This window comes from Quercus robur, chromosome 3 (genome assembly GCF_932294415.1).
Source record: "Quercus robur chromosome 3, dhQueRobu3.1, whole genome shotgun sequence".
NCBI classification, from domain to species: domain Eukaryota; kingdom Viridiplantae; phylum Streptophyta; class Magnoliopsida; order Fagales; family Fagaceae; genus Quercus; species Quercus robur.
In genome coordinates, this window is record NC_065536.1 from 36,499,092 (window position 1) to 36,571,180 (window position 72,089).

Sequence of the window (72,089 nt, forward strand, 5' to 3'; positions counted from 1 at the left end):
GGAACTCTTTGAGATTGTATTTGGAAACTTTATTGTTAAAGTTTTTGTTTTATGGATTTCATAGGAAAGATTTTTGGGTTGAAGTTTATTTGTGGATATTTAATTACACTCTGTTCCATTATATTAGTGCTGATTATTTATAAGACAGGTTATGCATCTAAATCCTTGGGATGGGTTTGTGGTGTTACAGAATGTATATTTAAAAATCAATCTTGCTCTTAAAATCGGATAATACACAAAGTGGTTCAGTGCACTATTGAATTCTTCTTTTTACCATGCCTAGCAAAGAATATTAAAATTAGAATTCCTAGGATTATTAAATGGATTGCACTGTCAGAATCTTTTATAAAATTAAACATAGATGGCAGCTCATTAGGTAATCTTGGTTTAGTTGGTGCAGGTAGATTATTGTGCAATAGCTCGAGAGATTGGATTTCAGATTTTTCACTATATATGGGTATTACTTCCAATAATATTGCTAAGCTAGGTGCAGCTCTTCAGGGCCTCCTTCTAGCATGAAACTTGGGTTTCAGATTTATTCATCTTGAAATAAACTCTATGACAGTTCTTTCCTGGTTAACCAATAATAAAGATAACTCACTATTATGTGATTGCAGGAACCTTACGGAGCGAGATTGAACTGTCCAGGTGTGCCGCATATTCCGTGAAGCTAATGGCTGCGTGGATATTCTAGTAAATAGGAAAAATCAACAGTAGTGTTTTTTGGAAACCTATAATACCTGTCCCGCTTTTGTATATACGGCTTTTGTATGGGATATGGAACATATTAGAACTACTAGAATGTGTAATGTAAATGCTATAATGCCTACTATTGTTTGACATTATATATAATTAAATAATACTCCCCTTTTATCAAAAAAAAAAAAAAAGGTTTAATGTTTAAATTTTTCCTCTTATAATTAACGAATTATATATAATAAAAAAATAGTTTTTATTTTTCAAAAAAAAAAAAAAAGGAAAGAAAAACATTAAAGGCACTAATCTATGTGAATGCTCGAAAATGTGTGAAAATACAAGAGCAATTTAGACTCCCAAATTAAAGTTACAGCTTGATTGATTTTACTCTAACTTAATACTAAGTGCGGAACAGAGTAAATGCGAACGGATAAACAAACAAGCTATTCTAATCCATAATCATTATAATACAGCAGTAAAATGAAAGGTTAAAGAGTAGGAAAGAAGAATGCAAACACAAGATAACACGTCGATGTGTTATCGAAGAGGAAATCGAAGAACTCGGCGAAAAACCTTTCCGCCCCCCTCCAAGCAGTAATCGATCCACTAGACAATCAATTGGGATACATGGGTTAGCAAGAGACCCTCCAAGCCTAATCTACCCGATGTACCTAAGCTCTCCAAACTCCTACTCCAACAAGGCTTCTCGAAACCGTGTCTTGTCTAGCTCTCTAGATCCCGCAACAAGCTCCATGTTGCATCTACCATCCTTGGTTTTTTCCAATGCTTCCCAGTAGCACCAAAACCTCACTGAACACTCTGAAAGGATGTGATAAGTGTTTGGGCTATCAACCTCTCAAGGATATGAAAATGGAGAGATAGGAGTTGAGGAAAATCCACAAGCAATTGTGTAAAAGATTGTGGGTATAGCAATCTCTAACTCTCAAGGTTTGTGGCTAGAGTTTTCTCTTTGAAACACTCCTCAACTTTTGTGGGTAATGTGGGTATATATAGTGTGTGTACAGAAAGTGTGTATTAGATAGCACAGCCTGGCAAAACAGAATGTTTCGCGAGTATTTTGCGGGAAGGCCTTACTTGCGAGCTACTCGCAAAATACAGTTGTCTCCATCTGTCCTAACTCTTTGCATTCCAGTCATGTGCAGGGCACATGCATCATTTTGTGGGATGCTTAGTTGCGAGCTACTCGCGAAAACTCTTCTGTCTTCAATTGCTTGAGTCCTCACACCCTTTCTCTCTATCACACAACCCTTACAATTAGATCCCCCAATAAATATAGGATACAAAAGATTTAATACAATTACAATTAAATTTGACACGGAATTAAAGCTAACAAAACATATAGTTTTAAATTACACTATGCACTTGGCAAGTAGGGGTAAATAAGTCTAAAATTTAAATTTGCATGGACTAATTCACCAAATATAAAGTAAAACATTGTACTGTTGTCCGGCGTTGTCCTGTGCTAGCCAGCCGGGTCCGTGACATATGCATGAATTGGCCTTTATATTAACCAAACATTTTATATCACTAATTTTGTAAATAAAGATATTGCAACAAGTGAGGGGAAATTAGAACAGAGAGAGAGTTCTTAACACTTAATTGACAGTGACTGAAAAGAACTCATACAGAATGAGAATCACATTATATATATACATATATATATATATATATATATATAGAGCTTAGTTTTAGCATAGTTTGCTTGGTGAACCCATTAATAATTTACCGTAGCCACCAGATCTCGCGGTCACGGGAGCTGAAAGACCAAAACTTGAATAAAAGTAGCTCTATCTCGGACTCACCGTTACCAACAGTAGTAAAGCGTGGAAGTAGAGAGCCCCGACAGAGGGGACAGATTGAGTGCTTGTAATCGACCCATCTGTCTAAGCAAACTCTATGAAAAATATGGTTGCATCTTAACTCTCTAACTTCCTCTCCATCTTCAACATTACATAGACAGACAGCACATTCTACTTCTTCTTCTTCACACGAAGACCCTTGCATCAACTCGTACCGGACTATGTTTAACTGTTCACTCATATCCGGCAACTCATGTTCACAACAATGCTTGGGGAAAGAGAAAGAATGGTAAAGCAACAAATCGCATACCCATTTGAATTGGGTAGCTATGATTGTTGGACAAACTAGCTTGGAATAGTGGTGACATAAAATGTAGAAGATGATTAGAATTAGAAGAGACACAAGTGCGATAGTTGAGAAACCTACCAAAATACTCATGTTTGTTTGGTATATTTCGTTTGGGGAAAAGGAAGGTATATAGACTTGCGCATGGAACACTAGAAGTCAAGTAATTGGACTCCAAAATCAAATGACTTAAATTTGATGTGATTGGAGAGTCTAGACCTACCACAAACTAAAGAAAACAATCTAGGACCACACAATAAAAGTTTGGCTACTTGCAGTTTCTACTTTCTATAGCAATTTTGCTAGACACAACTTTTTGTTTGTTGAAAGTTATAAGCGATTAATTTTACGTGACCTTACAGTAATAACAATTTTATTTTTTACCACAAAACCAATCAATTAATTAAGGGTCCGTTTGGATACAGCTAAAAACTGAAAACTGAAACTGAAAACTGAAAAACACTGTAGCGAAATAATTTTTAAATGTGTGAATAGTATCGTGGGACCCATTTTTAATGAAAAAGTTGCTGAAAAGTGAAATTTGTGGGTCCGTGAACAGTACACGATGTGCTGTGATTGGTCCAAAAAAATTTGAAAAGTCAAAGTTTGCGGCTACTGTTCATTGAACAGTGTATGAACAGTAGCCGCAACACCCAAATCGCTCCAAAACGCGTGAAAAAAAAAAAAAAAAAAAAAAAAACAGACAAAACGCAAACGCAACAATTTTCAGCCGAATCCAAACGCACTCTAAGTTTTGCAAAAAGTTAAATTATATTAAGTTATATTATATTTACACTATACATGTATATATTCACACACATCACAATTCACCCAAATTATTTTATAACAAAAAAAAAATGAATATATCAAACACATAAGCACAAGTGCACAACTAACAAACACTCACTCTTTACTCTTAGAATCAAAGATATTGAGATAGTTAAACAGAGAAGAGAGATGAGATAAGATTCATGAGAGAGATTCAAGTATTTGATTAGTTAAGTAGACTCTGAGTGTATTCTTAATATATGGATGTGTGTGGCTATGTGATTCAATAATTCATACAGTGCAAGTAGGTTGAGTTTTGCCATTTAGTTTAAAAGGTTTTCTATAAAACAATGACAAACAGATAGTAACAATTGCATAAAAATAAAAATTATGCAAACTTAACAAAATAAAATGGTCATATATACCCACATTGACAATAGATAATAACAATTGATAATGAACTATCTTGTAATGATTCCAAAATATAAAAACTCGTAGAAGGAAAATGTAACATTTTTTGTATTTGTGACTTTTTTTTTCTTTTTTTTTTTGTGTGTTGATAAATCAATATATTCATTTTTTTAATTAAACTTTTTTTAATTTAAATTTGTAAATAACCCCCTAAAAAAATTTCTAGAGCCACCGTTGAATCTAAATATATGTGTGTGTGAAACTCCTTCTTAGCTAGAAATTTAAACTCTATTACTTACTACTCCTACATCCTAAAAATACTTCTACATGTTAAGTAACCATCAAAACAAAAATATACGATAGTAATAATAAAGTAATATTAATATTAGGTTCATATATGAAAATTAATAATAGTCTTACGGATGTGAAATTTGTTATAAAAACTATTGCATATATAATATAGCTCATCCACATAAACCGGTTAGATTATCGTGACATGAAAAACGTGATGTGCTGACTTGAAAAACGTGATGTGCGTGTTCTTCCGAGGAGCACGATAAATTGACATAGGCGTGAATTTCATATCATCGAAATTAAAAGTCAAATGATTTTTTTCTTCCTAAACTGTGATAGAAGTCTGTTAAGAAAACTTCTGAAATAATTCCAAGGATGATATTTTGTCTCAAGTTTCAGGCGAATTTTCTCTATAATGGAGTCATTATATTGTATGGCGAAAAGTCAAGTTGGTTTATCACGTATTCATATTTCCAGTGGCGGCTCCACTTGCACGTGAGGGTGGGACCACCCTCACTTGCCATTTATTTATTTATTTATTTTTTTTTTTCACTTAGCAAAAAATATTATATAAATGATTAGCATTTTCAAGTATTTTCAATTTTTTTTTCTTTCACTTTGTTAGTACAAAAAAATTCTAACATTTCATGTATTTGTGTGATTTTTTTGTGATGTTGATATATTCTAATTAACTCTTTATTAGATTTTATATAATTTAAATTTCTTAGTGACCACCATAAAATAAAAAAATAAAAAAACTCCTAGAGCCGCCATTGCATATTTCATACAGATTTCTCGAGACATATGAAAAGACCAAGAAAACAAAAAAAAAGTAGATCCGTGCTTTGGCGAGGAATGATTGGGTAATTAACATGGGCCATGAACTTGACTATCATTGATTTTAGAAGCTTCTTTTTTTTCCCCCTTAAAATGTGGGTTTCCGAAATTTTTAGGCTCATGGACTTATTCTTTTTTTGTATTCCTAACAAAAATGTTTAATGTTTAAATTTTTCCTCTCATAATTAACGAATTATGTATAATAAAAAAATAGTCTTTTATCAATATATATATATATATATATATATAACCGAAGCCTTTAAAGCACCCATAATTTTCCACGTCAGCATTAATTAATTAAATATTTTAATTAATTAATATTATAATTACAAAATACAATAATTATTTAGCGTTATCTAAATATCATTCTTCCCCCACTAAATACACCTGATACTTCTTCTTTTAAAAAAAAAAAAAAAAAAAAAAAACTCTCTCTCATTTGTCACGCTAAACTCTCCATCCCCCTAACTTAAAACTCATCCTTTCCTTCCCCCAAAAATCAAAACCCAAAACTCAGTTCCTCCCACCGTTGTCACCGCCGTCGCCGTCGCCACCAAGGATCACTGCCACCGCATCGATTTCTCTCTGCATCTCCCTCGTCTGTTTTCTAATATTTGCGTTCATAGTTTTTTTTTTTTTTTTTTTTTTTTTTGGGTTTTGATTTGGAAGACTGGTTTTTTTGTTGATTCACCATCAATCTCCTCTTTCACAGGTAACTTCTTTTCTCTTTTGGAGCACTGGGCATACAGGTTTTTCTCTCTCACTCTTTGGGTTTTCAGTTTTGGTAGATATTTGGATTCCAATTGGTTCTTAATTTTTCCACTCCTACATAGAATTTTGATTTTTAGGGTTTTAAACGTTTTCGTAGATATTTAGATTCCAATTGATTCTTAATTTTTCCACTCCTACTTAGAATTTTGATGTTAGGTTTTTGAATTTCTTGATTTTAGCTAATTAGAGAATGTTCATAGCTAATAAGAATGCTTTTAAATTTTCTCAATCTTTGCAAGTACCTCAGTGCTGGTGATTATAAGGGAAAACTTCATATCTATTACCTACAAACTTCTGATTATTCATGCTTTTAGGTAATGCATTCACCTACATTCAGTTTTGAAATATTCCTTTCAGGTTATGCTTTCTAACAAGTGTTTAGGTCCTATGCATCTTAGAATATTAAAATTTTGGAAGAATGCTTTTAAATTTTCTCAATCTTTGCAAGTACCTCAGTGCTGGTGATTGTAAGGGAAAACTTCATATCTATTACCTACAAACTTTTGATTATTCATGCTTTTAGGTAATGCATTCACCTACATGCAGTTTTGAAATATTCCTTTTAGGTTATGCTTTCTGACAAGCGTTTAGGTCCTATGCATCTTAGAATATTAAAATTTTGGAAATTTTAGCAAGGTGCTCATGACTCAAATAAAAAGGAGGCTAATTCTGAAGAAGCCGCAAATAACCAGTCCTTCCTTGCATCAGGGGGCCGTGATTGAATGATCCATCTTTATGATGTCAGTAGGTTTGCTACTTTCCTTTGTTTTTTATTTTTATTTTCTTAATCTCTACCCACTCACTGGGGTTTCTATACTGCTATTTATCTCTGTGAGTTGTGGACTTCTTTCATTGTAGTTTTGGATGGTTCTTGCTTCATTTTGAACGAAATTTCCTAAATTTGCTGCAATCCTTGATGGGTATTGCTTAATGAAAAGTTGTCTATCTCATATATGTGACTTCAACTTTTGTTTTTAAACTAAGTTTTATATCAAGGTTAGCAATCTGACACTGACCCAAAAAACAAATGAAATAAATAAGACTCTAGGCTTACTTTGTCTTGAAGATTTTCTGTTCTTTTTTTTTTTTTTTTTTTTTTTTTAGTGTATATGATATATGCTTACATTAATTTTTTTTTTTTTTTTTTCATATAGCAGGTAATTTGTTTGTGTATTTTAAAGACATTTTAATGGGTAATATAATATTTTTGTCTTGGTTTGTGTCAAATTGTAATTTATAGGTCTTTGAAATTCATGCATATATTTTTAGGACATGAACTTTCTACTAAGAAGACATATGCTAGGTACATGGAACTTTTCTTCCTTCTAATTTCAATTTGGTATTTGTTCTTGTGCTCCTTATTTGGAATTATGGCAGGGCAATTGATGTTTGTTTGGATTTTTGCTACCCAAAATGTTACTTTTATGTGGATGAAATATCTTAAAGTGCATATTGGGTTTTCATTATTGGATATTTTGTTGCTCCTATTACTGCAAGGCTGAATAGAGTCTTCCTTGATTGCATATACAAACATATATGATTTTGAAAGAATTGGAAACAACATTTATTTTTTGGCTTTGGAATATATTTTTGACTGCAGGCAAAATGTCATATCTTAATTGGGAGAGGTTGAGGAAGAATGGGGTCAAAGCCGAAGTCCGACATGGAGATATTAACTCATTTGGTAAGAATATCATTCCATATTTTTATATATGATATGTTGGAAAATCTGGTTTTATGTCTCATACAAAACACACACAGCGGAAGCAACAAACATGGATCTATTTCATTCATGATTGATAACATGCACTATAAAAATTTCAGAATTTAAGAACAAGATAGCATACCTTGGTGTGGTGAAATTCAAAACAAAAGATTAGAAGTACTTGGGAACACTTTTAATCTTCACTCCAATACCACTTTACGCCCAAGAAGTGTGGTCTCTCAATTAGTTTCCAGTGGAGAATAATTGAGTGGCTTCACTCACACATACACACCATTTCACAATGATGTCTCTCTTAAAATAAAATTTTGTATGTTTCTCCCTTTATAGCTAACTAATTATCTAATTGGGCTATTGGGCCTTTCCAATTGGGTTTTAGTGTGTGGCTTGGAGTGGGACCAAAAGAGACCAATAAGACACTAAATCCAATGGGCTTTGGGTTTTTCTGTCAACTCTTGACAAGTCCAAAGTTACCATTAATTATATTTAATACCACTATATAAATATAATTGCACTCTAGGCCTTATTAATAAATTATATCCCAAGACTTTATTATACATGCAACCCTTTCATAAAATATTCGTAGTAATACAAAGTCATGAATGTAAATTGCCACTTTGAAGATAACTACATCTTAATCCTTGAGTGCTCGGTTTAATCCTTTAAATTATTCATCATATATTTATGAATTCCAATTTCATAAATATATACTTTAGTAACTCTTTACTAAAGTCGTTAGGCCTAACACTCTGAATAACCAAACTCATTAAACTTGTCTCAAGGGAATATTTTATATCTTCAGGGAATATTTTATATCTCCGTTAAGAGATTATGAATTCCATCTTGAAAATATATGTTCCATCAACACTAAATGTGGCTGCCCAACATAATGAGGTTTTGATCGTGACTTTAGATCTTACTCCTGATATCTCAAAACAACCTACACCTCATGATCGGGTCTATTATTCTCTTAGGATTAAGAGTTCATGCAAATAAAAGTCATGAGATTTATTATTCATTTGACAGTCATTAGGAGAATAATAAATCTCATAGCGGTCCAGTTTAATATGTCTTTACTCTCAAAACATATCAACATACCAACTAGAAGTCTCCACTTCCATGATCAAGACAAATCATCTTAGTTGTTATGATATAGTCTTCGCAGATGAAATGCCCAATTTCATCACCGACTTTGAACTATAATTCTGAGTTTACAAAGAACTTGTGATTTATATCTTCTGTGACTTTTCACATAAATCATATACTATCCATCTTATAGACTATATGATAATGTCCAGATATTCATGTCATCATTATTTTAGATAATAATAAAACAACTTTATTAATTACAACATTAAGTCATACATAATGTCATACATAGCATCATACAATAGGATTTAAGGGCACTAATCCTAACATGATAAATGTTACTGATGTGGCAGATATTTACTATCTAAATTATAAAATAAAATAAAAATAAAATAAAAAAAAGCTTTGGGAGAGGTGGGTTAGGCTGATTTCAAGACTCAAACTTGGAACACATTGCTTGAGGCAAACATAACTTGCCATCACAATATCTTTTATTTTAATATTCTCTATAATTTGTAGGATTGGTCTTTGATTCTATAAGTTCCTTGAACAAATTGAATTTGAGGAATTGTTACCCTTAAAACATATATTCTAATGCTTTCAAGTGATCATGTTTGACAACCTACATAGTTATTGACCTTTTTGTCTACTTCAACTTATAACTTGCATTTGCGTTTGCATTTGTTTACAAAGAAGTTCTTGTGTCTACATCGATGCCAGATGGTGCAATTTTAATAAGAAAAGAAGGTATATTCTTGATTATGTTTTATTCAGTTTAATGGTATTTTGTTGTATATTTGCTTCTCATAGTGCTTATTAAAAGTGGCTGTATTGGATATTGCATGATAGTGGTAATGTTTTTTAGAGACTTTTAATTATTGATTTTGTCCTTTATAATGTTGGGCTTTTCTGGGTTTTGCATGTAAAGCTTTCCTTAAAATTTTAGTTGATAATCTGTTTGAGCGATGAGGAGAAAAATTCAAACGTCTTGATTTGAATTATATGGAGTACCAAGTATGGTTAAGCTATATATAGGTAAATCATTCCAAATTTTTGCAACATTCCCTGTTATAATGTTTTGAAGATTAAGTGTTAAGAATAGTCTTTTCTTAAAAAAAATATTATGTAGAGAGTTGTAATTTAGTGCTGGAGTTTTTTAATCGCATTTATGATGAGTATTTTTGCTATATGTTATGTATATTAAGCAAGTTTAGGGGTGATATTGTCAAATTTACATCTTAAGAACTTTGAAATCTTTGTGAACATGTAATTTTTTTTGTTCCGCCTCTTATCCATGGCTGTGGCATGTTCTTTTTGATTTTAGGGTAAGGGTTCTACAGATTTCTTAAAGTAATGCAGGATGGAGTTTGTCTAATCTTAGATTTTGAGTAAAATTTGATGGCCAAAATTGCACCATATTTGATGGCCAAAAAGATATATGTTGCAACTAACAATGGCAAAACTGTTGATTGATGTGCAATCATTGAAATGTTAAATTTTGGTTCAAAGGTTGATATCAACCTAATTTTTAGCATCTGTTACAATTTTAAGTGGATACATGTAAATTTGTTCAAATGTTAATTTTTATGCCTTACAGGGCTTTGAGGTGTACTTAAATTTGATTCTGGATGATGCTGGAAAAGTCAACATCAAGAGGAAGAGAAAAAAACTTTATGTGGGTTCATTTTCTCATTTTGCTTTTCCTTTAATCTCCCAAATGTGCATACTCTGAATGTAGTACATCTATTTTGTTATGGGTCAATTACATAAAATAAAAAATGTAAAGGGTAGATTCTTCTTAAGAGATGCAACACAACAACCACCTTTCTCTCACTCTCAATAGTGGAAAGTGGTGATTTCAGCAATTGTGTAAATTGGCATTATATTTCCTTTTCAATCCCATTGAGGTCTAGCGTCTTTGTTTACTGGTAATGTTAGAATTTAGATACATCTTGGATATCAAGAATGATTAATGTAATTATGAAAGATATTTGATTGAATGAGTATGGAATTAACTATATTTGTGTAATTAATTGTATTGGAGTGTACTTATATTAGTTATATATTTTCTAAATATGATCTCAAGCTCTTGGTTATCACGATATCTCATTGTATGTGATAGATTTTATTGGTTTGGTATATAATTTATATCATGATCTTTATTTAATTATTTATTTATTTTCATATTGGGGAAGTTATCAATAGCTTTCCTGTGCATCGCATTGGTTAGCAACTAGTTTTTCATAAAAAAAAAAAAGAAAGAAAAACATTAAAGACACTAATCTATGCACTTGGCAAGTAGGGATAAATAAGTCTAAAATTTAACTTGGCATAGATTGATCCACCAAATACAAAGTGAAACATTGTACTGTTGTCTAGCGTTGTCCTGTGCTAGCCAGCCAGGTCTGTGGCATATGCATGAATTGGCCTTTATATTAACCAAGCATTTTATATCAATAATTTTGTAAATAAAGATTTTGTAGAGAGAGAGAGAGAGAGAGAGAGAGAGAGAGAGAGAGAGAGAGAGAGAGAGAGAGAGCTCTTAACACTTAATTGACAGTGACTGAAAGGAACTCATACAGAATGAGAATCACATCATATATTGAAAGCTTTTGCGGAAGTAATATAAAACAAAAAAAATCATATTTTCATTTAAAAATCGTTGTACCACACAACCATGGATTCTAAATATAACAAAATTGCGTACCTCTCTTAGCAACCCAAGTGTGTTGCCTCCCAAGGTATTCATGTCTCTCTCTATTTCTTTTGAGTTTTCAGAAGACTGCAGTATCATACAGTAGTTCTGATGGCCAACTACTGAATATGATATTATAAAATCTTATTTTATAGTAGACTTCTAAAACCCTAGAGAGAGATTGGACGTGGGATCCTTAGGGATCCTAATCTTCAACCGTAGGATTTTATCAATAACTTTTTGAACGTTATTGACTTGTCTTGAAACTCTTTCCAAAATTATTTCTTAATTTTCTCAATCATATCAAGAAAATATATGAACTTCTACATATTGCAATAATGTCCATCAACACATTGCAATTGACCCCTGAAGATTAGAGAATTACAAATGAGGTCCCATTTCATACAATTTTATATCTATGTCCTTCTACCATACTATATTCCCACAAGCCACTAGGACTGGATAAATATCATTGTCATGTCCTTAGCTTATGTGACCCTTAATTTCTTGATTTCATAATTTCTATTGACTCCAAAATATTTTTAAAAAACTCTTTAAATATATATATATATATATATATATACTATATTATATATATGAAAAACATTTTTGAAAAATGTCATTGGCCGGTTTTGTTTTGAGTCCAACTTCAATATAAAAATCAACTGAATATACTATCTTCTTTAGAGACTGGTGGATTCATTGTTGAGCATTTATATATTTTACTCATTACATACATAACCCAACGTGTCTGTATATAGCCTTTAAAATTGGCATCACCAGTTGACATTGTCAAAGTTACGTGCATAATAAATAAATATACACAAACCCCTCATGTTTGAGGACAATAGAAAAATTGCGATAGAACAACTTTTTAAATAACAATGATTACTCCATAAGGTGTCCTTGATCGGATCCAATTCAGTGTATGTACTTGTTACATTACACCCACTTGTTTGCTTAAAGTCACTACTTCAATGATGGAGTAAATCATCCTATCATATAGCAGCACAACAAGTGTAGGCTTCAATGGTAATATTCAATTAATATCCACAGCCTAGAACAATTTAATAATATATAAAAAAATCATTACTTCCTGTCTTTGGTTCCTTAACCATTAACATGATTTTTCTTACAGAGGTGACATCACATGCCACATTTAAACAATGAAATATACCTATAAAAGTTATGAATGTAAAAATAGAATTTTATCATCAAATAAAAATGCATAGTATTGTTTTTGAGGGCACATAATTCTAGCATATATATATAGCTTAGTTTTAGCATAGTTTGCTTGCAGAACCCATTAATAATTGGGATTTACTAACATGTGCCCTTAAAACATATATTAGTAATCCATTTAAAATTTTTTTTTATAGAAAAATGAAAAGGTAATTCACTGTTTTGACAGCTTTTTCATTTTTTCATAAAAAAGCTTTTTCTAAATAGATTATTAATATATAACTTAGTTTTAGCATAGTTTGCTTGTGGAATCCATTAATAATTGGGATTTACTAACGTGTGCCCTTAGGACATATATTAGTAATCTATTTTAGAAATTTTTTTGTAGAAAAACGAAAAAATAATTCACTGCTTTGATAGTTTTTTCAATTTTCCATAAAAAACTTTTCCAAAATAGATGATTAATGTGTGCCCTAAGGGCACACATTAACCGGACTCTTAATAAATTTACCATAGCCACCAAATCTCACGGTCACAGGAGCTGAAAGAACAAAACTTGAATAAAAGTAGCTCTATCTCGAACTCACCATTACTAATAGTACGTGGAAGTAGAGAACCCCGACAGAGGGGACAGATTGAGTGCTTGTAATCGACCCATCTTTCTAAGCAAACTCTGATAGGCCAAGAATGTATTGACCCCTTGTGATAAATTAACCAATTAATTAGCAAAGTAAATTAATTAAGTTAATTAACATGCAATACAAGTGGTAGCACAAACAAATCACCAACTAAGTTAATATGCAGTGGAAAATAAAGTTGACATGGTGATTTGTTTTCGAATAGGGAAAACCTATATGGCAAAAACCCCACCGGGTAATTTTAAGGTCACCACTCCTGAGAATCCACTATTATCACAACAAGTAATTTTAAGTAAAGGAATTCCAGTACTTTATACTGACCTATAGTTAAACCCTTACCCCAATACCCAATTGGATTTTTTTTCTGTAGTGACAATCTCTCCTTTCAATAGACGGCTCCCAGTACGTGACTAACCAATCAATACGTAGATCCCAGTACACGGCTTACACACCAACTTGAGAAGGATGTTGGCTGCAAAGTTCTTTAGTTCTTCAACACGATGAATATCACGAAACTCCTTGGTTACAAAACTCTATGTCATACAAACGTAGCAACTTTTTCAATAAAAAGATGAACTATGGCATATGTCTCGGTTCACAATATACTTGTGAAAAACTTTTGCATTGATGTGCATCAGCTGTGACGGCCCTTAAAACAATTCTTGTATATGTTTAGAGTTGTGAGAAAAGAAAGTTCAAACATCTATACACGGATTGGAGTGAAAATCAGATCTGAAAAACTAATTTTCTTAAACCTCGATAGATAGGGTATCTATTGAGCAGTTGTTGAGCATCGGGCTAAACTGCCATTTAAACCTCGATAGATGCTATTTGTCGAGTTAGTTGTCAAGTTTTAAAATCCAGCACTTCTTCACTTGATTCTTAGACAGACTTACATGGCTTTAACACTTGGACTTGAAACTTTGGTCCTTGAAGCATTAAACACATACTAGATCTACCTAATTACAAGTAAAGTGCATTTTGTCAAAGGATTAGCCAATTCTATATTGACATCTGTTCCTAACATGATTTACATATGTCCTAACAAACTCTACGAAAAATATGGTTACATCTTAACTCTCTAACTTCCTCTCCATCTTTAACCTTACATATACAAACAACACATTCTACTTCTTCTTCTTCACATGAGGACCCTTGCATCAACTCATACCGGACTATGTTTAATTCTTCACTCATATTTGGCAACACATGCTCACAACAATGCTTGGGAAAGAGAAAGAATGGTAAAGCAGCAAATCCCATGCCCATTTCAATTGCATAGCTATGATTGTTGGACAAACTAGCTTGGAATTGTGGTGACATAAAATGTAGATGATGATTATAATTAGAAGAGACACAAGAGTGATGATTGAGAAACCTACCAAAACACTCATGTTTGTTTGGTATATTTCATTTGGGGAAAAGGAAGGTATATAGACTTGCGCATGGAACACAGGCAGTCAAGTAATTAGAGTCCAAAATCAAATTTCTTAAATTTGATGCGATTTGAGAGTCCAAACCTACCACAAGCTAAAGAAAACAATCTAGGACCACCCAATCTAAAATAGTAAGTTTGGATACTTTTCAGTCTCTACTTTCTACAGCAATTTTGCTAGAGACAACTCTTTGTTGGTTGAAAGTTATAAGTGATCATTTTTACATGAATTCACATTATTAACACTTTTTTTATTTATTTACCACTCAACCAATTAATTTACTAAGTTATGCAAAAAGTTGTGTCATTTGATTTATTATTTTTTGAGTAACTTTTTAAATTTTTATGGCTGAATTAGATCCTTTCATTGAAAGAAAAAGGTGAAAATACCATTTTCATCTCTACATTTTCACTATATTCCCACTTTGGTCTCTACTTTTTATTTTTACCGCTTTTTGTCTTTATTTTGAAAAATGTGTTCCATTTTGGTCCCTACTATCATCTCAATAATGGAAATATCTTATGTGGTTGACGGAAAAATAAAAAATTAATTAAGTAATCCTACATATCACTGTTGCCCTAACCATGTTAGCTTCCCACTACAATTGGAGTCACGTGAGCCTCACATGACTGAGTCACACGTGTGGTTTACACCTAAACAAAGGCTCCCAATAGATTTAGGAATTATAATCCCTAACCCCCAAAATTGATGATATCAGCTCCTCTCCCACATCACTTCCTAAACCTCCTCTCAATCTGAGCTCATGGAATCAAGCTTTGTATTAACTAGAGGAAGCCTGAGGAGAAGAGCCCCAACCACATGCTTCTGATTTGAAAAACCTATGCTAGTGGTATCGTGGACAACTAACAACCCTGGCAGAAGGTTTTACAGGTGTCCCAATTTCTAGGTAATTTCTTATATTTAAGTAATGTCTAGGTAATTTCTAGTTAATTTCTATGATTTTGGGTTGAAGACCTTATGGGTTCTATCTGGCTTTTGAATTTTAGGTTAGACGCAAGTGTATATTTTTCTAATGGCGTAATGATGAAATCTGTGAGCGTGGCAAGGTGCTGATCCCAGAGCAGAGGTAATGGTTTTTAACACTCGTGGCTGAGATTGCAAGCTACAAGAAGAGAGAGAAGTATTTGACCATGTGTTTGGCACTGTCTTTGGTGATTAGTGGGGATCTACATGCGTATGATCCTATCTTTGGTTGGTTAGATAGGTGGGGTGAAAATGGTTAGATAGGTGGGGAGGAAATAGTGATGGTATGTAGTGAAAAAGCCAAAATTTTTGTGAATGTTTGTAGTTTTTGGCAGTTTGGTAGGAAGTGGTATGTTTTGGTAATGTGTTTCCAATTAGCATTGGAACACCTAATTGTGTCTGTAGTCTGAAAGACTTAGCAAATGGAATATCTGATTGTTGTTAATGTGATGTGTGACTCAATTTATGTTAATAATTGATGTGTTGTTAGGTTCTCAATTTAGGCCCTGCTGTGATGTTTATGTTCTGTTATGGTATGCAGTTTTTGACCTATAATGGTATGCAATTTGGACTTGTTATGTTAGAACCTATTATGGTATGCAAGTTTGGACCTGTCCACTTCTCAAACTTTGATTAAATCATAACAATAATACATTGATCATTACCACATTTTAATTTGAAAACATACATTCTTGTAAATAACATCACTTTCAAATTATGGTTGAAATTCAAATATACATTGATCACTACTGCCAAGTTTTGGTGTACCAAAACAATTACCAAAAAGAGGACATTGTTTAGCCATTACATAAATACACCAAAAAGGCCATTGTTCAACCACTACCAAAAAAAAAAAAAGAAAAAAGCTTTTTCAGATAAACAAAAGGGCTTTAACATAAACATAAAAATTTGCTTTTAGCATAGAGCACACAAAAAGGCCACCATTAGCTTGCTTATCTCCCTAAACTATGCACAAAAGATTGGCTCTTAACAAACCTCATTGCCTCCATGTACCTTGCTGCATTACCAGTAGCATTGAGAGTCTTAAAGGTGACTACCCTTCTCTTCTTTTGTCTTTTTTGTCATTGGATATGTTAACAATTGAGGGTAGAGGTCTATCTATGAACACATCAGCATTGGAGGTTGGTGGTGCACTATGTTGAATTGGCTCATTGATAAGTGGTCCAACAGTTGGGTTGTTTTCATGACCCTTCTTGGTAGTCTATAAACAGCCAATTAAGTACTAATCAAAAACAAAAAACACAAGAATACAGTAAATAAGCCATGTTTATAATTTACCATCTTAGTGGTCCTTTTGGCTTGGTTTGCATTCCTAGGTAGGAAGGAGTTCCCTCCAACCTCTCCCTTGCAACTTCTCCTATTGTGCCCTAGTTTGCCACAGGCCTTGCATTGCTTGGAAATGCCTATTCCCCTGCTTTTACTGTGATTTCTTGGTTCATCAGGCTCTTGAGCTATCTTCTTCTTAGGCCTACCAGGAGGTTTTCTTTTGATAAGAGGCTACACAGGTGGAAGACCATTGGGTCGCCACATATTCTGCCCACTGATTGGATCTATAAGTGGCTCACAGCAAGCCTGGTATGTAGTGACTTTTTAATAAATGTCCCACTTCCTACAACTGCACTTGGATTCAGGCAAGTCCACAGTGAAACTTTCAAGGCCATTTTTTCACTTCAAACTTGGTATGACTAGCCCAACATGCTAGCCATCTACTGCTTCCTAACTTCTCCTTATATAGTCTCTTCCTTATCTTAGGACACAACTCTGATTCGACCTTCAAAATCATATCCCTATTTGCTTGAAATCTAGTCATTAAATACAACCTAATGCACTCAAGCTGCAAGCACATAGAAATAGGGAAATTATCAATTATAAAGCACATATATTCAAGAAAATTATATCATTCAACTGTTTAGATGGCATACCATGCTGATTATAGGCTTACTCCTAAATTTAATTATCCTGCTATTGAAGCTTTCACACAAGTTGTTCAGCACTGTGTCCCTTTGACCATCCACATTGAACGTATTCCTAGCCCAGATAGTTGTTGAATGAGACTGCAACCAGTTGTATGCATCTTCATTGCTCTCTCATGCTTTTATTGATATGTAGCTTTGGCTGCTTTCCAAAACAATTCTCTAATAAGTATACTAATGTGATTTTTCCTCAAGTTATTGTATACATGCTTGCAACAAATTTTGTGCTCATATTCTGGCCAATTGTCAACAAAGGTTTGCACCAATCCCTACCAAGAACAAAAATTTATTACATTATTCAACTATTTTTTTTTAATAATTTATGAAAAAAAAATAAATGCATGTAAAAGTCATATTTAGTACATACCTTCTATTGATCAGATATGAATACCCATCTCTTGCCATCACCTATGGCAGCAAGTAATAAATTCAGAAACCAAGTCTATGAGTCCTTGGTTTCAGCCTCAACCATTGTAAATGCAAAAGGGAAGTACTCATCATTAGGGTCTCTCACAACAGTACTAATCAACTGGCCACCTATCTTGGTCTTCAAATGGCATGCTTCTAGTCCAATAATTGGCCGGCACCCAGCCAAGAAGCCCCTCTTGCAACCATCCAAACATATGCACAATCTTTCAAAATAGGGTAACCCAATTGCCAAGCCCATCTCAGCCTCTAAATCACCCTCTCAACTCTTCACAATACCCCTAGAGCTAGTTGTATTTTTTTGTGTGAGCCCCATCAACAAAATCTTGAGCCTTCTCTCTAGCCCTGCTTGCTTTGCCTGAACTTATATCCACCACAAATTTCTCATGCACAACATCCTGAATATCTTTAAGCTTTATGTTTGGCTGTCTCCTAACCATCTTCACCAACTTCTTTCCATTGTATGTAGTAGTGCACCTTGGATTTTTATAACTCCTGGTGCATGTGTGGTCCATGTTTAGTGTTTTTAACCTGGAGCTCATCTCCCTTGTTACCTTCACAAGGTAGGCTACAAACTTGTACCCTACTTGGCAACAGGCTCCCACTCTTACCAGATCATTTTTTACAAATCTTATACCCTAACCTCCATGAACTGCATACTCAGTTATAGCCTTCTTAAATTTCTTAGGTGAGATAAATAGCATATCCTTCTTAATCCTAATATGATTATCTTTAGCTACTTGCTTAAAGACTGGAAATTTGCTCCTCCTAAGAGAGTTGTCTACCTTAGTAGCAAGATTGTCATCATCACTTGAATCATCACCATGATCATTGTCAAATGATGATTCATCAAGACTAAGCAACTCCTCACTCCTATAATCAGAATTCAATACACCAATACCTATTTGGACTAGTTCAACTTCAACTTCTTCAATGTCACAACTATCACCAATATTCATTCTAGTTGGATGCAGTTCTGGTTCCTCTTCTATGTCATTTCCCCCAGTCTCATTACTCTCCTCTACTGGGTCGTCAATTGGTCCTATTGTTGGTACTCAGTCATTGGTTCTTTACTAGCCCTCCTAGAATAAACCTGTTTAGCATCTACCTCAATTGGATTATTATGATCATCATTGTCATGTCCACCATACTCTAAAAAACCATGTTTGTAGTCATCATTAATAAGTACATACTCATCATCACTGTCGTGAAAATCATAATTGTAATGATCATCATATTCATACTATGTATGATCATGATAATGATCACTCTCATTACCATCAGAATAAACCTCATCTTCATAATATCCAGCATAACCAACATGGTCATCAACTATAACTTTAGGGTCTAAAACGTCTAATGCTTGAGCATTATCAACTTTTGGCCCAACATGTTCAGCACCAGGTTCTCTAACATCTAAGGGCTCAATATCCCCAACTTTTGCCTCAACAAGCTCATCCACTGGATGATCCACAAACACATGAATCTCTTTATAACCATTCACTAAGTCTGTCATGAACATAGTAGCATCATCATCAATAATTTGGTGCAAATTTGCATGCTTTGAAATCACACCAGGCATCTTAATCCATAGCCTACTAACTGTAGTGTACCCAAACTTCCTACATATACTCTCAATCTCTACCTTTGACCACCTATTAGGGTAAAAATTGTCTACTTGATCTATTGTCCCTCCCACATACACTTGAGGGTTTTAAGTGAAATACTCACCATGGTGAACATACATAGTAAAATATTAATCAATCTTGCATGTAATAAACAAACAAAACAGAAATTCACTTTTGAACTGAAAATTTATTTTTTAAGCTAATAAACTAATAATATGCCATAAGCTAACAGTAGCATAGGGAACACATGAACCATGAAAAGGAACCTGTAAGGTTGAATTTATTCAATCATGTGTTGGCTTTATTCCGTGCCAAATTTACTTGTAATTTAGCAATTAGATACCCTGTATTTAGGTGGGAATTATGTAAGGGTAGTGTGTGAAAGAATGTGAAGAAATTTCAAGAAGTGTGCAATTCAAGGGAGTCTCGCGATTGGATCTCGCAACTGGCAAGTAGTTAGAATAGCACAAGTGTGAAGCATGCAGGGGGAGCTGAAGGGTCATGCTAGCTGGTGCACTACAGGATAAAACTTCCAATTTGGCAAGGCAGTTAGCTCGCGACTCAAACTCACAACTCGTTCCAGTTGCGAGGTCGAGTCACCAAAATGCCCTGTTTGATGAAAACTGACCTTTTGCATTCCTCATACACCCTACTATAAATACCCTTATATCCACGAAATATAGAGAGCTTCCAGAGAGAATTTTGAGAGAGAAACTCTAGAGAAAAATAAGATTGACTCATCCACAATCTTCAACATTTGATTCTCCAAATTCCTCTACTCTCACCCTCTCCACTAACATATCCTTGAGAGGTACATTTAGCCAAATCCTTATCTCACCATACCCATATCAGTGAGGAGGTATTTTGATGCTTGGGAAGTTGAAAGTACAAATAGAGTGTAAAACACATATGAACATTTAGACCCCCAAATACAAAACTACCAACACAAGCTTAATCAAACAATATATGTGCAGAATATGAAATATAAGCTATAACCAAATTGGTAACACATTCTAAACCACAATTAATCACAATCACAGTAGTAATTAAAAGGTAAAGAGAAAGGGAAGAAAGATGTAAACACAAAAATAACATGGCAATGTGTTGTCGAAGAGGAAACCAAAGTACTTGGCGAAAAACCTCTCTACCACCCTCCAAGCGCTCAATAATCCACTAGAGAATACAGTTGGGATACATGAATAGTAGAAGACCTTACAAGCCTAATCTACCTAATGCACCTAACCCTCCAAGCTTCTTGCTCCAACAGGGTTATGCCGAACCTTGTCTTCTCTAGCTTACTGGATCCCGTAATTGCCCATTACATCAACCAAAATGAATTAGTCCCTTTTCAACATGTGTGTGAGTTAAAGTGATTTTCTCATATCTCAAATCGTCATAACATGTATACACTTATGCAATCTTGCGATGTTTTTCACACACAACACGCAATATTCTTTGCTACTCCTGATACATGTGCAGGTACAATGTGATTTGACCATTACAAGGTTTACATGTGTTAATGTATGTTCACTAAACTGTCTTAACTTGTTTTTGAAATATAAAATTGGTTAGACTTTTTTAATGTGTGTGTGTGTGTGTTTTTAGGATCTATGTGCTTAAAATTGCTGTTGAGAGATGATTTTAAGAGTTTAAAATGATGATTGGATCCTTGGTTGAGTTGCATGCTTGATTGCATTCATATCTGTGTTTTTCCCCTCTTGAAAAACTGTTTTTAAGCAATCTCGACACCTTCTCGACACCTGGCTGTCTATCGAGCTCTCAAGCTGTTTCTTATCACAATCTCAACACCTTCTCAACAGCTATGTGGATTGATCGAGAAAGTGCCTAGATCCTCGATAGCTTCTCAACAGCTGGTGGATTGATTGAGCTTCTTTAATAGTGTCTTATGAATTCTTCCTCGACACCTCTCGACAGCTGCATCTGTCAACGTTTTGTTTTCTTGACACCTGGCTCGACACTTATCTTGACACCTCTCAACACCCCTATTTTTCGAGATTTACTGAACCTCTACATATAGGTATTGTGCGATCCAGTTTTCATTTCTCTCGATCTCTCTCTTGATAACTTTGTCTCCTCACCTCCCTAAACACTCTTTCTCACTCCAAACCTCAATTCCAAGTGTTCTTCAAGCTTTCTCAAGTTTTTTTTCTTCACTTGGCATGTTTCTAATCTCTCATTTACATGCATTTCATGTTTTGAAACCTAGGTTTCAGGGTTTTTAAAAAATTTTGGGGTTTTTCAAAATTAATGAGTTATTGTTGAAATTTTGGGATGGGTTTTTGCTTAAATGAGTTTACAATCTCATGCACTGCATCACATAAGCATTATAACAGTATTATTATGCATTTAGATGTGTGCAATTTGATTGTGTGCTGGTAGGATTGGATTGGGCTGAGCCCATGATGCAATTTCTTTTGCATGTCACATGTTCATGCATTCCCCATGCATACGTACTCTATTTTTAATATACTTGCTATATTTGAAATGTGTTAGGACTTTTCTGATTATCTCTCTCTCTCTCTCTCTCTCTCTCTCTCTCTCTCCTTCTCTTTTTTGTTTACGTTAGTTGTGCTTATGGCACCTAAACATAAGTCAGCTCCGTCCCGGAACCCTCTTCGCTCTAGGGCATCATCTTTATCTGATCCTACTCCCTCTTCTATTCGGTTCCATGATGGGGATGCCCGAAAGGACTTCTCGGAGAACTTTTCTTGACGAGGTGTTCATTCGGAATGCCGAGTCCTTTTGGCAGACTTCGTTGACATTGACCTACTCGATGTCATTCACAGTCAGGGTTGGGAGTCACTGTGTGATGTCCCGATCACATTTCCTTCTGTGTTGATCTAGGAGTTTTACTCCAACATGCATTGACTCGATTCTTCAGTACCTCTCTTTCATACTCGCGTTTAAGGCAAGCACATTGTTGTCACACTGGACTTGGTATTCGATGTGCTTTGTGTTCCAAAGGTAGAGCATTCTGACTACCCCGGATGTGAGCATCTGAGGACTATGTCCAAAGACAAGATGATTTCTGCTTTCTGCGAGTGCCCTTCTGATTGGGGTGATCGTCAGTTTACACTATGTAAGGCCTTTGCTAAAGGTCCTAGATTCATTAACATGGTGATGAATTTTGTTTTGCACCCACTCTCTCACTGTAACTCTATCACAGAGCATCGTGCTCGATTTTTACTTTCTTTGTTAGAGCACCTCACTATAGATTTTCCTTCACATTTTATTCTTTCTATTATAGATGTGTATAGGGATATGGCTACCCGTGATAAGCTTATTTTTCCTTCGACTATCACGCAGATTTTATGTCTTTTTTTTGTTCATTTTCCCTCTTGCGACCATTTTTTTTGTCATATGTGCCATAGATGCCGCTACTGTTAAACGTAGCGGGGCGCAGTTTAGGTCATGACAATCGGATTCAGGAACTCCTCCCTTCGATCTGCTCCATCCACATCCGCTCCTTCCTCTTCTACGAGCGATGTGTCACTCGAGGGCATCATGGCGCAGCTACAGCGCATGGATGCTTGCCTTGATACACTCTTTACAGAGCTATATCAGGTGAACGTTCGTGTCGGTCGTATTGCACGGCGGTAGGCGATCATTGGTGGCTTCGCTCTTGAGGCTTCTCCTCCACCTCCTTTAGTGGCTTTTGATTCTAAGGATGAGGATGATGATGATAGTGATGATGATGATGCTTCCAATGATGATGATGATGGAGATGCTAGCTCTACCGATTGATTCACTTGTTAAGAACATATGTCACTATTTTATATAATTGGCTAATCCTTTGACAAAACGCACTTTACTTGTATTTGGGTAGATCTAGGATGTGTTTAATACTTCAAGAAACTTTGTTTCAAGATCAAGTGTTGAAGCCATGCAAGTCTGTCCAAGATTCAAGCTGAGAAAGTGTCTATTATTAAAGTTTGATAGCTAGCTCGACAGTTAGTCATCTATCAAGCTTAAGAAGCTGTTTCAGCCCCATGGCTCGACAGCTGCTTAACAACAGCTCGACAGATAGGCATTTGTCGAGGTTTATGACAAATAGAATTTCAGTTCTATTTTGACTCTAATCTGTGATTATGTGTTTGGCCTTTCTTTTCTCACAACCCTAGACATATAAAAGGATTATTTTAAGGGCCGTCAAAGAAAACACAAGTTGCACAAGTGTTGAGCAAAGTTTGTTCAAGCAATTTGTGACCGGAGACATAGTTTTGCCCTAATTCATTGTTCTTCTGAAGAAGTTGCTGTGTTTGTACACCGTAGGGACTTGTGACCAAGCATCTTCTTGATCTTCATCGTCTGGATGAACTGAACAACTTTGCAGCCAACAACCTTTTCTAGTTGGTGACTGAAGTTGTGTATTGGGATTCACGCAATTGGTTTGTTACTTACTGGGAGCCATGCATCAAAAGGAGTAATTGTCACTACAGAACAAGTCCAATTGGGTGTTGGGGTAAGGGTTCAACTGTAAGTTGATATAAGGTACTAGAATTCCTTTACTTGTAACTGTTTGTTGTGATAATAGTGGATTCTCGGGAGTAGTGACCTTAAAATCACCCGGTGGGGTTTTTGCCGTTTAGGTTTCCCCATTCATCAACAAATCACCATGTCAATTTATTTTTTGCTGCATACTTAGTTCAGTTGGTGATTTGTTTATGTTACCACGCGTTTACATGTTAATTTGATTAATTAATAAACTTAGCTAATTCATCAATTAATTCATCACAAGGGGTCAATTCGTTTTTGGTCTATCAGAATGAAATCGCACTACACACACATAGAAAGAGTTCTGGAGGATAGACAAGGCTCATCGGTATGTACTTTGTTTTTATCTATAGCCACTAGGTCATTCAAATTCGTGTTAAAGAGGTTGATAAGAACTTCTTTTTTAAGAACATTTTTTATTTCATCTTGATCATTAGGACAATAAGATGTGATTTTTCATAACCCATGATCCAATCAAAAAATTTTCAATTTAACATGACTTCTTTTTGACAATGAATCTTAGGTAGGAGATGAATGTTGTGGTATATGTGATTTCCTTATTAAAAATTTATCCATAGTACAACAAGAAAATAAAGGATAAACTATAAGTTTATTGGGAATATTGTTTCCTAGTACAATGAAGATTAGTGTTGCTAAAATTCAATCTTGGAAATCATCTATTATCGCTTACAATAATAAAGTTATTAATTATTTTTGTTAAGTGAACTTCTTTTTTTGAGAAGAAGTTGTTAAGTGAACTTTAATTATTATTGCTTAGAATATTTTAATTTCTTATTTATTAGTTTTTTCTTTAATCCTTTTCAATTCTTTTATTTAACAATTCAACTCAATTTTCACAACTTATTGGTCTTTGTAATCCATTAAGAATAATTTTTGTTGTATCTTTTGCATCACTCTATTAAGAATTCAACACAATAACACAACCATTAAAAAAATAAATAAAAAATTGTCTTCACTCTTCACTATCCCACACCACACTTCCACTATCTCACACTTTATTGTCTTTAGTGTTTACAATTTAAACTTTCACTCTAAAAAAAAAAAAAAAAAAAAAAAAAAAATTCTTTTTATGAAATTTAAGATTAACAAATTACTAATTTTTGTTGTTGGACTTGCTATTTTTTATATAAGATTTTAGATTAAATTGGTTTTGTTGTTGGTGGTTTTTTTTTTTTGTTTTGTTTAAAAAAGCCAAGACAACGTTTGGTGTTGAATTGATTTTTTATTCAGCTCTTTTTAGTGGGATTCAAAATTTTATTTTAGGATGGTCAAAACAGAAACTTTAAAAATAGTATATAATAAATAAAAAAACCCTTAAGTGTTCATTTGAACCCCTGAACAAATTATGGCTCCGCTGCTAACTAGAATTCCTTTTGGCTGTACCTAGAGATGTGGAATGTTTTTCTTCTCGCTTTCAATAAATACCTGACATGCGTGTACCAAAAATTAATCTCACCAGATTAATCATCTCTCTTAGAGGTGACCAAATTGAGATAAGGTGGTATTACACCTAATACAATAACTTTGGATGAAGCAATTTTTAATCTCAATTATTGGATTTAAAAAAAAGTAAGAAAAAAAGTTAAAAAAAAAAAAAAAATGAGAGTTGTAAAAATTTGTGTGAGAGGAAAATAGTGTAATTGCAGCCGGAGCACCGGATCCAAACATACCCTGAACGCGATAAGGTTTTGTCTTTACCCAGCAGAAAAGTGACAAAGCGTTTCCACGCTGTTAAATAAAGTCTAAAACGTGAGACACGTTGCAATAATTGACGCTCCTTGTCTTGTCTTTCTCAAACCTAAACAAATAAATAGTACTTAATAAAATTGACGTCCTATTTAATTTTCAATGAGAATAACACCTTTGAGAGTAGGTACAAAAAATGAAAACATGCTTTTGTCCTGATAAAGAAAAAAAAATGCTTTTATTAATTTCCGTATGAAAAATATCTGTATAAAACGTGACCACAATCAATGGATGTGCGAATCCATCGTCATCGTTTACAGACCACAATCGACACATCAGATTCCATAAAATCTTTACAATTTGTTAGTGTCTTGCACTGTGATTAGTGCAATGTTACTTTCACTAAATCATTATTGAACCCATCTCTTTACTAAGAGAGTGCTTAACACGGATGCAATAGCTAGAAATTTTAAACAGTTCTGGTGGTCGAGGAATGGTTTAAGATTAAGGATAGGGGAAATCATTCTGTCCTTTTTGTTTTCGATAATAAACTTGAAACCAATCGGGTTTTAGCAAGCCAACTGTTGAGTTTCGATAAGCATTTAGTTGCGATTCAACGTTATGAGAAATCAATGCATGTACGGGATTTATGTTTTGATTTGGTACCTTTATGGGTTCAAGTGCATGACATTCCCATTAGGTTTATGAATCAAGAAGTGGCAGTAGGAATATGCTCAGGTATTGGAAAGGTATGTTCATCGGAGAAATCATAGATGGAAGGGGGGATTTTCATGAGGGTCCAAGTTGTAATTGATGTGTCCAAACCTCTTAGTCGCAGCCGAAAAACTATTCTAGATGATGGGATTAATGGATGGGTATATTTTAAGTATGAAAGGTTGTTGCCAAAGGCCTTATAGTTGAATCGGCAGGGATTAGCAACATGTTCTAATTATTTCTCAAAAAAAAAAAAAAAAAGTATGAATGGTTACCAAACATTTGTTATTGGAGTGGTTGTCTTACTCACAGTGACAAGGATTGTGAGTAGGGGTGTTCGTGGTACGGTGTGGTGCAGTTTTAAGCCATTTTTAGCACCGCACTTTGTGGTGCGTTTTAGTCAAAAATCATAACCACACCACACCTTATTTTTGCGATTACATGTATGGTACGGTGTGGTTTAGAATTTATCTAAAACCATACCTGCACCGAACCACACCGCAACTCATTTTTGCGAGTTGTGGTTTGACAGTGAGGGAACTTTGTTGATTGAGTCATGCCAATATGGAGCATGGATGCGGGCTCCACCCTTTAATCCGGCCAAAAAATCTATGGTGTGGTTGTCCCTGTATTTTACGAGAAGCGTAAGATTGAACTAAATCAACCTACAGCTGGTGGCTTGGCTCCCTCCTCAGGGCACTCAAATCTAGAAAATTCAAATCCTTCGGCAGTTTCACCCGATAAGGTAATTCCTGAGTCTCCACGAGCCTTTAGTTTTATTCCTTTTGTGGGCGAAGATTCTCGAGATGGTGAGGATCTGCCTCCGGGTTTTGAGGGTCAGCGTATTAGAAGAGATTTTTTTGCTAAAAAATTAAATGAAATGGATAGTGAGTTGACAAAGTTTGATTATTTGGGGAAGGCAATTAACATGCAGGATCCTATTCCAAAAGAGGATCCTATTCTTTCCATGCCACCTATTATTTTTGAGAAGCACGCAACTTCAGCTCCCTTATTTCCCTCAAATAATAATTCCTCACCGATTTTGGTGAGCTCCAGTACCTTGATACTTCCATCAAGGAATATCACTAATATTCCTGAATTGAATGAAGCTTCTCCACGCGTTACAAAGTCTTCTCTAGTGACAAAGTGAACCCGTCTCCCACGTATTGAATCAGGAAAACAGGAAAATTTGAATATTTCTGCAGGTTCTAAAAGGTCCTCTGAGTTGGGTTCGAATCATCTAGAGTTACCAAAGAAGAAGAAGTTGGTTTCGAAGGATGGGAGGAAAATTATGTGTTGTTGGCGGCGGCTGGTTCCCAGCCCTGCCTTGACCAATGAGTGTGTTATGTTGGAACTGTCAGGGGTTTGGGAGCTAGTAGACAGTTCATGAGCTCGGTGCTTTAGTTTGGGCACAAGATCCTACAATGGTATTTGAATGTTCAATTAGTGTATAAAACACCTTGAGCGTTTAGACCCCCAATTTACAAATTATCAATTCAAGCTTATTTTCAAACAATTAAAGTGCAGAATATGAACATAAGCATATAACAGAATTGATAAACAATCTTAGACCAAATAAAATCACATTCACAGTAGAAATAAAATGGCAAAGATTAAGGGAAGAGAGATGTAAACACAAGGACAACACATGATGTGTTATCGAAGAGGAAACCGAAGCCCTCGGCGTACAACTTTTCCGTCGCCCTCCAAGCGGTAAATAATCCACTAAAGAATGTAGTTGGGATACATGAACAGTAGAAGACCCTCCAAGCCTAATCTACCTAGTGTACCTAAGCCCTCCAAGCTCCTACTCTAACGAGGTTACGCCGAACATATTTCTTTTTTAGCTTACCGGATTCCGCTACTGACCATAGCATCAATCAATATGAAATTGGTCCCTTCTTAATTGCTTCTCAAAGCACCAAACAGCCTTCTCACAGATATGGGTATGGTGAGAAAAGGTTTTGGTAATGTACCTTTCAAGGATGTAACAATAGAGAGGAAGAGAGTAGAGGAATTTGAAGAGTCTCTATGTGAAGATTGGGGATGAGTCAATCTTATTTTTCTTTAGGGTTTCTCTCTTAAAATTCTCTCTGGACGCACTCTACATTTTGTGGAAATAAGGAGTATATATACTAGGGTGAGAAAGGAATGTGAAGAGTCAGGTTTTTCAAAACAGAGCTAGCTAACGGCTTGGCCTCACGACTTGACTGAGCCGCGAGTTCTAGCCACGAGGTAACTAAATGGCCAGTCTGTACTTTTTGTTCTGTAGTGCTCCAGCTAGCATGACGCTTCAACTTCTGGCATGCTTGGCATGTGTGCAACTTCTGGCGGCTTGCAAGCCGCGATCCACCCGCGAGATCCAGTCGCAAGTCCCTACTTCTTTGCACAATCTTGAACATTTCTTCACACTCTCTCATACACTATCCTTACATGATACCCACCTAAATACAGGGTTACTAATTGCTAAAATACAAGCAAATTTGGCACGAAATAAAGCCAACAAGATGGTTGATAAAATTCAACCTTGCAATCTCTCCCTTTGGCTATTCCGTGTCAAAACCCTAAAACAAACTTTTGACTTAACATGTGAGTTGGAAACAATTGAACAAAACTCACTCACACCTAACTCTAGAATCTGTGTAGCTCTTGAATCATATGAACAAGAATCTCCTGAAACACAATAACACAATATGATCATTGTATGTAGAAAAACTTGTAATGCATATGAGGCAAGCACAATGCGATCAAGCAAAATGGAATTAAGTAATAAACCATGGCTTGACCATACAAGCAATCACTATAAAATAGTGACCACAATACTTATTCACACTTGGAATGAACATCCGGACATACAAGCTAACAAGCTCAATGCAAATTACTTGCATATCCAACACTCAACCAATGCACAATACAAAAAGTATATGCATCTAGGAACAAGATCCTACTAGGGCACAAGAGTGAGAGTACTTAAAGGAAATGCATAACATTTAGCTATAAGTACTAAGCAACAAAGCATAAAGGCTGCATAAGCATGGTACAAACCATAAAAGCCTACAAAAGCGAGAAAACAAACTCTAAAAGCTTACAAAAGCAAGAAAACAAACCGTAAAAGCTTACAAAAACAACATGGGTACAAAAAAAAAAATACTGAATAACATCTTTAAATATTAATAAACCAAAGTATCACAGCCAAACAAATCCATGAGTTTTAAACCTCTAAACCAAAACTTTAACCACAGTGTATTAAACCCATAAAACATAATACGATAAGAAACATAAAGTAAAACTGAAACATAAACTGAAAACACTATTTATGGCATGCTCCCCCTCAAAAAGGCATTCCCCTTCAAGAGCTGCCCCTTAAAAATTCTCCCCCTTTTTGACCGGAATGGCCAAAGGGTCACTGCTAGGTGTTAATGCTGTCAAACTTGGCTGAAAGTATGTTGAGCTGATCCTGAATTGCTACCATCCTGTCAGAATGCTCATTCTGGACCTCTCTGAGTCCATCTATTGTCTCCAGGATGATCTGGAATGCATCTAGAGGTACCTCTGATGAGGTTGAAGCTCTGCTCCTCTTGCCTCGGCTTTTGGATGTTGAAGTTTGTCTTGCAGCCACTGTCTCAGTTTCCATTGGGTCACCTTCACCTTGGTCACCTTCCTCTTCATCACCTGGAAAACGGACTTGTATCCTAATGATGGTTAGCTTGTTGATGGCTGAAGGTGTAGGCATGGGGCTGATATCTTGAGGGATTTCAACACCTTTTGCTCTGAAAAGCCTCATAAGAAGGCTAGGGAAGATAAGCTTGGGCCTAGAGATGGTTCTAGTCTCATCCACAATAGTGTCAAAGATGTGAAAGCTGATGTCAATAAAGGTTTTCTCCTTGAGTTCCATGAGGAAGATAGCTCTCGCATGGTTGATTGTAGTCAGCTTCCTCACTGGGTACAAGTTGAACATCATGATGGTAGTTGGGCACCTTATGTCAGCTAGAAATGCTGTAGTGTTGAGGCATCTCCCTCTCTTTGTCCACCAATGCGAGTTTGGACAGTTTCTATAGATAGCATCCTGTCCTTGTAGTTGGTGAAGTCATGGTCATCTAAACCTTGAAGCCTTAGCACCTCATCTATGTCATGGGCATCTATAGTGAATTCCTTTCTTCTAATCCAACAACTCAACTCATCCTCCCTTATCACAGCATTTGCATAGAATTCCCTTATTAAAGGCTCACAAACTACAGGTGGGTCACTTAACAATTTATCCCATCCTCTGCCCTCAAAACAACCTGGAATGAAGGTGTCCTTCAAGTCCCCTAAGTCTACAAACCTTTCCTGAATAATGGTTCCCCTCAAGAAAGAATCTCTATATCTCTCAAAGTGTTGAACAGACCTAAATAGGTTATGGTCCATTTTCAACCTTTTATTAGCTTTCTTAGTAGGAGTTTTCTTCTTTGTAGGAGATGGGGTCATCTGTAAACAAGCAGAAAAGGCCACAACAACAAAACATAATAGATGAACACAACCATTAGTAACAAGTTAGTGGTATAGAGAAGAACAGAAGATCAAGCCAATATCTTCACCACTAAGACCATATTCAGCTTCAAAAAACAGTCATTGAAAGAGATATCTCAAACTAATGCATAACACATAGTGATATCAATGATCAAAGAGCACAACACCTTAAACATGAAAGCCCTAGAGGACATTACCAAACATATACTTCAACATACAGTAATCAATTGTAAAAAGCCAAAAGTACCCCACAAGCAATGTAAAACACACTGAATCAAAAGGGGGCAAATGACTATGAGATATGTCATAAAGAGTATGAAGTGTTCAAACCAACACAGAGTAGACAATATCCACAAGACAGACGTAACACACATGATAACTATAAACAGTTTAAACAAATAGCCCAACCAACTAAACACAACCATTTTGAATCAACCAAAAACACACATAAAGTGCTTTACAGTAAAAAAATCATAACATAATGGGTATGCGATTCAAACTTCAAACAAATTAGTAGACACACTTAGTCAATATCAACCATGAAAGCAAAAGAATAGAGTCCTAAAAGCTTAATCAACAATACCCAAAAATCCAAACACAACAAACATTCATCCAACCCATCACCGAAACAACAAATATCCCAAATCAAACCAACAACTCACAGATTCAAGTAAACAAAACTCAGAACATGAAGTATGTAGAGAGAAAGAGAAAACCCATACCTTTTTAGTGAAGATTTTGAGTTGAAATGATGTAAAAATGGAAATTTGTTCGAGAGTGACATGGTAAGTTTGAGAGTGTTTTAAGTAAGGAAGATAATGAAAAGTCACAAAAGTTCGAGGGAAAACTGAAAAGTTTTTTTAAAAAAAATTGACCTATTTGCGTAAAACACACGATTTTCGTGACTGAGTCAAGTCGCGTTCAAGTCGCCAGGGCCAGCTGCCAGAACACTTGAAAGAAAAACTTTTGAAAAATTTTCTAAATGTTTTTCGCAACTGGAAGTTCCACTCGCGAGAGAGTCGCAATCTGAGCTGCGAAAATCTCTATGTACCCCTTGCAACTGGACCTTCCACTTGCGAACAAGTCGCCAACCTGAGCCGCAAAAAGCATGAAAACCCAGATTTTTGAAAAATATTCTAAGTCTTTTTCGCGACTGAAGCATTTACCGGCCAATGAGTCACGAAAAATCTCTATATGGACTCGTGACTAAAGTACGCGACTGGGCCAACTCGCAACTGAGTCGCCAAAACAGGGCAACACTGGTTTTGAAAATTTTGACAATTTTTGTAAAAACAAAGTACTTTCCAAAAAAAACTAAAACACTCAAAAATCGTTTTGTGTTTGATCAACAAAGATTGAGCATGTGAAAACACATTTAATCAAGTACAATCATACAAATGAATATGGCATTCATTGAACATAGACATGTGTGTTGTGTGTGAATATAAAAAATGAGATAGCCCTCAGTTTACTGTGAAGCTTCAATGATCAATTCAATCAAGGCATATACAGCTAGCGCTAGATAATGTAACCCATCTTAATTATAAAAATATGCATATATGACCTCCTACATAACTTGATTACATAACTTTGAAACTTTTCATTTGGCTCCATAAACATCATATCAATTGATCTTTTTGAATTGACACATCTCATGGTGAGATCGGTGCCTGAAATTTTTGATATTTCATTTTGATGAGTTAGCCTTTGGCTTTTTGGACATCATATAATTTTATTTTTGGTCGCTTTCCCTTTTTCCTAGTCAAATACTAGTATGTGCGACTTGCTTTTGCAGCTCAATATCTCTTTTCATTTAGAGATTTAAATTTGATGAGCTCTTTTAGCAAAACATAAATAAAAATAAAAGACTGGGAAGATATATAGGCACAAGTATATGCATGTCTCAAGATCAACAAAACCATTCACTAATCATTCATGACAAGTTTGAAGATCTATTTACAACAGTCACATAGATGTCAAGATTTCTCCCACAATGATATGAGTGCATAGGAAACAAGCTATGCTCGTAGATGCACAAAGCCATTTGCACAAAGGTACAAGGTAAAACATATTTTGAGACAAAATCTCAACAATATCGATCAAACTTTTTGGATTTTCTACTTCTTATGTGGTTTTTGGATTTTCGACGCAAAAGAAGGAAAAGATTGATCAAAAGCAACAATGTAAAAACATTTTTAAAAGAAAGCATGCAAAAACAAACAAACAACTTTCAATCCACATAATTAATAAGCAAACCACCAAGCATAATCACAAAGCATAGGAAGTATTAATGCATGGACATGTTGTAATGTTTATGCATGAGTACCTTTCTTCACCCACACGTCACGTGCATTTAGTAAGATTGGGTACGAGAGTTAGGACTTTCAAACCTTCTAGTGAAGCTTTCTAAGTAGTTGGTGAATGCACCAATCATCTTCATCACGTCTATCATTCCAGGATCACCATTTCGATCTCTTGATAACTCAATAGCCCAAGTCCTTTTGTCATTTCTTGGTCTTCTTGACCTTTGATCACTTGCATTCCTCAATGCTCTTAGCTTATGACAATTGGGTCGAGTGTGTCCTTGAAGTCCGCAGTGATGACACACATGGTTCATTCTAGGACCTCTTTGCGATCGTGGAAGAGATTTTGCTCTGGTTTCAGACCTGACCACAGATTGATTACAGGGCTTGTTCAACACCCGCTGGTCAGCTACATTCTTCTTCTTCTTAACATTTGCCTTCTCCATAGTAGGGGCAACTACAACTGGCTCTTTGGCCTTCACAAACTTCACTTCTTTGGAGATGTTCACAGTTGAACTAATTTCTATGGTGTATCCTAATTCAGTTTTGTCGGAGAAGGTATTTTGAGAGGAAAGGACATCATCAAGCTTCTTTGTGGAGACTCGCTCTACCTTGGCATTTGCTTGAACCACCTCAAGCTCAAGGAATTTCACCTTGGTGTAAGCTTCGGTTAGCTCGCCATTTAGCATCTCTATCTCACACTTGGCCTCCTTATATCTCACTAGGAGACTTCTATAGTCCTCCTCAACTTTCTTCATCTTTTTCACAGCTGCCTTAGCCACCCTTGCATATTCTCCCGACTTCTCAAGGAGTGAATTATAGTTCTCTTGAAGACGGACTGTATCTTCATCTTCTTCATCATCTGATTCTTCTACAATTCCCATGGATTCCTTATCACTATGCTCCCCAAGCTCTTCCACAAGAACTTTCAAGTCCTCAGAAGACTCAACATGAGCAACAGTCATGAATGCTGAGAAATTCCCTTCTTCATCACAGCTATCCTCCGAATCCGAGGTGGAGGAATCTGAGTCACTGAGAGTGGTGGCATACGCCTTGGACTTCAATCTCAAGTAATTAGGACATTCCTTTTTGAAATGGCCATGTCCATTACACTCAAAACAAGTGACTCTTGGGACTCTTTCCCTTCTCTCCTTTTGAAGTCCTTCTTCTCCTTTTCGGAACTCATGAATTTCCCTTTATCACCAAATTTCTCACTGCTCTTGAACTTTAGAAATTTGCGGAAATTCTTTGCAAGTTAGGCAACATCCTTTTAGACTACATCCTCATCCGATGAACCGTGAGCCTCTACCCTTTCATTTATCATCTTAAGAGCAAGTGATTTGATGTTTCTTTGATTTGGTAATGAAACCTCATACGTTTGGAGAGAACTAATCAACTCTTGGACTTTGATTTCATCAAGGTCCTTGCTTTCCTCAATTGTAGTCACCTTTCACGGAAGCTCTCGGGCAATAAACGAAGAATTTTTCGTACAAATTTCGAGTCCTCCATTTTATCTCCCAAGTTAAACTTGCCGATGACCACTTCATTCAGCTTGCTATAGAAAGAGTTAAAAGACTCACCCTCACTCATTCTCAGCTCCTTAAACCGAGTGGTCAGCATCTGTAACTTGGCGTCTTTAACTTTCTTTGTACCCTCATAAGTGGTCTCCAAAATTTGCATTGCTTTGTTGGCAACGGTGATATGAGAAATATGATGGAACTCATCTGGGGACATACCACAAAAAATCGCGTTAAGTGCTTTACTATTAGCATTAGACGCAGCGAGGGCTGCATTATCCCAAGTGGATTTGGCTGCCTCAGGCCTTGTCCATCCTATATCAACAGCATCCCAAACAAATTCATTAATAGAACATACAAAATGCTCTCATCCGTATCTTCCAAAATGCATAGTTGCTACCATCAAAATATGGAAGTGCATTTAGGGATTGAGACCGGTCCATCTCAATACGGGGTCAAGGATCACACTCAGGTAATGAAACCAATATAAATGAACCCGCTCTGATACCAATTGAATGTTCAATTAGTGTATAAAACACCTTGAACATTTAGACCCCCAATTTACAAATTATCAATTCAAGCTTATTATCAAACAATTAATGTACGGAATATGAACATAGGCATATAACAAAATTGATAAACAATCTTAGACCAAATAAAATCACATTCACAGCAGAAATTAAATGGCAAAGATTAAGGGAAGAGAAATGCAAACACAAGGACAACACACGATGTGTTATCGAAAAGGAAACCGAAGCCCTCAGCGTAAAACCTCTCCCTTTCCCTTCAAGCGGTAAATAATCCACCAAAGAATGTAGTTGGGATACATGAACAGTAGAAGACCCTCTAAGCCTAATCTACCTAGTGTACCTAAGCCCTCCAAGCTCCTACTCCAATGAGGTTACGCTGAACTTATTTCTTTTTTAACTTACCGGATTCCGCTACTGACCATAGCATCAACCAATATGAAATTGGTCCCTTCTTAACTACCTCCCAAAGCACCAAACAGCCTTCTCACAGATATGGGTATGGTGAGAAAAGGTTTTGGTAATGTACCTCTCAAGGATGTAACAATAGAGAGGAAGAGAATAGAGGAATTTAAAGAGTCTCTATGTGAAGATTGGGGATGAGTCAATCTTATTTTTCTCCAGGGTTTCTCTCTTAAAATTCTCTCTGGAAGCACTCTACATTTCGTGGGTATAAGGAGTATATATACTAGGGTGGAAAAGGAATGCGAAGAGTCAAGTTTTTTAAAACAGAGCTGGCTGGTGGCTTGGCCTCGTGACTTGACTAAGTCGCGAGTTCCAGCCGCGAGGTAACTGAATGGCTAATCTGTACTTTTTGTCCTGTAATGCTCCAGCTGGCATGACGCTTCAACTTCTGGCATGCTTGGCATGTGTGCAACTTCTACCGGCTTGCAAGCCGTGATCCACCCGCAAGATCCAGTCATAAGTCCCTGCTTCTTTGCATTCCTGAGCATTTCTTCACACTCTCTCACACACTACCCTTACATGATTCCCACCTAAATACAGGGTTACTAATTGCTAAAATACAAGCAAATTTAGCACGGAATAAAGCTAACAAGATGGTTGATAAAATTCAACCTTACAGTATTTTTAGCCAAAACATGGTTGAAAGAAGCTAGGCTAATTGGTATTCATGATTCTTTGTAGTTTGGTTATTATCATGGTTTTTCAAAAATTACTCGTGGTGGTGGATTGGCTTTATTTTGGAAGAAAGATTTCAATTTGCATATCAAGTCTTCCTCCATAAATCACATTTATGCTTTGATTAATAAAGGTCAAGAGAATGTTTGGCATTTCATAGGATTTTATGGAGCTCCAAAAACTCATCTACGAATGGAGTCATGGAATTTACTAAGGGACCTTCATGGATGTTTTGATTTACCGTGGCTATGTGCAGGTAATTTTAATGAGCTCTTAAAGAATCGTGAAAAATTAGGGGGTCGTTTACAGCCCTATGGACAAATGTAGAATTTTCGTAAAGCTTTAGATGAGTGTTGTTTGCTGGATTTGGGGTTCGTGGATAATAAGTTGGTATAAAAATTACTCAAATGGTGTTATGTGTAGACATCGCATTTTGTACCCTTTACGACTTGCGCTCCCGTTCTCGAATGATGCTGAATTCTAAGACCCAAGGTTGGTTTAGGGCCCAATCAGATGATAAATTGACTTAAGAAATGTTAAAATGAAAAATATAGCTTTCAATGAGGAAATAAACCTATTTTTGGGAAAATAAAGCCAAGGAAACCCTTGCTATGCACACGTACCTTTCTGCATGCGCACAAAGGCCCGATCTTGTTCATGCATAGTAAATTCCAAAAACTATACAAGGCAAGTTTTTTGCATTAATGTTAAGGTTTGGAACGAATCCCACATCATCTAGGAGACGTTCTAAACCCTTATTTTCTCACTATACGTAGCCTTACATGGTATATTTTTAAAACACACAGAAATCCCGCAAGAAAACACTAAGATTCACTAGAAATAGTGAATCAAAGAGGGAGTTTTTCACAAAACATCCTCAAGTAAATTTTGCTTTTGATTAGGGCCCTTTCTGGCCTTGGTCTTTGAGTTTAAGATTACTAATCACAATATTATTAAATTGTGAATAGATTTGACTGAGGGGAACGGTAAAAAATCAAGCTTGAAGGGCTTTTGTTTGAGGAGTTAGTTTCAAATTTTTCTTTTTCTTTTTCTTTCTTTTCTACACTTTTATCTTTCTGTCTCTTTAGTTTTTGTTTTTTTAAGTTTTAATATGTTTATCTAGCTTAGGCTTATGTAGTTGTATGTTTTAAAAGTATGTTAGGATGTTAGATTTATCATTTTGAAGTTCTACTGTTTTTCTAGGGTTTTTGGGTAGAAACCCACGTGCTCATAATCTTGCCTATGTACGCAGGCTTGATTACATGCACGTAGGATTGTTCATGTGTGCGCATGAACTCACCTAGAAACCCTAATTTTGTTTTATTTGTTTTTGCTTTTGTTTTCACATGTAGCACTTTTGTTTTAGATCCTTTTTCATATATTCATACTTTTGGGCTTTTGTTTCACATGTTTAATTGCTTGTTTGGTTTCACATGTTAGAATTAGGGTTTTATTGTTTTAATGCCATGAACATGCATTCACATGTTCATGCATAATGCCAAAGGTGCTAAGTTGTTGCAAGGTAAGTAAAGGTAAGTCATGCATTCAAAATGTACAAGCTTGGTTAGGTTTGATGATATAATTGTGATCTTGATGCCTTAAACGATGACATGTTTTGTTGCCTTTGTTTCTACCTTTGATCTTGATGCTCACATGATTCTACCTTGGATGTGGTATGATATGATGATAGAGTTTGTGATGGAGAATGATTAGATGAATGTTAGGCTTTGGTTGATTGCTTTGATAGATGTAAGGTTAGGGATGATTGATGCCATGTTGATTGTTACATATATGTTAGTGTGTGTGTGAGTTAGATACAAGTATTGTGTTAAGGACATATCTAATACTATATACAAAAGCAAAAGCCTTTAAGGAGGTGCCGCCACATTAGGAAAAATGCCCCTTAAAATTTTGCCACGTTCACAATTTTTCCTTTAAAATACCGTATGATGCATCGTTTGAATAGGATAGTGTTCTTATCATCAAACTTCAAACATCTTAGAAACTCTCCACGTTTCAAAACATCTTAAGGCTGTGTTGCCACGTTCGGAAAAAAGCCCCCTTAAAAACTTGCCACGTTTATGATTAAAATTCCAAAAGTTACAATGTTTCACCAAAACACGTCTAAAAAGTAAAAACTGAAACCTAAAACACTACATTAGAATAAAAAGAAGAGATAGCATCCTTATTTTTCTCTCTCTCCCAAAAAAAAAAGGAAAAAAAAAATCTCTCCCTCATCATCGAAGAAGAGGAAGTTGAGGCAGAAGTAGAAGTGGTGCAAGCAGTGTACGGAGACGATTGTGTGGTTCTCCAATCCTACCCTCCCCACCTCCACCTCCTCCTCAAGCCTCGCACCACCGATGTCACCTCCCAACAGGTCTCTCTCTCCCTTTACTATTTTCTATATTTGTTTGGTTGCCCAGAAAACGATGGAAAGTAAAACCAAAACCTAGAAAAGGTAAAAGAAAAACCTTTGAAACCGAATCAAAAGACCACACCTTTTGCTTTACCCAAAAAGTTGTGCTAATTTCTTCCCTTTGCAATCACTTATCACATTTCTCTTTAATTAAGATTTTAATGTGTTTCGAAGTCATACCCTACGACATAATCACACCGCTTAAAAAAAAACCTACGTTCAAATTCCTTTCAATATCTTTCACTCTACTTTGTGATTAAGGAAAACAAAACCTTCGATTGATGTATATCCATAGTTTGCAATTAGACTTCACCATCTTGATTCTACCAAAAATTCAAAAGAAGGAAGAAGAGTCTCCTCTGCCTATTAACAACGCCTCCAACTGGGTTCCTATTCATTCTCTGACTTTTCCCCCACAAATTAGATCTGTTATATGTTTCAAACTTTTACAATTACAGTTGGGTTTGGTTCTAGAAATAAGGGTTAAGGAATTCGAAATTCTGATATGAGTATTAATTTACATATTTTCAGTAATGGGTTTGTTTAAATTCGTCTCTTTTGTATTTAAAACATTCAATTTCTTTTTCTGTAGAGATGAAGTGGAACTTTTCTTCAATCTGGAGTCTCTAATTTCATCAAAGCAAAGGTACCAATTTCTTTGCCTAATATTCTCCTAACTTTTCCTCTCTATTTGTTGAAATAGGGAAAACCTCCGCAAAATGAAATCTTTCTAATCCTTTAAACTTAATCATTTCACTTTAATTTTCAAGTTTTGTTTTCTCTTTTATAGGTTTTGTTATTTGTAAGGGGAATTGAAATTGTGGGGTTTTGAAATCTGAAAATATTTTGTTATTTTGTTTATACATTGTAGATTTTAGACGATATTTTTTAAAAAGATACTTTTAAGTCATGATTTTTTTATTTTTGATGTTGGGTTTTTCTGGGTTTTGCACGGTTTAAATTGTTAAATATGAAAGTATAGTGTTCTTTGTACAAAATTGATTACTTTGTATGTAGTAGAGAATAATTTTCTCAGGGATTTACTTATAAAAAAAAAAAAAAAGATTTTCTCAGAGATTCCTAGGTGTTGGTTTTGGTGTGTACAATATTTGGTTTTTTGGGTTCTTCATGTTGTATGCCATTCTTGAAAATTCATTGAGAATCTTTTTAGTAGTAAGAAACAAAGTGAAACAATAGTAAAAGGAACTGTAACTAGTTTTGAAGGTTTTAAATTGTTTTGTTTAAATTACATTTGTTAGTTTACTTTGCTAATCTGTGAATTGTGGTGATAAGTAGAGAATTGCAACCATTTATGATATTTAAATACCATGAAATCTTAGCAAGTTGAGATGATTAGTAGAGAATTTGTCATGTAGTCACATGAGAAAAGTCAATAATTCAAGGCTTTATACAGTACTTAACTCAATTGAGATGATTTCTGTTCAATTTGTGAATGATGGAAGTATTTGTTTTGCCTAATTTATAGTGTAATGTACTTCTTCGGTCAGTTTCTTAATCCTCTTATACTTTTAAAGTCTATTTTGGAAGAGAATTATGGGTGGAAAAAGCTTATAAATAAAGGAGTTCACGCATTGAAGAAGCCACAATATTGGTTTATGTTTTTAGTAAACTATGGTATTTGGTCTTGCTACATTTTGAAAGTACTACAATTTGACAGTAGGCATGATATTCTGTTTTTGTTTCAGACTTTCAGTGGTGTTATATTGATCCTAGAGTTTCCAGTGGGGAGGAGATGAAACCACTGAAGAGAATATATAGTGCACAATTATAAAGTATTGTGTTCTCTGTTAGTGCTTCTTTTAGGTACTATTTATTTATTTCATTATGTTATTTACCTCATTCAATCCCTTTTCTGTTGTACTGTATGAAAAAAATATATTTAAAGGTTATTACTTGAACACCAAATGAAAAAAATTACAGCTATATGTTTGTTTTGTAATTTTGTTTAGCAAGTCAATATATTGAAGTTTTGTGATAGTTAATCTACAAGATTAGCAATCTCACAATCCGATTATGTAATTCTCAACTTAAATTACAAAAGGTATCCATCCATGACTAGAGTAACCAACTAAAGCACAACTGCAATATAATTCCGCTCACAAACTTGATTCGCATTGAGTATCTCATTTAGAACCTATAGTTTATCGTTATAGCATTACAAAAAATGTATAGACATACACTCTCTTAGAGAAAGAACATCATTATTAGAAACGTCAGAACATTTCTCCTTGCATTCTCTCAATTTTTTTTTTTTTTTTGTTCTTTTTTTCCTAGGTCCAAGAAAATCCTCTCAGCTCCAAAAACTTTTTGCAAATTAAACCCATTAGTCAAGAAAAGTAATTCTTATCTAAGTTCTGAAGAACAAATTCATTGAAATGGTTCATGGTCATCATGGACGGATTTTTTTGGAAAATTTCATTCATAATTGAGAAGTTTCTAATGTATATTTATACAGTGCAATTGGTTAGGTAGATTAAGTAATGATAATCATGAATTAACTAAAAATTTCCATAATGATTATTATTGCTTAAAAGCTAATCCATATTTAATATACATTTCAATTGATTTAAGGATCATCTAGATCTATTATTGCTTAAATTCTATGAAATTTTTGTGGTTTTAGATAGTGCAATTGGTATGGATGCTTGACTTTTACACTCAACTTTAATGGCTACATTATAGTGATTTTTAGTTATTTAAGTTGAATACCTCTATTTATCCTAGCCGGGGACAAATGATTTATTATTTGGATAGAGAATAAAAGGATGATTCAAAGAGCTACAAAGATAGGATAGCAACATATTGGTAATTGAATTAAAAATTGGCATGCATAATTATATTAGAAATGCGTTAGATTTAATAGATGGCTTGGTCAATTAGGAATCACACCAAAGCTCTAGATGGAGTTAGATATGTGTGTGCGTGTGTGTTACATTTGTGTTTTAACACTTGATAGCAGTACAATGCTTACAGCAGAGCTGTTTTTGGGTTTGATTAACTCAAAGATATGTAACTATAAATATCTTTCCTAATAGTTCAATGATTGATGTCCAAATCAATTGAAAAAAATTATAAAGAATTAGGTAGATGGTAAAGAGTAAAGCTCCCTGCAGTCTGCATTGCTCTATACCAGGAAAGGGATTTCAATTGGATTAATATGAATGTTACAGGAAGTGCAAGGATACAATGAGGAAAGCTTTAAGAGAATTAGCTCAAACTCAACAACAAAAAGTATGATGGAATATTGTAGGCAATTATTATGTTGTACACTGAGGATATTTTTATTGAATTATGAAGTAAATATTCAATTTTTTTTTTTTCTGTGAAAAAAATTGTCTAACAGTATATGGAGTTATGGTATTTTTTGTGGTGTTAAAGTGATAGAATGACTTTGTATATAGAAAGTAGACACTTCTCTCTACATGGTCTAAAATTTTGCCAGTTGGTGCAATCCTTGCAATATTCTTTTGTTTTTAATTAATTTTTTAAAGTTTCTGTGAGACTACTTACTACTGTAGTCTGATGTAATTCATTACTACTATAGGATTTGAATTTCATGATATTTTAATTATTAATTATTGTTAGTTGAAAACACCGATTCTTGCTTCTAGCAAAAACAAATACACCAATTACATGCTTGAGTGCCAGCAAAAACAAATATACCTATTACATGCTTGAGTGCATGTGTGATGAAGAAAGATGAATTTTTATTTTGGTCTATTTCAAATTTTGTTGAATGAACAAGAAATTTCAAGATTAGATTTCATAGTTTTCTTCCTTGCAATTTTTTTTAAAATACCTTTTTTTCGTATTATCTAATTATAAAATGTTTAAATTTTCACCTACAATTTGTCTTTTGTAATAAATAAAAGTTTCCCGCACATTGTGCGGGTTATAAGCTAGTTTTATGTAATTGGCTAATCCTTTGACAAAATGCACTTTAGTTGTAATTGGGTAGATCTAAAATGGGTTTAGTACTTCAAGAAACAAGAGTTCAAGTCAAATGTTAAAGCCATGAAGATTGGACCAAGAAACAAGTGAAGAAAAGCTGTTCATTAAAACTCGACAGATACCTTGACAGAAATAGTATCTATCGAGATTTAAGAATGAAGCTCAACAGGGTCTCGATAGAAGCTGAATTTGTCGAGATCTATGAAATCAAAATTTCCAGATCTGATTTTTGGCCCTAGCTGACATGTATGTGTAGGGTTTCTTTTCTCACAGCCGTAGACATATATAAGGCTTATTTTAAAGGCCATTATACATGTAGAACACATGCAGAAAGTGACCTAGTGCCTTATTTTCTCTGCAAGAAGTTACTTCTTCTTTTGCGCCTTAGGGTTTTGTAACCAAGTACTTCTTGATCTTCATTGTTGATGAAGTGAAGAACTTTGTAGCCAATAACATCTTCAAGTTGCTGAAGTTAGTCATGTATTGGGATCCGTGCATCATTGGTGGCGTTCATATACTAGAGAGTTCAAAAGTTCTGATGCAATAGAAGGTTTTTGCTGTAAGTTCATCTATTTGGATTGTAGAGTCTAGGGACAAAGATTTTGTACTAGATCTGAAACTTCTCTTTATTATAGTGGATTGCTTTTTGGGAAGGTTTCCCCCCAGGTTTTTTACTGTGAAACTAGTTTGTTTCATTGGTTTTCCTGGGTCATCATATATTTTCTTATTTACTTTTCTACTATGCATGATATTGACATGATATTGATGTTTGTTTGTTTTAACAAGGTTTATTCATAATAAATATAATTAACAACTTGGGTTTAAAACTTATTATTTCTATCAACCGGGGTCTAAATTTCCCAACATATTGAGTATGCCTATAATATGGTTAAGACATAAGACACAATGATGGGAAGCCAACCTTAGGGTTAGGTGGTTTTGGGTGCCTAACACCTTCCCAAGACCATACCTTAACTCCAAACCCATATCTTTGGTAGTAAGCTTAAAAGGTCCTTCCTCAAGAGGACGTTATATATATGGTTCCTAGGCCATTGCAAAAACTAGGAGGCAACTCCCCTATCATGTCCATAGTCACGACTCCTATGTGAGTTTAATTCCTATGTGTCCTTTGTCTTAACCTTAATAAAGGCTTACTCAATATTTGTTTGTACACACATCACATGGTTCTTTTGTCCCTTTACCTCGGTTGGTGATGAGTGGGAAGATGGAAGGCTCCATTCGGGCCTAAGTCTTTTGAAGTTCGTCCCTTCAACTCATAATGTGTGCCATTGCCTACAATGGGCTTTGAGCACGTTAACGGTTGGCCACCAATCCACAAAGGTCCACTTAGGCCCTCGGTTGGAATCATGGCACACCTAGTTGTGAGTGACCTACTTATCTATCCCTTTAGCCTCAGGAAGGCCTACCCACACTTAGAGAGATACTAGATCCTGCCAAAAGAGGGTACCCTTTATATGTCTTGTTTGTCTCTTGTTTGTTTAACCATATATCTTGTGATCACCTAATTTTAAAGGATAAAAAAAAGAGGTAAAGAAAGGAAGGATGACCCTAAAGTTATGGCATACCCTAAGACAAATGGGACAAAAGAAAAGAATTTCTCACATGTAAGAGGCTTATTCCTAAATCCAAATTTATGTCTTAACTTGAAAGGTTCATAAGACCATAGCCTAATTACTATCGTAAGCCTAAATCAAAAAGCCCTTTTGAAAAAGAGGACTTTGGACCTAAGATAAAGAGTATGCTATGGACTTACCATCCAAAATCCTACAAAGTCAATATGAATTTCCCCAATCTTGGGCCTCTTTCTTGTATGCCTAGGCCCAAAATGATGAGAACTTGATGGACTTTGAGAGGAAGGTAACAATATATCCTAGCTAATGGGCTACTTCAAAAAAAATGATGATAATGAAATGAAAAGAGAAGAGCTCAAAGGTGATGAATATATTGTAAGCCCATGTTTGAGACAAAAGGTTGAAAATCTCTGAGTATATTATAATGAAAGCCCAAGAGAGTAAGATGAGAGTATTGTTGTAAATGGACCAAAGCCTAATGAAACAAGAGGTAAGGCTTATGAGAGGAAAGTGAGTGACTTTGTAATTAGGCCTTCATTAAAATAAACTTAAAGATTTTCTAAGGACATCTAAAAATAAAAGGAACCTTTTAATTAGGACATGGTCTTAATAAAAATGAGACTTCTTATCAGGCACCACTGCACCACCAAAGTCAAGAAAACACGTCCCCACTCCAATTTGGATTCAAGAAACGAATGGAAGACATTTGGTCAAAATTGAGGACGCATATCAAGAAGAAGAGTTCCAAGTAGGAGAACCATCTTAAGAAACAATGGCCGCTCCAATTAGTAATGAAATTGCACAAAAGATATTCAAGGCAAAGGAAGAACAAAGTGACACTCTCAAAAAGATGGGAAGTCGCCTTACCAAGCTAGAAGAAGCCAAGCTGAAGAAACCCCCACATGTGGATGTTCTCGATGAGGAAGATACGGAAGATTTGGATGAAAGGGACAAAGCTGATTATGAAAGGAGCAAGCAATTTGCAAAACTCACGGCGGAAACCATAGCCATGAGAGAGAAGATGGAGAAAATGCAACTAGCCTTTCGCAAGGCCCAAAGGATGGATGATAGTCTCTATAAAATGGGGGGTACAAGCTCTAAGACTCCCATTACACTACCTCCAAAGTTCAAGATTTATGATGCAAAAAATTTTGATGGGACTAGAGATTCAAGGCAACATGTTAGGAGGTACCTAAGCATCATTGAAATGAAGGGGTTGGATGAGAAGCAAACTTTGCATGAGTTTCCTCTCTCACTCATGGGGGGTGCATCAAAATGGTACTATAGTTTGGATCCAAGCAAGACTAAGGTGTGGAATAAGCTAGTGGAATTATTTGTGGATCAATATATCTTCTATACTATGATTGATGTGGCTTTAAGAGATTTGGAGACCACTACGCATGGAGTAGGGGAAACATTCTCCGAATACATGACAAGGTGGAAGGGAAAGACATCTAGGATGGTTAATAGGACAAATGAGAAAGATCAAATCAACATGATTATCAAGAATTTGGTTCCATCATATAATAGTAGGCTCTTGTCATTGCCTATTAGTTCTTTTGGAGAGTTGTGTGATTTTGGAACTAGGATAGAGGATGCCATCAATAATGGACAACTGGAGAAGGGTGAGAGCAAACCTCCAATCAAGAAGGCATATAGAGGAGGAGCGACTACCTCTAAAATTCCCAATCCCATGAATGTAAGTGCCATCATACCTCAACAAACCTTAACCTACCCAAGCTTCACAAAGAAAGCTCACTGAGAATTTTCTGACCTAGGAATGACCCTTGCCTAAGCATATGAGAATTTATCATCCAAAGGATTCATCAAGCCTTTAGATCCCACACCTGTGCCTAATCATGTACCTCCTACTTAGAACCTTAATGAGTATTGTCACTTCCTTTAGAAATTTGACCATAAACTGGCAATTGCTTCCGCCTCAAACACGAGATACAAGACCTCATAGATAATGGCACCCTCCCAAATCCCAATATCATCACCAACCCTAGCATTAGGAAGAACCCTTTGCCTAATTATCATAGAGCTCCTCCTTCATATCAAAATTGGGGGTGCAAATCGATGAGATTAAATGGGATTGTTCAAAGTTAATAGAGATTGTGGAAGTTAATGCCGTAGAAGTCCAAGGATATGGAATGAAGAAGATGAGGTTTTGAAGAATGCGGTGGCTGTGTGGAGGATACTTCCCAAAGGAATGACCGAGTTAAAGAAAAGAGTCATAGAGGACAATGTGCCCAACATTACTAGGAGTGGGAAACACTACAAACCATCCTTTTTGGAGAAGGATCATCCTGGTAGGGACATAGGAGAAGGGTCCAAGCCCATGGAACCTAAAGGGAAAGAAGATAAAGAGGAAAAAGATAGGGTTTTAACTCAATTGAAGAAGACTCAAGCTCATGTATCGGTATGGGGTTTGCTTATGGCTTTTCACAAGCATTGTAGTGCTTTTTTGGATGCTTTAACGAGAAAAAGGTGCAAATAGAAACTACACCACAAGAAGTGCTATCTTTCATGGGAGTCGAGGCTCCATCTCACCCTTTACTTACCTTTTCTGATGAGGAACTTCCCCTCAAAGGAGCCACTCACACTAGACCTCTACAAATCACCATTGGGTGTATGGGCACTAAGGTTCCTATGGTGTTGATTGATAATGGATCCGCATTGAATGTATGCCCTTTCAGGACTGGCCTTACCATTGGCCTAGACGTGGAGACCATCATGCCCTCTCCTTTAACCATTAGGGCATATGAAAATACCTCAAGGAAAGTTATGGGTACTTTCAAAGCTCCTTGCAAGATTGGCCCAATAGAGACAATTGTGGAATTCCATGTCATGGACATCACTCCTAACTACAACCTCCACTTAGGAAGGGCATGGCTTCATCTTATTGGGGATATTCCTTCTCTACACCAAAAGATGAAGATCCCATAGAAGGGAGGAATTTCTTTAGTGCTCGGTGATGGTGAGATCCTAGCATCGGTTTTTGGATTTGAGAAAGAAAGAAGTAAGATCCACATGAGTGGCTTTGCATTTTTTAACATTGCTGATTATAGATTGAAGGATGAAAGGTATACTTCAGATTTGGTCCAATATTGTAGCCATGAGGTGATTGCTATAATGAAGAACATGGGGTATATGCCTGGTATGGGTCTTGGAAAAGAAGGAAAAGGGGTGGTTGAATTCCCCAATTTCAAAACTCAACTAACCAGGAAAGGTTTAGGATTCTTTGAAGGCTACGACGGAATCAAGAAGAACCTTGGTACCTTTAATGGAAAATTTGTGAAGGGGGAGACTTCCCTTTTTATGGCTTTCCCGAACTTTGGGTAGGTAAGGATGAAAGGTGTATCTCGGTCAAGAGATATTCTTTAAAGAGAACCTCACCTTCAAGGAGAAGCCTACAATGGTGATCAAGGAAGTTCAAGAAGAAGTTGAATGGGTGAATTACATGGATGCTAAAGCAATGGAGGCTATGCTGAAGATGGAGGGGGACGTGTTAGCCATCACCAACGAGGAGCCAAGTGATCCTTCTGCCTTCATCATGTCTATTGTGGGCCAACTTAATAATTGGACTTGGGTTGGGTTTTCTGAAAATGTGTGAAAGAAAGTGTGTAATGCAAGTCCCAATGTACTTTTCAACATTTTTAATAAGAGAATTCTAATTTGGCTTATTTTGATGTGTCCTATAATATTGAAATTCTGCACTTAAATGATTCAAAAGAATTTGAAAATGAAATTAATAAACAATTGGAAAGGAAAATTGAATTTATGGAACCAACTTTTGAAACTCTTAATTTGGACAATGATGAGACTCCATGCTTAATTAAAATTGGCTCAACCCTAAATGAAAAAGAAAGAAAAGATCTCAAAGAGTTGCTCACCGAATTTCAAGAGGTTTTTGCATGGTCCAATGAAGATATGCCTGGGATTGATCCCGAGATAGCCCAACATCACATTGACACTTATGTTCACATGGTGCCTGTCAAGCAAAAGTTGAGGTGTATGAGAACTAAATGGCTTTTATAGATCAAAGAAGAGGTCACCAAGCAATTGAAGGTAAGGTTCATCAAATTGTGCTCATACCTAAGAAACATGGGAAGGTAAGAATATGTGTGAATTTTATGAATTTGAACAAAGCTTGCCCTAAGGAGGACTTCTCTCTTCCTCACATAGATGTCTTAGTGGATAACACAACTGGTAGTGTTTTGATGTCTTTCATGGATGGTTTCTCAGGATATAACCAAATTAAGATGGCTCCCAGGAATATGACCAAAACTGCCTTCACCACAGAATAGGGAATTTATTGTAACACTGTGATGCCGTTCGGGCTTAAGAATGCGGGTTCGACCTACCAAAGAGTGGCCACAGCCTTGTGACATGATATGATGCACAATGTGGTTGAAGTGTATGTTAATGATATGATAGTGAAATCCAAGGAGAGAGAGGGTCACATCGTTAACTTGAGGAAGTTCTTCAAAAGGATCAAGGAATATAGGCTGAGATTGAATGAGGCTACTATTTCCTTTAGATAGATGGCAATAATAAGCGAAGGTTTGGCACCCTGGTTTTGGCATAGCTCTGTTCTGATGAGGGTGAGGGGAGCTCAAGTAAGTGTAGCGAAGAGAAGTTCCTCTTATCTATAGGTAGGAGTGTAGGGGCTAGGACTTTCTTTTAGTTTTGTGAAGCTAAGAGTGAGCAACTAGGCAAAGAGTTGAGGATAGATAGAGGAAGCGGAAGCTTGATTTGCTTCTTGTTAGATCAAGCAATCTTGAACCTGCAGTTGACTATGAAGAGAAGAATCAAAAGGATAGACCTCCCTACTCATTATGAGGAGACCTATAAAGTATGAGGAGAGCTAAACTCCCCTCAGAAATGCACCTTTGGAGTAACCGCAGGGAAGTTGTTAGGTTTTTTGGTTAGTGATAGAGGGATAGAAGTTGACCCATTAAAGATCAAAGCCATATTAGAAATGCCTCCACTCATAAGTGAGAAGGCGATCCTATGATGGTATACATCTTCGTTGCCTAATGAAGAAAAAGCCAAGAAAGTTATGGAAGAGATTCATTAAGGGATTTGTGGTCCTCACATGAATGGGAGAATGTTAGCCAAGAAGATCTTAAGGATAGGATACTACTAGAACATGATGGAGACCAATTGCATAGACTTTGTGAAGAGTTACCACGATTTCCAGACACATGCAAATTTGAATCACATGCCACCTAGTGAGCTATACAGCATGACCTCTCCATGGCCTTTCTCAGTTTGAGGCATAGATGTGATTGGAAGGATAGCCTCTAAGGCCTTGAATGGACATGAATACATCCTGGTGGCAATTGAATACTTCATCAAGTGGGTGGAAGTGGCCTCCTATTCTATGTTAAAAGCCAAGCATGTAGCTCGATTCATAAAGAATAATATCATTTATAGGTATGGGGTACCCTAAATGATTATCTTTGATAATGGTTCGCACTTTGAGGGAGAGGTTAGAACAATCATAAAACTGTACAACATTGAGCATCACAAGTCTTCACCATATCAACCACAGACCAATGGGGCTGTAGAAGTAGCTAATAAGAACGTCAAGAACATCCTAGCCAAGACGGTAGTGACATACAAAGATTGGGCTGAGAAGCTCCGATTTGCCTTATGGGGTTACAAAATTTCTATTCGTGCATCAACTGGGCAACCCCCTACTCTTTGGTCTATGATAGTGAAGTGGTACTTCCCATTGAGGTGGAGATACAATCTTTAAGGGTGTTAGCAAAAACCAAAGTCCTAGAGGAAGATTGGGTGAAATAAAGATATGAGCAATTGGCTTTGATAGATGAGAAGAAAGCTAGGGCACAATACCATGCACAAGGATACCAAAAGAGGATTGCTAGAGCATTCAACAAAAAAGTGAGACTTAGAAACCTTAAAGAACGGGACTTGGTTCTAAAAGTGCTTGGAGATGAAACTTTTGATCCAAGAGGAAAGATGAAGCCAAGATGGTTGGGGCCTTTTATTATCAAGAATATCATGTTAGGAAGTGCTATAAGAATTGCAGATTTGGATGGGGAAGAGATGCTTTGCCCAATCAACATGGATAGACTCTGAAGATACCACATTTTTTTAATAATAATAATAATAATAATAAAAGCTTGCTAGGCTGAAAACTTGAAATGGTGGCCTAGGCAAAAGGATCCTGCTAGGTTGAAAACTCGAAAGGGCAATCTGGGCAAAAGATAGGGGCAAAGACCATGGGCATGGCGAAATATCCTCAAAGGACATCATGGGAAAAAAATTATATGGCATGGAAAAAAGAAAAGAAAAAGAAAAATGATGACAATAAGCAAAGATTATAAATGGGTGGTTCTTTCATTGCTCAAATTAAAAGATGATAAATTGCTTTTATAGGGGATGTGGAACATTCCAATCCTTTATTAAATTCATAATAAAAGACATGAGAATCATAAAGTGCAGAAAAGTAAAATTTGGGGCATATCAAGGTGGTCGGTCAGTCTTTATTTCTTTTGATTGGACTTTTTGTAAGCTTTCTTAGCTATGTGAACCTATTGCATGACAGCCTTAAGTCATTTCTTGTATCTAAATGTTGGATGAAGCAATTGGAGCCTCTCATACGGCCATATCTGGAAGAGTTAAAAGAGAAGGAGAGAAGGCATGAGTGAAAGGAAAAGAAAGAGAGGGAAAAAAAATAATAAGTTCGAAGACAATAGAAGGAGCCTCGATGGGTTGAAGAACGAAAGGCAATCCATGCAAAAGTCAGAGGTATCCTACTAGGTCAAAGACCTAGGCAAAAATTAGGGATTGTGAGAAGTGATTCATCCATTTTAACTTGATGGTATAAGAAGGTGCAAGGGAGAGACTAAAGGGACTACTCAAGGCACAATTCAAGCACGGAGTTTCCAAGAATAACATAAAGTTTCCACAAGTTTGTAATTTAAGTATGTTAGGTTCTAAGACTTTAGGAACTAAACGTATTAGAACTACAATCTGTAATGTTTTGGAAAACCATGATCAAAACATTAGAGTCTAGGTTTAGGTTGCTCAAAGTGAGTTTATTTGTAAAATTGGAATAGAGTGATTGTAGAAGTTATTGGACTAAATCTGCAAGGCTCGATTGATCAAAAATTAGACTCGATCGATCGAATCTTGTGCATATTTGTTTTTCTGCAGAATTTTCAATTCAGCCCAAGCCCGTTTGACTTGTATGGTTTTATGTTTTACTCCAATTATAAAAGGAAAAACCCTAGCTATGATTTGGAAGTCTTTGATGTGCTGTGTGTTAAATCTTTTGTAAGATCTAGAGGTATTTACCTTCATACACACTTAGGGTTATCAAGATCAAGATTCATGTCAAGAACTTGGTGATCATTTCAGTTGCTGCATAAAGAACTTAAAGAAGATCTGAAACCTTTGAGTGGAGTCTCAAAGTCACAAGTAGGAGTACTTGTGGTTGCAGTGGATCAAGGAAAGAAGTAGTCCGTGGACTCAGAGCTGTCGCGTGGTCGTGGTAGTAAGTCTTTTACACGAGGTAGCAATAGGATGTTAGTGGTCTAAGTCTTATTGTAAAAACTTCAATTCTTTCATAGTGGATTTGTTTTTACTTTGAGGATAGCTAAGGTAAATCCCCCCCAGGTTTTTTACCGGTTAGGTTTTCTTGGGTCATCAGATATTTTGTGTTCTTTATTTTCCGTTGCTTTACATGATATGATTGTTTTGTTTTAACCTAGATCTGAATAATTTATCTAAGTAATCACATGGCTAAATATCTAGGTTAAACAAATCTAGTTTCCAGGGATCTAAACATGTACATGTGGTATTAGAGCAGGTTAGCTCTTGTGTTTAGATCTTTTGATCTAAGAGTTGATCCTTGACCCCTGTTGTCATGGAACACAATCACTCTTTTGTGATCCCACCTCACTTTAATGGGAACAACTATGCCTATTGGAAAGTAAGGATGAAAGCATTCCTGAAATCAATTGATGAGAGAGTTTGGAACTTTGTTGAATACAAATGGGAGAAACTGACTACTCCTGTAAGCAAGTGGTCAACTTCTCAGAAAGAAACAGACACTTTTAATAGCAAGGCCATGAATGCTATTTTCAATGCTGTTTCTATGGAGGAATTCAAGAGAATCTTAAATGTTGAGGTTGCTCATACTGCATGGAATATTCTCCAAACTGTGCATGAAAGCACAAAGGCAGTTAAGATTAACAAACTGCAACAATTAACTACTAGATTTGAAAGTATTAGAATGTCTGATGATGAATGTTTTGATGAATTCGATGCTAAACTAAATGATATTGTTAACTCTGCTTATAATTTGGATGAAATTTATAATCAACCTAAGATTGTTAGAAAGATACTTAGATCCTTGAATGAGGATTTTAGACCCAAAGTGACTGCCATTACTGAAAGCAAGGATGAGGACTCCATCCCTATTGATGAGCTTGTAGGATCACTCCAGTCCTATCAGCTAGACGTACCTAAGACAAACAAATCTAAATCAATGGCTCTTAAGTCAGTTGATGATGTTGATGGGAATGGATTTGATGATGATCTCTCTTCCATAGAGATTGCATATCTTGCCAAGAACTTTAGATACTTTGTTTGGAACAACAACAGAAGGGCAAGAGGTAAAAGCAATGCTGAACCTAGGAATTTTAAAAGGAATGAACCCACTAAAGTGCACAATACTGATAAATCTAAAGAGAAAGTAGGTCAAACCTCTAATAATTATTTGGGTCAACAATGTTTTGGTTGTCAAGGGTATGGTCATGTGAAATCAGAATGTCCTACATTCTTGAGATCAAAGGGTAAAGCTATGGCTGTATCCTTTAGTGATGATGAAGTTTCTGATCATGAGTTTGTTAGTGATGAGGATGGAAACTTCATTACTTTCACAGCTACTACTGTAGTTGATGAAAGTGTTTTTGGTTGAAGAGAACCCTTCTGATGGGGAACTTTTTGAGAGTGCTGATTTGCAAGAAGCTTATAATAAGCTTTGCAAGGTTCTTGCAAAGGATGCAATGAATGTTAACTTAGGTTTAAAGAAAATTGCTTCCCTTGAGCTTGATAAGAAAAATTTATTGTTGAAATTGTATAATGCTATGAATTGATTGATAAGGTGAAAACTGAAAATATGTTGTTGCTTGATAAGATAAAGAACTTAGAACTAGAACTATCTGTTGCTAGAGAACAAACTAATAGGTCTGCTAGTTCTAAACTTGATCACATGTTGAGTGTTTAGAAGTCTCCCTTAGACAAAACTGGTCTAGGTTTTGCAGATAGCATCTCTGTGTTTGAAACTCATTCCACAAACTTTGTTTCTTCTTTTGAGCCCCCTAAGAGTGAGATTGTTAAACCAGTAGAAGTTACACCATCTCTTAGGAAGATTAGGGTTGATCTTAAAGAGTCTAAGCCTAAGAATCCTACCCTCCCTAAGGATAAGTTGCATGATAGACCTTTATGGGTTTGTCATTTTTGTGGAAAGACTGGGCATATTCGCCCAAACTGTTTAAAGTTGCAAACTGCAAAATGAGCAAATAAGCCAAAAGTACTTGTGCCTCAAGCACAAGATCCTATAGTACTTATTGGTGAGTTGGTAATGGTTTTAAACCTTTATACCAATCCTGGAGTTGCTCATCATTCTCATATGAATAATAACTCCAATGCTAGAGTTGCATCTAAAAAGTTTTGGATGCAAAAGGCTCAATCTAATTGTGTTTTTCTAACATGGTCCTTGTGCTTCATCTCTATACTTTTTGTGACCATTCTTCTTTTGTTGTTTTAGTTTATTTTTGCTTTTAAGATTTGCATTGCATTACATTCATGCATTTCATAATAGGTTGTTTTTTCTATTTATAACAATAAAAATAAATAAAAAATAAAAAATAAATAAAAAGGAGGAAGTAAAAATGTGTTTTGTATTATATATCTTGGATTTATAATCAAGGTTGGCCATATTATTTTTACATAACATGCTTGTGTACCTTGTTTAGCTTGGATGAGCTTATTTTACTACACTTTGCTAGTTTTAGATATATAGTGCATGTTGTGTGGGAGTTGTTTATAGTTTTTGATCACATAATCTTGATTTTGATGTCACATACTTTTGATTGTTAGGACTAGAACCTAATGAGGAAGGCATAAATAACCATCTTACCACTATTTACTAGCCAATCATGAACACCTTAGTGCATATCATAAGATTTTGTGCTCGAGAAAGTGTAGCACATGCACAAAAAGAACATAAGGTGTAGCCTCGTATTAAAACTAAAATTGGTGCGTGTGTTATCTAGCTTATCTAATAATTACAGAATGAAATAAAATTGGTGTGTACATTATGAGGCAAAACAAGAAACTTACACGATTGCAAGCTTGTTTTCTAGGAGATGTGAAAGTTATATGATGTAACTCTTTAGGTGATAGTCTCTTTCAAACTTATGTGATGAATTTTGTAGAAATTGTGATTAATTACTATCTACATATCACCTCACATGTATCTCAAGCTATTGCTAGTTGCACATACTACACAAGTTATTCTTTGCTAAACTTAGTACATAATATTGTGTGTGATTTTGTTGTGGCCATCCAAGATTATATGTTCCTTGATTTTAATGCAAAATATGTTTAATGTTTGAGTTTTGGGGACAAATTTGTTGAAAAACTTGTTTTTGGAAGATCTAAGTTGAATTCAAGTGTTTTTGAAAAAAATTTAATCTCATACTCATGCATTTCATTCACGAAATATTGTGTTTTGAAGAGTTTCTGCATAAACTTTCTCTATTTTTTTTTTTTTAAAAACTCATTTTTCCAGATTTTCAATCAATCAATTATGTCTCTCGACAGATCGAAAATGCGATAAAAATTTTGGTTTGAATCTGCTTGGCTTGATTGGTGCTCGATTTTCGATTGATCAAAGCTACTTTTCGATCGATTGAAGCTAATTTTTGACCGATCAAAAATCGGTCAGTGAGTGTTTTAAAAAGAGTTTCTCATGTGTTCTTCATTATTTTCAAAAATTTTCAAACACTCTTCTCACTATTCTATTCGAACCAATCTAAAGCCATTTTTGTCGTTTTCTTCCACAAATTTCTCAAAGGTTTTTGTCTTCAAGCTTATGTAAGTCACTTTTTACCCTTTCTTTTTCATTAAAATCACATTTTTCATGCATTTTCATTGAATATTTCGAACCAACCATTTCTTGGATTTGAGATCATTTCAGTTGTTTTTAATCAAAATAAATCAACAGGTTTTTGTTCGTAGATGATATTGACATGATTCCCATGCATTAATTTGATTAATTTTGTGATTTGAGGAAAATTGAATTTTTTAGGGCTTGAAACTGTGTGAAATTAGGGATTTTTTTCAGTTGGGCTAAAATTGATGAAATTGACTTCTGTTATTGATTGATTATACATTATATGATGTTTTCTAACTAGTGTAATGATTAATTGATCAATCTGATTTAATTTTTGAAATTGGGTTTTTCAAAATTTGGGGTTTTTGAACTAAAACTCTATGTTCAAGTCAATTGATGGTTTATAAAGTAAAATTGAACAAATTTCAATGCACTAGAGCATGCATTAGATGTGCATTCATTACATACATCATATAGATTGTTATTTATTTAGAGTTTTGTGCTCTAACCCTCTCTAATGTAGTCTGCCCTTGTTTTTTTCTGTTTTCTATTTTTGTCTTTCCTTTCCATCCCTTGGCATCATGGTTAGGAAGACTAGAGCAAAGAAAACCTCCACCCCCTTTACCCATGCTTTTGAGAGTGATAGGTTTAGAACTGAGAAAAACCAAGAAACCTATGAGAAGCTTAACATCTTTAGGTTGGCCTGGGCTGAGTGTAAGGTCATTCTAGATGAGTTAAATCTAGAGATACATAGGAACTTTGAGCGTAGGGGCTGGCTGCCACTCTTAGAGGTCAAGCATCCTTCTCCGGCTGCTTTGATTATAGAGTTATGTTTAAACCTCTCTATCCACTCCAATGATTCCAACACTCAGTATGTGAGGAGTTGGATAAGGGGTGAAGAGTATGTCATTACTCCAACCATAGTGGCCTCTACTCTTGGTGTACCTTTGGTACAGAAGCTTGTGTACCCTTACACTGAGACTCCTCCTCTTGATGACATCATGTCTTTTTTCACCGGTACTATCATTAGTTGGGGTACTAATCCTTGTGTCACTTCTCATGAGCTTACTGAGCTCAATTATTTGTTTTTTCAAATTTCTTGTCATTCCATTTGGTCTATCTCTCATCTTCACACCATTCCCATTGAGAGATATGCATTTTTGTATGCCTTAGTTATCGATGCTCCTATAAGTTTTCCTACTCTTTTCATTCGATCTCTTGTTGAGGTTCATAGGAGTTGTACAAAATCTCATGGTCTTTTCTTTCCAGTTTTTATTCATAGGATTTTGTTAGATTAAGGTTTAGAGGATTTTCCCACGTCTAAGCCCGTACATGTCATAGCTCCTATAGGTACCATCTTTCTTCGGCAAAAAGCGGCTCAGTTGAAAGCTAGCTCTAAGCACCCTAGAGTCGAGTCTTCTACAAGTGCATCTAGGCCTCCTACATTTGGTGGCCCCACTGCTGAGGAGTTTATAGACCCTACAGTTGCTGTTAAGCCTCCTACTTATTCATCGAGCAACTCGTCCTTACGAAGTATGCTAGATACTGTCATGACCGTTCATGCAGCGCATGGTCAACTTCTTTCGGATGTGCTCACTGAGCTTTAGGCTTTACGAGCAGATTTGGCAAGTGCTAGAGGTTCTACTTCACAGCCTCCACCTTTTGGTGATGAGTCATGATTGCCCTTTGTCAATCTATCACAAAAAAGGGGGAGTATATGTGCATGGAGATAATGCATGGTGATAGGGGGAGTTTTGTTTTGTTGATAGATTGTATCTAGGAACTTCTTGATGTATTTCATTTTTTTGGCTTTATGATGTATTTATATTTTATGGGGTGTATATGTTAGGGGGAGACACTTTGTTTTTTGTTTCTTCTATTGTTTCTTGTTTCACATGTGACACATTCATTATTGATTTATATTATGAGGTTATTCATGGTATATGTCTTATTTTATGTTTTGTGAAATCAAGAATTTATTTTTTTTTACTTCTATTTTCCACACATGCATTTATGAGTTTGTTGAGTGTTTTAGGAATTTGCAGGTTAATTCAGTCATGGTTGCTTTCTACACTAGCAACTAATAGATAAGAGTTAGGTTGAATTGTATTTAGGGCTGTTTAATTTGAATGGGCTATTTTTAAAATTTAAGCATTTTCATTTTTGTGATGTATTTTGTCATGGATTGCCAAAGGGGGAGTTTGTTAGATTCTAAGACTTTAGGAACTAAATGTATTAGAACTACAATCAGTAATGTGTTGGAAAACCATGATAAAAAAATTAGAGTCTAGGTTTAGGCTGCTCAAAGTGTATTTATTTTTAAAATTGGAATCTGATAGGCCACAAACTGAATGACCCCTTGTGATAGAAATTAATTAATTAATTAGCCAAGTTATTAATTAATCAATTTATCATGCAAAGCGTGGTAATACAAACAAATCACCAATAAACTAAATACGCCGCGTAAAATAAAAGACACGGTGATTTATTTACGAATAGGGAAAACCTAACGGCAAAAACCTCACCTGGTGATTTTCAGGTCACCATTCCCGAAACTCCACTATTATCACAACAAGTGGTTACAAGTAAAGGAATCCAAGTACCTTACCAACCTACAGTTGAACCCTTACCCCAATATCCAATTGGACTTGTTCTGTAGTGACAGTTCCCCTTTCAGATGCACGACTCCCAGTATATGACTAATCAATTGCGCGGATCCCAGTACGCGATTTTAATCACCAACTAAGAAGGTTGTTGGTTGCAAAGTTCTTCAGTTCATCCACACGATGAAGATCAAGAAGATGCTTGGTAACAAAACCCTATGGTGCACATGCACAGCAACTTCTTCAAGAGAAAGAGATGAACTAGGGCAAGAACTTCGTCTTTAGTCACAATTTGCTTGAACAGAGTTTGCTTAAAACTTATGCAACTTGTGAACACTTTGGCGGCCCTTAAACTGATCCTTTTATATGTCTAGGTTTAGGAGAAAAGAAGGCCCAAAGACACATTCACGGATCCTAAGAAAATCATATTGAAATTCTGAAAATCTTAAACCTCGACAAATAGCAGGTGTCGAGTAGCTGTTGAGCAGGTGTCGAGCACACCGAATGTAGAACAACTTCCTTAAGCTCGATAGATGCAGCTGTCGACCAGCTGTCGAGCTTTAATGATTTTGCATTCTGAACTTGTTTTCTTGAACAGACTTGAAAGCTTCAATACTTGATCTTGAAACAAGGTTTCTTGAAGTATTTAAAACATTCTAAATCTACCCAAATACAAGTAAAGTGCGTTTTGTCAAAGGATAAGTCAATTACATAAAATCATGACATATGTTCTTAACAAGTGAAACACATATGTCCTAACAATCTCCCCCTTTGGCAATCCATGACAAAACCACAACAAACAAATGAACATATGAGAGAAGTCATAAATCACTCAACTCATATTCACTTGTTGAATACAATAAAATCTATCCTAACACAAACTCTTGAAAAACTTTGCAAGAAGAGAGTTTATGGCAAGTAGACTTTGACAACCTATATTTCTGTAACACTTTAAATAAAACTCATCAAGGCATCTTTGTGTGAAATAGAAATAATAGATTTCATACAAGTATAAGAAACATGTGTATAAAGAGAGAAAAGAAACAACACATGAAGGGGTAGGTGAAAGAAAAACATACATCAATATAAATAAAGAGATAAGTATAATGTATGTCTAGAAATGGTCACAAGACCTCATGTACAAGAGTAATGTATCTAAAAAGAAAGAAAAAAAAAAATACATACTATCCTGACTACATCCCTCAAGAATGTATCAATACTCCCCCTAACAAAATCATCCTATACTAACTCTCCCCCTAAGATAGACTACTCTCATACCAAAACTACTCCCCTTTTTGCTACGAATGACAAAGGGTAAGAGTGTTAAGTAGATGTCTCATCGGCTGAGCTAGCATCTCCATCATCATCATCTAAAGCATCATCGTCATCACCATCATCATCATTCTCATCCTCAGAAGCAGAAGCCACAGGAGAAGGTGGGGAAGGAGTAGCCTCAGGAGCAAAGCCACCCGTAGACGCCTGTCGTCGTGCAATACGACCGACACGAACGTTCACCTGATACAACTCCATAGAGAGTGTATCGAGGTGAGCATCCATGCGCTGCAACTGCGCCATGATATCTCCTAGAGACACAGCACTCGAAGAGGAAGGAGGAGCCGATGTGGATGGAGCCGAACGGGATGGAGACGAACGGGAGGAAGGAGCTGCTGAATCCGACTACCGCGACCGAAGCTGGGCCTCTCTACGTTTAACAGTAGCGTAATCTATGGCACACATGACGGTAAAATGGTCAGATGAGGGAAAAGGAAGAGAAAAATGGCGTAGAATCCTCGTGATAGCGGAAGGAAAGATGAGCTTATCACAGGTCCCCGAATCTAGATGAACATCTATAATAGACAAAATGAAATGAGAAGGGAAGTCTATGGTAAGATGCTTAAGAAGAGACAACAAAAACCGAGCACGAGGCTTTGTGATGGAGTTATAGTAAGAGAGGGGATGCAAAACTAAAGTCATCACCATGTTTATGAATCTAGGACCTTTAGCAAAAGGTTGACATGGTGTAAAAAGATGCTCACCCCAAGAAGTAGGGCGCTCACAGAAAGCAGACATGAGCTCATCCTTGGACACAGTCCTCAGACGCTCACAACCAGGATAGTCAGGAAACTCTATCCTAGGAACCTGAAGCACATCCGCAACTAACTGCGGTGTAATAGGAATGCACGTACCTCGAATGCAAGTGAAGAAAAGAGGTATTGACCGATCAATCCCGGGCATGTTGAAGTAGAACTCCTGGATAAGCATGAGAGGACAGGTGACCGGGGCGTCACACAGTGACTCCCATCCCCTACTGTGAATGACAGAGGGAAGGTCAGTGTCTGCAAAATCTGTCAAGATGACTTGGCATTCCGAATGAATGCCTCGTCTAGAAAAGTTCTTCGAAAATGCCTTAAAGGCATCATCATCATGGAACCGGATATGAGATAAGGTAGGATTAGACGAAGAAGAAGCACCGGAACAAAGAGGGTTCCAGGCTGGAGTGGATTTACGCTTAAGTGCCATAGACACGACTAACGTAAACAACAGAGAGTGAGAGAAAGAAAGACAATTAGAAAAGTCCCAAACATTTTCAAATATATCAAATATATTGAAAAGAAGTACGTATGCATGGGAAATGCATAAACATGTGACATGCAAAAGAAATTACATCATGGGCTCAGCCCAATCCAAACCTATCAGCACACAAACATATAGAACACATCTAAATGCATGGCAAGACCATTATAATGCTAATGTGATGCAATGTATGAGGTTTTAAACACATTTAAGTGAACCCAACCCAAAATTTCAATGAAATCTCATCAATTTTGAAAAACCCCAAACATTTCAAAAAACCCCAAATCTTAGGTTTCAAAACATGAAATGCATGAATGAGAAAGGATTAGAAGCTTATCAAGTGAAGAAAAACTTGAAAAACCTTGGAAAATCCTTGAGAACCAAGATAGGAGTGAGATTGGAGTGTTTTTGGGAGAGAAACAGAGAAGTATTGAGAGAGAGATCGATGGAAATGAGATCCGGATCGCGCAGGGGCTTTATATAAGAAAGCCAGTAAATCTCGACAGATGCAGGTATCGACAGGTATCAAGGGATCTGTCGAGGAGGTGTCGAGAAAATACTCTTTGACAGCTGAGGTGTTGAGAAGGTATCGAGGATCGTCACATCAGAATTTAGTAGTTAAACAAGAGACTAGAAAACGGATAGTAAACGCGGGGATACCTTGCATACAAGAAGCAGCTCTAATGAGTTAGCTCATTAGCTCATTTAGAAAGATTAGACGTAGATCGCTTCGCTTCGCTACGGTCATACGGTTATTGTCGATCGATCCATCAGGTATTAAGAAGCTATCGAGCATATAGACCTAATCTCGATAGATCCACCATGTATCGAGATGCAGGCGAGATTGCGATAAGAAAAAGCTTAAGGAAGCTCAACAGATAGCTAGCTATCAAGGAGGTATCGAGGAGGTGTCGAGCCAGCTTTTAAAAACTGTCTTTCGAGATGTGAAAAACACAAACATGAATGCAATCCAACATGTAACTCAATCAACGATCCAATCAACATATTAAGCTCTTAAAATCATCTCTCAAATGAAAATTTAAGCACATGGATCTTCACAAACACACACATACACTAAACAAGTCTAACCAATTTTATATTTCAAAAAACAAGTCTAGACAGTTTAGTGAGCATACATTAATACATGTAAAACCTTGTGATGGCCAAATCACATTGTACCTGCACATGTATCAAGAGTAGCAAAGAATATTGCGTGTTGTGTGTGGAAAACATCGCAAGATTGCATAAGTGTATGCATGTTATGACGATTTGAGATATGAGAAAATCACTTTAACTCACACACAATCATAATTGCTTGATGGGGACTATCACCTTTGAGGTACATCCTATAACTCCCACATCTCCTAGAATACACGCTTGCAATCATGTTTAAAGTATTTTTGATCTTTTTGCTTTTGATTCTTTGCATATTTTTTCTTTTAAGTATATCATGTATGGGCATATTAGAGAAAGAAAAGAAATACCCAATGATATTTGACATTCTAATTTTGCTATGCCTAAGCACACAAATGTCATTGACACTACACTTTTGCTATGCCGAAGCATACAGGTGTCAAATTATGATTGGCGGGCAACAGTGGTGAGATGGTTATTTATGCCTTTCTCTCAGGGTTTTTTAGTCCTTCCCGTCAAAAAGAGTGATATGCATGTTAAGTTTAAGAGACAACTTAATCATACTCATCACAAACACGAGCCACAAAACTCACTTGCTTAGTTGTGCATAGAGATGCTCATCTAGGCTACAAATGATACAAAGTTTAGAAGACTTTGTTTCAATGGCCATTCAAGGTACACATGTACCAATGTACACAAAACACACACTGTTTTTGTATTTTTCTGATTTTTCAATTTTTTTTAAAATTTTTTAAAGAAAAACAAAACAAAGCAAAAACTGAAAAATAACCAACCAAAAACTTGTTAATCAAACAAAGCATAAAAACTAGACTGAATCAAAATATGAAAGCAAAACACATAAGTAATGCACACACAAAAACAAGAAGAGAGAGAGAAAAGTGACTAAAACACTTGGAGCCCTTTTCCTTCAACACCTTAGAAGAACCTTTCCGTCTAGCAAACCCTTGAACCGGTGGTGAAGGGGAAGAATTAAAACCGTTCAAGTTCGAAAGGAACATGAGGGCTTTGAGAAAATCACCAAGGGGAGCGAGAGAGGATTGAAGTTGATTCTGGTTCCCAAATGCTATCAAGCCGTTGCTCTGTTGAGTGGCAAGCCACTTGTAGCAATTTGGTCGAGTATGACCGGCAGCTCCATAATGATGACAGAGATACTGCTTCCTTTGTTTAGGCTTTTGAGAGTTAGCCTTCTTAGTCCTAGGGTTTTTAACATCTTTCTCCTCAAGCTTAGGGGGTGCTCCTAAGATAGATTTACCCTTGTCTAAGTTCTCACTAGCTAATTCAGTTTTAATCTCATTGTTCTCAGTTTTAACATTATTAGCAGGACGAATAAAAATAGTAGTACTAGAAGAAGCAGTGTTAAAGGAAGAAAGACCATACCCTAAGCCTGTTCGATCTGAAGCAGATTTCTAAATGCTTAGCATCTCATCCAGTTTTGCGCTTGAAGTCCTCTCCAATTGAGCTCTGACTTGAAACAGCTCCGCTTCAAGCTTCTTGGTCTTCTCAGCCAAGAAATTGTTCTCGAATCTCAGTGCTTCAATAGTCTGATTGGCCTCATCGAACTTTGTGGAAAGCTCCTCACGGTCAAGTTCCACATCACTAAGCTTCTTGGTGGTTAGCCTATATAATTTCTCATGCTACTCAGAAAGCTTATACAGCTTCTCATAGGCTGTATGGATGTCATATTGGTCATCCATCTTCTCAAACTTAGATTCCATTAGTTCCTCTTTTTCAACCACATCTTCAACAATCCCATCAGTAGGATTGACCGTGGCCGTGAAGGCATTTAAGATTCCGTCATCCTCATTGTCGGAATCATCCTCAAGCTTAGTGTCGCACAAGGTAACAACAAGTGCCTTGCTCTTCCTAATGCTTTTGAGGTATGTAGGACACTCATGTTTCATGTCACCGAACCTTTGACACCCAAAGCACTTAGGTCTAGAAGGAACAGTGTACTGACCACCTTCCTTAGCATCCCTCTTCCCTTTGTCTTGGCCTTTAAACTGAGAAGAACTAGATTGCCTATGGTCCTTGTCGAAACCCTTTCCATTGGCACTCTTCATGAACTTCTTGAACTGCCTGGTGATGTAAGACTTCATCTTGGAATCTTCATCATCAGAAGATTCATCTGTTTCACTGCTCTTGGCCTTCAATGCCATACTCTTGCTTTTACCTGACTTGCCTATTCTTGTCAACCCTAGCTCGTAGGTCTGCAAGTTTCCAACCAGCTCAGTCAAAGGAATCTTGTCAATATCCTTTGATTCCTTTATTTCCATAATCTTGTCATGAAATCTCTCGGGCAGAGATCTAAGCACTTTCCTCACAATCTTAGGTTCAGGAATGATTTCCCCAAGATTGAAGGCTGAGTTCACTATGTCCTTTAGCTTGACATAGAACTCATCGAAAGACTCATCCTCCTCCATCTTTATCTCTTCAAAGCTTGTAGTGAGCCTCTGAAACTTTGAGTCCTTGACAGCCTTCGTACCCTCATAGGTTGTCTGGAGAATGGTCTAAGCCTCCTTGGCAATTTCAGTGGAGGATATTTTCTTGAACTCCTCATTGGTGACAACACTGAACAATGCATTCAAAGCTCTGCTGTTGAAGTTTGCTGCCTTAATCTTGGCATCATCCCAGTTGGTTGGCGCTTTAGTAGGCTTAGTCCAGCCTATCTCCACAGCTTGCCACACTTTCTCATCTAAAGACTGCAAGAAAGCTCTCATGCGTACTTTCTAGTATGCATAGTTAGTGCCATCAAATAAAGGAGGTATGATTAATGATTGTCCTCTATCCATGATAAACATGGGTCAATGGATCAACACAACAAAGATTAAACCTTAATCAGAGTGTGTCCGCTCTAATACCACTTGATAGGCCACAAACTGAATGACCCCTTGTGATAGAAATTAATTAATTAATTAGTCAAGTTATTAATTAATCAATTTATCATGCAAAGCGTGGTAGCACAAAAAAATCACCAATAAACTAAATACGTAGCGGAAAATAAAAGACACGGTGATTTGTTTACGAATGAGGAAAACCTAACGGCAAAAACTCCACCGGGTGATTTTCAGGTCACCACTCCCAAAACTCCACTATTATCATAACAAGCGGTTACAAGTAAAGGAATCCAAGTACCTTACCAACCTACAGTTGAACTCTTACCCCAATACCCAATTGGACTTGTTTTGTAGTGACAGTTCCCCTTTCAGATGCACGACTCCCAGTACGTGACTAACCAATTGCGCGGATCCCAGTACGCGACTTCAATCACCAACTAAGAAGGTTGTTGATTGCAAAGTTTTTCAGTTCATCCACAGGATGAAGATCAAGAAGATGCTTGGTCACGAAACCCTACAGTGCACATACACAGCAACTTCTTCAAGAGAAAGATATGAACTAGGGTAAGAACTTTGTCTCCGGTCATAATTTGCTTGAACAGAGTTTGCTCAAAGCTTATGCAACTTGTGAACACTTTGGCGGCCCTTAAACTAATCCTTTTATATGTCTAGGTTTAGGAGAAAAGAAGGCCCAAAGGCACATTCAAGGATCCTAAGAAAATCAAATTGAAATTCTGAAAATCTTAAACCTCGACAGATAGCAGGTGTCGAGTAGCTGTGGAGCAGGTGTTGAGCACACCGAATGTAGAACAGCTTCCTTAAGCTCGATAGATGCAGCTGTCGACCAGCTGTCGAGCTTTAATGATTTTGCACTCTGAACTTATTTTCTTGAACAGACTTGAAAACTTCAATACTTGATCTTGAAACAAGGTTCCTTAAAGTATTTAAAACATCCTAAATCTACCCAAATACAAATAAAGTGCATTTTGTCAAAGGATAAGCCAATTACATAAAATCATGACATATGTTCTTAACAAGTTAAACACATATGTCCTAACAGAATCGAGTGATTGCAGAATTTATTGGACTAAATTTACAAGGCTTGATCGATCGAAAATTAGACTTGATTTATCGAATCTCATGCAAATTTATTTTTCTGTAGAATTTCCAATTTAGCCCAAGCCTGTTTAACGTGTAGGGTTTTATGTTTTACTCCAAGTAGAAAAGAAAAAACCCTAACTACGTTTTAGAAGTCTTTGATGTGCTGTGTGTTGAATCTTTTGTTAGATCTAGAGGTGTTTACCTTCATACACACTTAGGGTCAAGATCAAGATTCATGTCAGGAACTTGGTGATCACTTCAGTTGCTGCATAAAGAAGTTAAAGAAGATCTGAAACCTTTGAGTGGAGTCTCAAAGTCATAAGTGGGAGTACTTGTGGTTGCAGTGGATCAAGGAAAGAAGTAGTCCGTGGACTCGGAGCTGTCACGTGGTCGTGGTAGTAAGTTTTCTACATGAGGTAGCAATAGGATGTTAGTGGTCTAAGTCTTATTGTAAAAACTTCAATTCTTTCATAGTGGATCTGTTTTTATCTTGAGGATAGCTAGGTTAAATCCTCCCCAGGTTTTTTATCAGTTAGATTTTCTTGGGTCATTAGATCTTTTGTGTTCTTTAATTTCCACTGCTTTACATGATATGATTTTTTTTTTAATCTAGATCTAAATAACTTATCTAAGTAATCACTTAGCTAAATAATTAGGTTAAACAAATCTGGTTTTCAGTGATCTAAAAATGTACAAAGTACATATCCCAAATAAAAGCATAAATGTAAAAGGTGTTCTTAAAATACAACCCAATGTCTCAAACCAAATATAAAGCGCAAGCATGTGTGCTAAAAAAAATAATAATAAAAGCAACGAAAAGAAAGTGTGCTATGCTATGCTATGCTATGCTTTGTCTATGTCTGTTTTTTTGTTTGTATGCAGGGACACCTAAAGCGCCTCTTCCTCGGCTGATGGCTCGAAGTCGACTCTGAACCTCCCTCACCATCACCATTACCATCATCATCATCACTGGCATCCTTGCCACCATATAGTCGCCAAGAGTACTCAGTCAACTCCAGCTTAAGGTTTCCCATAAGCCAAACGAGCTCCTCATGCTCCTGAACAGTAGGCTAAATTTTGAAGGAAAGGTTGTAAGAACAAGTGTTGGGATGCAAGAGTAGAAAAGAAGAGAACAAGGATGAAAGAGAATATGGGGCTGAAGCATAAAAAAAGAATGGGAATAAATTCATGATTTGGTGAAAGGAATAGTGAGAAAGTGATATTGGATGCACAATAGGATGAAATGTGACATGGGATGATGTGAAAATTGCAAACAAATGAAAAATGGATGAAATGTGAGCTAAAATGCCCAAACTAAGGTTCCTACCTGGCGCAATGCGTATGCAGGATGGAACCTACGTGCACATAAACTGAGAAACAGATACATGCATGCAAGAACAAGCCTGTGTATGAATGAATCCAGACTGTGCACGCAAGAACAAGTCTGTGCATGCAGGCCCAAACCTGTGCACATAGGAAGGAACACAAAAGGGTGTTCTTCGATATTCTCCAAGTTTTCTCAATCAGAACTCAACCTAAGCATGTTCCTACCCCTCCTAAAGTGTTATGTTTTTATCTAAACCCATCCCACAGCAAAACCCGAGCATTTACTGGCCTAAAAACAAATTAAAATGGAAGATCAAAGGAAAACTTGAAAAATGAGAACAGTTTGAAAACTTTACTAATTTAGCCCTTACAACCTTCGAAAGGTGTTATTGTGATCTATAGGTCAAGGGATGAGCCACTGTTAAGATGGAAAGCATTGATGAAGAGGATGTAAGAACTCTTTTTGGACTTAGGTGCTAGTGAAAGAGATGAGAGAGTTTGATTGAGAAGTTAAGATTGAATAAGAAGATGATGGTCAAATTGTGAGGGAATGAGAGAAAGGCAAAATGCTTTTGTAGAAAGAGTTAGAGAATGTGAAGAGATAAAGGAAGAAAAAAAACGAATGGTAACAGTTGGAGAAAAAAAATGAAGAGGTGGGAATATACTTGATGGCTAAATTACATGTAGTTTAGGCCGCCCCGCTAAAAAACATGTAGTTTAGCAATAAATAAAAATAAAAATATTCTTTTATCCCCATGGAGTTCCTAGGAGGCCAGAAATGCAATGGAAAATCAAAAAATACACCCAAAAATGATAGAAACGCCTTCAGTAGGCAAGGAGCATAAACGCCTTTAGTAAGCATCCCCAGTGGATTGAAACCATCAAAAATATCCCCAATGGACCGAAAGCATCAAAATTTCCCTTAGTGGACTAGAAATCATCATAAAAATTCCTCCGTGAGTCAAGATCATCAACTAAATCCCAAGCAAATCTAGTATCATGAACGGACTCCCACGTGGATCTAGCACGCAAAAGCAGCTCCCTCGAGAGTTGCAAAACAAAATTTCTCAAGTAGATTTCGGTAAAACCCCTTCGAGGGTGGAGTTAACATCAATCCTTAGTAAGTCACAAGAAAGAAGAAGATAGTTATTCCCCAGTGGAAGAACGTTTCCTAGTAAACAACACACCATAAAAAATCCCTAGTAAGCTACTCCCTCCTCCATGGGCCGTACACCATCAAGGCTTCATGGTAAGTCAGAATCATAACCACAACATTGTTCAACAAAATTTTACTCCCAATGAGTCCTCTAGCATCCCTAGTGGATCTTTCGTCCAAAAATAGTCATGCAAGTCAGAATATAGAACTTATGCATATACCCTCCAGGAATTGAACTTCCAGGCACAAATCCCATACAAGTCAAAATTCGTGCACATATCCTCCTGGAATTGAACATGCAACACGAAACCCCATAAAAGTTAGAAAGGAGGAGCACAGAACTTGTGCACATATCCTTCGGGAATTGAACATGTAGGCACAGCATACAGAATTCCCGCACTTATCCTACGGGAATTGAACATGCAGACGTGGTAGAAGAGGTAGATATAGAGATAGAGACCAAGGTCACCCCGAGGCAAGAGCCTCACCAGAACAGGTAAAGATATAGATGGAAGACAAGTACCACCCAAAGAAGTTTGAGGCAAGAGCCCTTGATGGACACTATGGATATATATCCTTTTTAAGCTCGTAAAAGAACCCTTGTTTGTTTGTTTGAGCTCATAAGAGCACTTTTGTTTTTTTTTTTTTTTTTTTTAAGTGACTTTAAGATAGTGAGTCATTCGCCTTTTGCTTGCAATTCGTAAAATAGGTTCTAGGATAGCAAACTTGTCATTGGTTGTTTCCCAAGAAACAAAGGTAGGAATTCATACATACGAATCCCACACAGCTCTCCTGAGTTGCACTCCACCCCATATATGCGTGATGTGTGTCATGTGGGTGGGTTGGGCTAGAGCAGTACGTCGAAACAAAATTTTTTTCTCTTATTCTTTTGATTCCATTAGAAAAGCTCATGAATCAAAAGAGGGGCATCTGTAGACACCACATTTTGTACCCCTTACAACTCGGGCCCCTGTTCCCTAATGATTCTGAATTCTAAGACCCAAGGTTGGTTTAGGGCCCAATCAGATAATAAATTAACTTGAGGAATATTAAAATGAAAAATATAAATTTTAATGAGCAAATAAATCTATTTTTGGAAAAATGAAGCCAATGAAACCCTCACTATGCGCATGCAAGAATCAACTTTCTCACGCAGGCCCAATCTTATGCACACATAGCAAATTCCAGGAACTATACAAGGCAAGTTTTCTTCATTAATGTTGAGGTTTTGAATGAATACCATATCGACTGGGAGTCGTTCCAAACCCCTATTTTCATACTATAAGTAGCCTTACATGGTATATTTTCAAAACACAAAGAAATCCCTTGAGAAAACTCTAAGATTCACAAGAAATAGCGAATCAAAGAGGGAGTTTATCACAAAACATCCTCAAGTCAATTTTCTCTTGATTAGGGCCTTTTCTATCCTTGGCCTTTGAGTTTGAGATTACTAATCACTCTTTTATTGAATTGTGAATATATTTGACTAAGGGGAACAGTCAAAAGTCACGCTTGAAGGGCTTTTGTTTGAGATATTAGTTTCAAACTTTTCTTTTTCTTTTCCTTTCTTACTACTCTTTAATCTTTTTGTCTACTTTAGTTTTTGTTGTTTTATGTTTTAATATGTTTATCTAGCTTAGGCTTATGTAGTTGTATCTTTTAAAAGCATATTAGGATATTAGATTTATCATTTTGAAGTTTTGTTGTGTTTCTACGGTTTCTAGGTAGAAACCCACAAGGGCATAATCTTGCCTGCACACGTAGGCTTGATTATGTGCACGCAAGGTTGTTCATGCGTGCGCATGAACTTGCCCAAAAACCCTAATTTTGTTCTATCTGTTTTTGCTTCTATTTTGACTTGTAATACTTCTGTTTTAGATCCTTTTTCATATATTCATACTTTTGGGGTTTTGTTTCACATGTTTAATTGCTTGTTTGCTTTCACATGTTAGAATTAGGGTTTTATTGTTTTAATGCCATGAACATGCATTCACATGTTCATGCATAATGCCATAGGTACTGAGTTGCTGCAAGGTAGGTAAAAGTAAGTCATGCATTCACAATGTACTTGCATGGTTAGGTTTGATCATATAATTGTGATCTTAATGCCATGGATGATGACATGTTTTGTTGGCTTTGTTTCTACCTTTGATCTTGATGCTCACTTGTTTCTACCTTGGATGTGGTATGATATGATGATAGAGTTTGTGATAAAGCATGATTAGATGAATGTTAGGCTTTGGTTGATTGCCATGACAGCTGTATGGCTAGGGATGAGTGATGCAATGTTGATTATTAGATGTATGTTAATGTGTGTGTGTGTGTGTGTGTGAGTTAGATACAAGTATTGAGTATGCCTTTAATAGGGTTAATACATAAGACACAATGATGGGAAGCCAACCTTAGGGTTGGATGCTTTTGGGTGCCTAACACCTTCGCATGACCGTACCTTAATTCTGAACCCATATCTCTAATAGTAAGATCAAAAGGTCCTTCCTCGAAAGGATGCTATATATATGGTTCCTAGGCCATTGCAAAAACTAGGAGGCGACTCCTTTCTTGTGTCCACATAATGGTTTGGGAACAACTAGATAGGGTTGTGAGCACAGTGGTTTGGTTCAATCTTTTCCCAGCAACAAAGGTTAAGACTCTGACTTGTGGTTCATCTGACCATAGTTCTATTCTTATTCTCCCTGATGGTTTTGAAGGGAAATCACATTGACCTTGGCACTTTGAGTAGGATTGGCTTAAAGATAATGGCTACCACGAAACAATTGCTAATGCGTTGAGGGCTGGTTCTTAAAATTATCCATTGGTATAAGTAATGGAAAAAATTGAAGCTTGCAAAACTCTTCTGCAAAGGTGGAGTAAGAAATCTTTCTATCATATTTCTATTACCTTTTTTTTTTTTAGAATCAGACCTGACCGACCAGGCCCAAAAAAAAAATCATTTTATTACTGGAATATCAGATACAAAAAAATCTATAAATATCCAAAGGAATGGAGTTCATCCAAACTAAAGCAGGAAAAGACAATCTCGCTCGTCATGCTAAAACATTGCCTTGCCAACGTGTATGAGAGAAAGCATAGTACTGCAACATTCTGACTTAAGACACAACATCTTTAACTAAATGACCCACCACCGGGTGTTGAAAACACTACTTTTTGATAGCTAAAATAGCCTTTTCAAAACCCCCTTTTAGAATTGAACCACTGAAGCCAAGCTCATGGACAAATAGAACAGCTCGTCTAGCTGCGATTGTTTCCAGCACTACAATGGATGAAGGCAGGGGAATAATCTTGGGCAAGGCTGCCAGGACTTCACCGGAGGAATTACGAACCATGGCTCCGATTCCTACTGCTCCCAAGTCTTCAAAAACCACACCATCAAAATTCGTTTTAAACAGACCTGCATCGGGTGGCTTCCAAATGACTTTCCTCGACGGCTTCTTTGATGCAGGTTTCGCACAATGCTGCTAAAAGTCCACTAGGTACTTTTGTGCCAGCTCCGAGGTCTTCTCAAGAGATG

General features: G+C 36.2%; 1 protein-coding gene and 1 long non-coding RNA gene across 4 annotated transcripts; both read left to right on the top strand.

Annotated features, from left to right (window-relative positions):
- The first annotated feature begins 38,841 nt into the window (after nucleotides 1-38,841).
- LOC126717942 (uncharacterized) lies at nucleotides 38,842-42,382 on the top strand. 3 transcript variants are annotated; one of them, XR_007652786.1, is made up of 4 exons: nucleotides 38,842-39,047; nucleotides 39,679-39,732; nucleotides 40,793-40,910; nucleotides 42,278-42,382. It is a non-coding gene; the product is annotated as an uncharacterized LOC126717942 (long non-coding RNA). The 3 variants fall into 3 exon arrangements; XR_007652787.1 differs by lacking the exon at nucleotides 42,278-42,382 and adding an exon at nucleotides 41,382-41,567; XR_007652785.1 differs by lacking the exon at nucleotides 42,278-42,382 and having other exon boundaries at nucleotides 38,843-39,047; nucleotides 40,793-41,046.
- Nucleotides 42,383-45,422: 3,040 nt separating this feature from the next.
- On the top strand, nucleotides 45,423-46,412 carry LOC126719585 (uncharacterized). Its single transcript, XM_050422120.1, has one exon. It carries the CDS (start codon nucleotides 45,423-45,425, stop codon nucleotides 46,410-46,412), a length of 990 nt encoding a protein of 329 aa, XP_050278077.1.
- Nucleotides 46,413-72,089: the final 25,677 nt, after the last annotated feature.

Excerpts from the sequence above, each read along its gene's own strand:
- LOC126719585 (XM_050422120.1), top strand. The coding sequence starts at position 45,423 with ATGGCCGCTCCAATTAGTAATGAAATTGCACAAAAGATATTCAAGGCA.